Raw genomic sequence first — 72,089 nt, forward strand, 5'->3', positions numbered from 1 at the left:
GCTAGCTTGAATTGGGTTTCTGTCACTTTAAACTAAGAGAGTCCTGATTTAAACAGCTTTGTTAATTTGGGCTGAAAGAAAGAAGCTAGTGGAGGGAAAAGATTTAAATACAGATAAGTGTAAGATCATAATCCTGGGGAATGAACCTTAAACCTCAGGTAGGAAGAGGAGCTTCTCATCCTCTGAGCGAGAAGGGCCGTAAGAATGGGTGTGGACACGATGTATTTGTGGGAGAAGGATGAGAATTCAGGGCAAGTGGGCCTGTTAAGCGGGAATTAAGGCCATTTGCTGGGAGAGATGGCTAGGATCTTAAGTACAATTGAAGACTAAAATCAATATCATGAGGGGTGGAAAAAGAGCTGCACAAGGACAAGGGTTGCTAAGAAATATTGAGGGTCCCACTGAGACTGATTACCCTAAATTTGTTGCAGGGCCAATCTGTGGTATGATTGGTTATGTCCACTGACACTCAGCAGCCCACATATGGGGCACGTGATGGCGTGGTCAGGTCATTGGGGCATGTGAAGACAGTAGACTGGACTGTGAAGGGGGTAATAATGACAAGATGGTGGCTGCTATGTCTGCTGACAGGCTGGGGTTGGGCAGAAAAGACAGAAGCAGGAGAAAGGTTGGTAGGCTGGGAGTAAAGAGAGGAAGTAGAGGTTTGCATCGTGTCGGAGAGTCATAGGAGACAGGCCTGGAATGGTGCGAGAATGTGGAAGACAGGAGGAAGCTGTCAGGGAGTGGGGATTAGATTGGAAGATTTTAGAGGAGAATGGCAGTGTCCAGCGTGTGAGGGTGACTGTTACAGCATCTTTTAGAGAGTGAGTCCTCTTCCTCCCCTTTCTCAGGCAAAATCCCTCCTCAGTTGTTCTGCTCTGAATGTTCATTCTCATTTTATACAAGTAACAAGATGGCATAAAGTGGGGGAGGAATGGGGTATTATAGTTCTAGCTTTGATCCCTGTTTGACTTCGGAGATAGGCACATACCCACCCTGAGGAGGCTTTCCTTGGATAAACCTACCTTTGCTCTCTTACCTCTACCCCAATGTTAATGGAATTCTGCTGTGTCACCTCCTTTAATTTGTTTGACTGCCTGCTCTAACTGGACAGATCCTGTGCATCTTTTTTTTTTTTTTTTTTTTTAAATCACTGTATCCTCAGTGCCAGGGTCTGACACAATTAATTTGTTGAATGAGTGGAGAAAAACCCCAGATAAAGTAACCAGTGCTGAGAGGACCATAAACTTACCCCAGGAGTAGGAGTGGGTTGGAGCTGGAGGTGAGTGCTGAGAAGTTGGCTATTGATAGGAAAGGCCTACGGCCCTGGAGCAGTGGATTCAGGGGACTTAATTTTGGTTTTTGAGTGGGATGGGAGGGGGACTGAATCATCAGCATGGAAAATGAGGGTGGGGTTTAGTGGTGAGAGATTTTTGGAAGGAGAATGAGGGATGAGAAATTGAAACCAGTCTTCCTGTTATTTTTAGGCATTAAATAAATGAGCTCATCTAATGCTAACCACCACCCCAAATTAGGAAAAATCAAATCATTGTCCAAGGTCACACACTAGTAATGTCATAAAACAAAACTTTACCCACCCAGGGATAAGTCGTCTCCAGAATTCAGAATTCTTGTCTGAGAATATTATCTATTTCTCTGGTAAAATTTTCTTACAAGGTTTCCTTTTAACTTTTTTTTTCAATCTTCCTCACCCTGAATATCAATGGTTTGCAGTTAATAGCAGCCATTGTTAAACATAAAAACCCCACAGCACACCACAATGGATTCATTCATCCATTCACTCATTCTTTCAAAATATTCAATGTGCAGCTACTAAGTGCTGGGCACCATGCAAGGTGCTGGGGATTCAGTAATAAACTAGAAAAAGTAGCCTTTTATAAGTAGGCTGAGTATTTTTACTGTGTGTTATTGCTAATAACTCTGAAAATTTCAATCAAGCTTAAAACATTCTGTCTGAAAGTTTCTTTTTTTAAAATAAATTTTATTTTATTTTAAGATTTTAGTTATTTATTCGTGAGAGGCACAGAGAGAGAGAGAGGCAGAGACACAGGCAGAGGGAGAAGCAGGCTCCATGCAGGGAGCCCGACATGGGACTTGGACTCGATCCAGGGACTCCAGGATCACTCCCTGAGCCGAAGGCAGATGCTCAACTGCTGAGCCACCCAGCATCCCTGTCTGAAAGATTCTTATGAGAATTTTCTTTACCTAATTATTTATCCACGACCTACATTCCAGTTTCCTGCTAAGGAAGTTGATTCACATTTTACTGGATAAATACATATATTGTTTTAAATAAAAACAGTGGAAGGACATCTAAAGCTAAACGTCTCCTGAGGAGTCTCTGCTTTTAATTTCTGGTGTGCACATGGATCTCAGGAAGGGGAGATTAAAGGGTCTTCTAATAATTTAACACTGTTGGCTCAGGACAAGATTCTGAAAGTAAGTCTGGACCAATTTTCCCTAAGGACACTATAATCACTTGAGATCTGAAGTACAAGGATGGGGAAACCACTAGAATGCTAGCTGCATTCCCGTGTCACTGCTGGGATATACAAGTGAGGGGGGCAACTGGGAAAAATCTGCAGAGGAATGCACCTGCACTTCTCACCCCGAGATGCTCATGGGTGGACGAGCTGAGGCCAGGTTGATGGCTTGAATTAAAATTCAAGTAGTTCTTCTGGAGTCCTTGGCAATATCCCATGGGGACCACAGAGGCTTGCATGTGGAGAAGAGTCTAGTTTAGCTGCATGTCAATAGGAGCCACAGATGGAAGACTCTGGATGAGAGAAAAATAGGAGGCAGAAGGGAAATGGCACCAGGAATCATCAGGTTGGCTCCCAAAAGTAGAGGCCTGCCAGGCTTGAATTGGCTGGTGATAGGACAGGCCCTGTGGCAGTAGAGCAGTGGGACCAAGGAGGTTAATTTTGTTTTCATTGTGAGAGTGGGGACTGAGTCCTCAGAATAGGAGCTGAGCGTTATAGTTTTGGGGTGGTAGAGCCATGGAGGAATGAAACCAATCTAATCAGTTGTTAGGCATTTTCACAAATTAGCTCATTTAATCCCAACCACCACTTACTTACTTACTTACTTACTTACTTACTTACTTTATTTATTTATTTATTTATTTATTTATTTATTTATTTATTTATTTATTTTCTAACCACTACTTTATTTTTTAATATTTATTTTATTTTTAAAAGACTTTATCTCTCTCTCTCTCTCTCTCTCACACACTCACACACACACAAGAATGCACCCAAGCAGGCGGAGCAGCAGGCAGAGAGAGAGGGAGAAAAAGATATGCAGAGAGATATGAAGCTCAATCCCAGGACCCTGGGATCATGACCTGAACCAAAGGCAGAAGCTCAACCAATTGAGCTACCTAGGTGCCTGGTAACCACCACTTTAGATAAGGAAACCTAGGATCACATGCCTGGTGTGCAGCACAGTGGGGATTTGAACCTAGTTCTCCCTGACCTCAGTGGGTGTGCTCTTTCCAGCTCTAGTGTGAGAGCCAGGGCATTCCTACTTTCCCTTTTTATCTATCTCCTGCCTTACTCCATAGGCATTCTCTCATTTCCTCTGCCTATTATAATTCATGTTCCCGTCTTCTCCCTTTCTCCTTTTAGTAATCACAATTTATAACAACTATATTTATTAAACAAAATCAATTTTATTTTATTTTTTTAAAGATTTTATTTATGAGGGGGAGAGCGAGCGAGCGAGAGAGCGAGCCTGCACATGGGAAAGGGCAGACGGAGGAAGAGAGAATCTCAAGTTGACTCTGCAGTGAGCATGGAGCCAGATGCAGGGTTCAATCTCATGACCCTGGAATCATGATCTGAGCTGAAATCAAGAGTCAGACACTTAACCAACTGAGCCACCCAGGTGCCCCTAAACAAAATCAAGTTTTAAAGTAGGCTAGTTGAAAATATGTAGTCTTTTAAAACACAAGACTCCTACTCTTCTAAAATGAGGAAAAAGTTTTCTTGTACTAACTTATGCAAAGCCTATTACTCATTTTTCTCTCTCTTTATGGATCATTATATTCAGGGAAAACAGTAGGTCAATGGATATATGATCAAAATATTAGAGCTGACAGATGTAGAAATTGCAGCATCAGGAAGCTTAGTGACTTGTTTAGGATAAAATGTCTAGTTCCTGAATGATCCAAATAATCGAGGGCAAGAGTGAAAGTGGGAAATCCTGAGTTTACAAATAAATTGAGTTTCAAAAGTTTGTTTGTAAATCAGTTATTTGACTTTTGGTATATTTCCTCAATGAAAAGAAAATTTTAGGTAGGAATGCAACCCGATTATCTTACCAGAAAATAGCTGAAATCTATTATTATTATTTTTAAAGATTTTATTTATTTATTCATGAGAGACACAGAGAGACAGAGACAGAGAGGCAGAGAGACACAGGCAGAGGGAGAAGCAGGCTCCATGCAGGGATCCTGACATGGGACTTGATCCGGGTTCTCTAGGATCACTCCCTGGGCTGAAGGCAGTGCTAAACTGCTGGGCCACCGGGGCTGCCCTGAAATCTATTAATTGTTCCCAAGAATAGTAAAACAACCCCAAATTGTTATGCAATACTTAAATTTAACACAGTATTAAGAGAACACACTGAGTGAGAAGGATTTTAATTTTAAATGCATGAAAGAGAAGCTTAATTGAGAGAATGAATGAATTAACTGGAGGGTCTGGTGGAGATTCTGAGAATGACTTTTGGACTCTGATCAGAGACTTTTGGAAATGGATGATTGATACTGTTTTTAAGAGATAGTAAAGGAAATTTCCTTACTGGCCATTATTTATTATACCCAGGAGTTTAAAAACCATTCATTCAAAATCCATCAATTGAATATACTATTCAAAGCAGCATCTAAGTCACAGTTTCTCTCTACGCACTTTTCACTCTCTGCACAAAAAAGCACTTTCCTTCTGGTTTTGCTGTCCCTAACCAGAGATCATCCTTTTTTTTTTTTCTTCATTGAATGACAAAATATCCTCCCTAGAAGCCTAATTCAAATGTCATCTCAATTTTTAGAATCCCTTGACAAGACATTAGCGATCCCTCCTCTGAAACCGGTTGCATTTTGATTGCATTTCTTTTATGATGTAGTTTGTCTCCTGTTTTAGTTTTTGGGTGCCCAGTACATAGTTATCAAATGCAATTAAATTATAATAATTCCGTTTCTCCTCAAGAAATGCTTTAAAATCACCTTTGCCAAATGATATTCCTAGGTCACCTGGGTGGCTCAGCAGTTGAGCATCTGCCTTTGTCTAGAGTGTGATCCTGGAGTCCTGAGATGGAGTCCCTCATTGGACTTCCTGCATGGAACCTGCTTCTCCCTTTGCCTCTCTCTCTCTGTCTCTCATGAATAAATAAACAAAATCTTAAAAAAAATAATATTCCCCTCATCCCTAGTCCCTAACCCTACTTTATTTTCTTTATAGTAGCTATCATACTGGACATAATAGATATTTGTTTATTGCCTGTCTCCTCCATCAGAATGTATGACCTACTTTGTTTCATTTACTGCATTATCCTTTCCCCAGCACCTAGAATGGTGTCTGGTTCAGAGTAGGAGTTGAATAAATCAATGTAACTGGAAGCAAAAGAATACTAACTGGGGTATATAAGACACTGGATTTCATAATTCATTAGTTCTATCAGAGCTTAGCTGCAGGACACAGAGCAAGTCATTAACCCATGATGGGCCTTTCCCTATAGAATCAATAAGATTTTTAGGTCTCATGTAATTTCATTACTCTGAGAGTAGGAAATGAGAGACAATGAACAAATCGAGTTCAGGTAGATGTGTGTGTGGGGGGGGGGGGAAGAACGCTCTAGGCCAGTTACAGGAGCTACGTGGTGAAAGGCACAAAGAAAGCAAAAAGCATAAGTGAGGACAGAAAGATGCAGAGCAAGGGCTGCCTTCAGGCGCATGAGCCTGTCAAGAATGTCATGGGAGCTGTGAAGTGGAGAGCTGGGGGCCATACAGAGATGTTGGCCTGGTTGGGAAGAGGCTCCCAGAGAAGAGGAAAGGCAACTATTAAAAGGGGGCGGGGGTAACGTGTATGTTGCAAGCTCCACATACTTTTAAATTTTGCCTTCTTTTCCAGTAAACAACCACTCTGCTGCGACTTTGTCAGGCTCTGATTAAACATGTGGCTCACACGTGAAAGCAAATGAAATGTTCTATACAAAGAATCACATTTAAAAAAAAAAGAATCACATTAGTTCTCCATTTAATTTGACAAGACTTCTGGACTCCTCAAAGCAGGCTGGATTCTAATCTCTTATCCTGACATCTCCGCAGCACTGCTCTTCTCATCTGAGAGTATGTTATCTCTGTCTAGTGTCGCAAGCTTCTCCTATGGCCTGGTCGCCCCTGCCCTGGTGCCTCTCCTCCCCCACACCAGGGAGCCTAAGAAGGGCGCTATTTTTCTTTTCCTGTGCCAGCCTGGTACAGTATCCCGGAGTCAGTCTCTGTCTCTCACTCTCCTATACTTACGCATATTTCTTTTTTCTTTAATATTTTATTTACGAGAGAGAGAGAGAGAGAGAGAGAGAGAGAGAGAGAGAGAGAGAGGCAGAGACACAGGCAGAGGGGGAAGCAGGCCCCATGCAGGGAGCCCGATGCAGGACTCTTTCCCGGGTCTCCAGGATCACGCCCTGGGCAGAAGGTGGTGCTAAACCGCTGCGCCACCCGGGCTGGGCTGTCCACTTGTTCATACTTACTACAGACTATAGCTCAAAGTTAAGTTTCATTAAAGGTCTAGGCTTGGTTTGTAAAATAGGATCTGACCCAGGCAGGGGTTTTGAAATTTCCTACAGAGGCTGCCAAAGGGCTGCATGCATTACAGAGAGGGCCATGGAAGAAGTAACCACGGACCCTTTTTGTTTGCTTAGAAACACACTTGGGAAATGGTCCTCAAAGCTTCACCCGTTTTCTATACCAAGGTCATTGCCGCCCTGTCCTTGGGCGCAGGGACCGTCTCGCCTTGCAAGAAGTGAGCCGGCGCGGGCAGCGACGCAGCAGCTGAGGCCGCCGTTCCTGCGGCCACGGAGGGAGGAGGAGCCCCAGGGCCCCACGGCCCGGAGTCCCGCCCGCAGTCCCCACGCCCTCCCCGCGGCCCTTTGGCGGCAGCGCCCCCTCCGGCTTCCAGGCGGCGGCCGCACCCCGGCTGCGCGGCCCAGGACCCGCGGCGCCCCGCGCAGGCGCACTGAGGCCGGGGAGGGGGCGGGCCGGGCTCGCGGGGCCGGCCGCGGGGTGCGAGGGAGGGGCGCGGCGGGCGGGCGGCGTTTCCGCTGCTCCCAGGGCGCTCGCAGCCGCTGCCCGGAGCCTCTTCTGCTCGCGTCCCCGGCCCGGCTCCCTGCGAGGCTCGGCGCGCTTAGGTCCCGGTGCACCCTCGGGTGAGCGCTCGCCCAGCGGGGCTGGGGCTGGGGCTGGGGCTGCGGCTGCGGCTGCGTCGGGGAGGGGGCCGCGGGCAGGACCGGCCTGGGGCTCGCTAAACCCGCCGTGTCTGTCTGTCTGTCTTGCAGTTTGGCATCCCCCTGCCTGGACCCGAGCAGTCGCCATGGCACAGGTACGGCCGTGCGCCCCGGCGCGGCGCGCGCGTTCGCCCGCTTGTAGGCTGACTCCGGGGGCTATAGGGCTGGTCGGAGCCAGAAGAGTCGCGGCCCGCGGAGGGCGCCTCCGGGAATCGGCCCCCCGCCCCGCTGCTGCGCCCCCGGCTCCTCCCGCGTCGTGCCCGCCCGAACCTGCCCCCGAGCGGCCCGTGGGGCGCGGCCGCGGGTGACGTGGCGGGCTCTGGGCGCCCCCTCGCCGCGAGGGACTGTCGGGCGCCCGCGCTGGATCCCGAGATGCCGCGTAACCCGGCCGGGCAGGGAGCGCTCCTCGCGCTCGGGCGGCGGGAGCGGCTTTGTCCCACGTCTGGCTTTGGTTGCCTGCCTGCCTTCCCTCCCTTCCTCTCCTCTCCCCTCCTTTCCCTTCTCTCCCCTCCTTTCCCTCCTCTCCCCTCCTTTCCCTCCTCTCCCCTCCTTCCCCCTCCTTTCTCTCCTCTCCCCTCCTTTCCCTCCTCTCCCCTCCTTCCTCTCCTCTCCCCTCCTTCCTCTCCTCTCCCCTCCTTACCCCTCCCTCCCCTCCTTACCCCTCCCTCCCCTCCATTTCCTCCTCTCCCCTCCTTTCCCTCCTCTCCCCTCCTTTCTCTCCTCTCCCCTCCTTTCCCTCCTCTCCTCTCCCTCCCCTCCTTCCCCTCCCCTCCTCTCCCCTCCCCCCCTCCTTCCTCTCCTCTCCCCTCCTTCCCCTCCCCTCCATTTCCTCCTCTCCCCTCCTTTCCCTCCTCTCCCCTCCCCTCCTTTCCCTCCTCTCCCCTCCTTTCCCTCCTCTCCCCTCCTTTCCCTCCTCTCCCCTCCTTTCCCTCCTCTCCCCTCCTTCCTCTCCTCTCCCCTCCTTCCCCTCCTTTCCCTCCTCTCCCCTCCCCTCCTTTCTCTCCTCTCCCCTCCCCTCCTTTTCCTCCTCTCCCCTCCTTCCCCTCCTCTCCCCTCCTTTCCTACCGTTCCCTGTGTTATTTTAATACCAAGGGTGGGCAATGGCTTTTTCCAGTAGAGCTCTGGTGAGCTTTTTCCAGTTGCTCAACCCAGTTTTACAGAAGGGAACTGTTCCTTGTAGGCACTGCTTCGCCCCCCCCCGCCCCCAGCAAAGCAAAAGATTACACAGAAGAGCTGTTTTTCCTTAAGTAACCAACTCGTGGAACGAGTTCTAAATTGAATTTGCCTTGGGAATGTTTCAGAATTTGATTACCTAATATTGGCCTTCTTTGCTCTTCTTAATATTTATCGAAAATACGGGAAAGAAAAAAAATCATTCATACAGCAGTCTTTTATTTTTTTTTAAAGACTTTATTCACGAGAGAGACAGAAAGAGAGAGAGAGTGAGTGAGAGAGAGAGAGAGGCAGAGGGAGAAGCAGGCTCCATGCAGGGAGCCTGACGCCGGACTTGATCTGGGACTCCAGGATCACCACCTGGGTGGAAGGCAGAGCTAAACCGCTGAGCCACCCAGGCATCCACACAGAATTCTTTTTAAAAGTGACTGTGTTGGGGGGATCCCTGGGTGGCTCAGCGACTTGGCGCCTGCCTTTGGCCCAGGGTGTGACCCTGGAGTCCCGGGATCAAGTCCCTGCATGGAGCCTGCTTCTCCATCTGCCTGTGTCTCTGCCTTTCTCTCTCTCTCTCTATCATGAATAAATAAATAAAATCTTAAAAAAAAAAATGACTGTGTTGTACAGTCTTTTGTGAATAGAATATCAGTGCTAACAACTCCACTGCAAAACCAATTTTACAGATCTCAGCAATCAAACTGGCTTGTCCAGATAATTTTTCTAAAACCAGTATCTTAACTGTTCAGACAATGCTCTCTTTATACTCTGAATTTATTAAAACAACAACAAAAAAGATGCAAACAAAACTGACATCAAAATTGAGTAAGGCTTCAAGGTCCTTTCCAAGAGAAAATGGGAGGTTTATGGTGACTTGGTAACTTTATTAAATTTGTGCAGTGCTTTCATTGTTAGTTACTTCCTCATTTTCACTTAAGAAGCCAATTCTCATATTACTTCAAATGGAAACTTTGGTTTAGGTTCTTCTCATGTAAAGGATATTTTTAGGTGGAATTAACTTTCCTTCACTAAGGGTTGTTTTTCTTATCCTGATATATTGTTGTGGTGATGTACATGATGATTGAACAAATATCAAAGAATAATTCCCTTTATCCTTGCTCATTTGGCTGTTTCTTGAATCTCTTTTGTAAGTTGACCCAGTGATGTCTGAAGTTTCTCAATCAATTCCTTTTAATTATGTGGACTCCAGATAGCACAAACGAACAGGTTTTTCAAATTGTGAACTTAGTAATTTCAAATAATGAAAAGTTTAAAGGCTACTATATATAGAAAATCTGGGGGATCTCTGGGTGGCGCAGCGGTTTGGCGCCTGCCTTTGGCCCAGGGCGTGATCCTGGAGACCTGGGATCGAATCCCACGTCAGGCTCCCGGTGCATGGAGCCTGCTTCTCCCTCTGCCTCTCTCTCTCTCTCTCTCTCTCTCTCTGTGACTATCATAAATAAAAAAAAATTAAAAGAAAATCTGGGAGAATGGTGGTTTGCATTATAAAATTAGGTGTCTTTTCTCTATCACAGTATAATTCCAGGACTGTTTTCTACCAAAACCAGTTTTTAGTCATCATAAAAGCTGCAAATAATGTTAAGAAAGCTACAGTGTTGAATTTTGTAATAGCTTTGTTATTTGTTCTCCTTGGAAATCATGAAAGTAAAACATTTTGTTAAAATGTTTAATATTAAGATAGAGTTTTGTTGTTTTTATACTTATACATTTAATGGTATGCAGGATGCCCACATTAAAGACTTGCACTTCTGCTTGTCAAAAAATTCCCTTGGACCCCAGCGTAATTGTAGGAAAGCTGAAGTAGTTTCAGTGTTAGATTTCAAATGGTTTCTATGGTAGCACATTTTGTTGACCTGTGGTTATGGGAACCAGGGATGCCTGAGACTTAGAGGTGCACATTTCATCAGTTTAAAACATATCATTAAATATTATCTCTTATTTACTGAAGAATTAAAATGTAGACTCCCACAGCAGTAATTCTTCATGTTTATAAACTGTACCTTCCATACCAGTGTTTTGTCTTTTTACTTGACCTAGGGATCGCCCTGCCAATCTGCAGAGATCCAGGAATCAATTATATATGTAGCTCATGGCCATGACTGTCTTGTTAAGAATTTTATGAGAAAGCATTGACTGATTGATCTTTGATAGATAATTGAAGTTTCTGTTTTTATATAAAAAATATTAGGGATGCATTGTACTCTTGTGTATATTTATATTGATGTTTTTTGTTTATTATATAAGTTATAAATTTTTATCTTATAATTAATAAATTCATATCAATGCAAATTTTTAAAATTTTACCCTAATAATATCGGTATAGGGAGACAAAGCCATGACAGATATTGTGAACTGCATAAAAAAGTGCTTTATATTATCATATTGGGTAAATACTTTCAGAGCTGGAGGTATTTGTGAAATAACCACCACTTGGGCTCTGCCCTTCTCTTTCTGGTCCTAACCCTCATCCACTAGCATTGAAACATGGGGGTCTACCAGTTGACTATTACCATGGAGAGAAGTAGTCTAACACGAGGCTTCTCAGTCTTTCTCAAAGAGAACACACAGGTTAATTATATCTTCTCCATGACATACAAGAAAAATATGGATTACAAATGTACTTACATATAAATGATTCCTGGATAATATTTTTTTATAGCTTTAAAATCCTTCACTTGAATGGTTTTGTATTTATCTGATTTGGAACCTGTTATTTTAGAATAAATTTTGCTAAATGAATGATAAATTATTATATTATTGAATCACTGACATTTTCTACTGTGCTAAATATGAGTTCAAGCTAGTTCAAGATCTTTAATAAGGAATGGCCAAAGAGCCTTTAATTGCCTGAATTATCTATATATAGTAAAATTTTTTTAACCTTTATAAATTTAAATTCAGTTTGCCAACATATAGTATAACATCCAGTGCTCATCTCATGTGCCCTCCTTAATGCCCTTCACCCATTCCCCATCCCCCTACCCACCTCCCCTTCTGCAGCCCTTTGTTTCCCAGAGTTTGGAGTCTCTTATGGTTTGTCTTCCTCTCTAATTTTTCCCTGCTCAGTTTCCCCCTTCCCTATGGTCTCTTTCACTACTTCTTATATTCCATATATGAGAGAAACCATAAGATAATTGTCTTTCTCTGATTGACTTATTTCACTCAGCATGATACCCTCCAGTCCCATCCATGTCATTGTAAATGGTAGTATTCATCCTTTCTGATGGCTGAGTAAATTCCATTGTATACATATACCACATTTCTTTGTAGTAAAATATAGATTAGGATTACCTGTTTACCCGTGACCTGTGGGTCTTTGGGTTACTGTCTCTCAGTTCCTGATACCTCTGACTCTTGTTTATATTTTGGATGCTGAGAAAAATCTAGATCCCAAATTGCTTGGCTGCTTTACAAGTCACTGAGCAATTCATTGGCATTCAGTAAACCTTAATTGCCTTATCTAGATCTAGTCCCCCTGGACACAGGTGGCAAGCTAGTGAGTTGGGCAATCTGTGCTTTGTTTTGTTTTGTTTTAGTGACTTAGAAATGTAAAGTGATAGGAATATAATATTTTTACATCCTAGATCGATTTCTGAAATAAATTTTATTCATATAACTTGTATATTATCTAAAACTGTTGATCTTTACAAAAACTAGTATTCCTAAGATCTTTGCTTTAAGTGTTTTTTGGACCCACACAGCCTTTCAGTGGTTTGTGTAATTTTAGTAGTTTATATAGTATGTTTAGTAGTTTATATAATATGTAAACCTATATGCAATTGATTTACTAGAATGAATGTATATTCTAGTTGGTATCATTTCTTTGGACACTTGTTCCTAACTGTTCTCTTTGCTTCCCATTCATGCATGCATTCATGAATGTATGAAGTTTTTGAGTTCCCACTATGTACCAGGTATTGTTAGATGTGGGAAATAAAAAAGGAAATGGAACAAAAATTTATTTGTATAACAGATGCATTGCTAAGTCTGTTTATGCATTATTTAGTGCTCGTAATACAGTTTCGGAAGGAAGTATTACTATTTCAATTTCACAGAAGGGAAAATTGAGTTTACTTACCAGGCAGCAATAGGATGGGACAAGGAGGAAAGACATTTGTAGAGACAACACCCGCAAAGATGAATGCTCAGAAATATGAAGGAGTTTGGCTTGGCCAGGAGTATGGTATTGCTGGAGTGAAGCTGCCATCAGGTGGGTAGATGGAGCCCTGTCTTGGAAAGGGATGCTGGAAGGAGCTAGAGAATACGAACCATTTTGTAGGTAAGGAGAGCTATCAAGGAGTTGTGAGTTGTAAATACAATAGCTTTGTATTTAACAAAGATCACCCTGGTACCAGTGTGACGTTGCTTTTCTGAGGGCCGCAGAGACTGCATGGTGGTGCAGGGGGGTGGGAGGGAAAGAGAGAGAAGCTGGATATTGGAAGACTACTTAGGAATCTGCTGCTGTGATCACAGGGAAATCTTAAAGACAAGCTAAGCAGTGGTTGGAACTTTATTTTTTTTTAATAATAAATTTATTTTTTATTGGTGTTCAATTTGCCAACATACAGAATAACATCCAGTGCGCATCCCGTCGAGTGCCCCCCTCAGTGCCCGTCACCCATTCACTCCCACCCCCCGCCTTCCTCCCCTTCCACCACCCCTAGTTCGTTTCCCAGAGTTAGGAGTCTTCATGTTCTGTCTCCCTTTCAGATATTTCCTACCCATTTCTTCTCCCTTCCCTTCTGTTCCCTTTCACTATTATTTATATTCCCCAAATGAATGAGACCATATAATGTTTGTCCTTCTCCGATTGACTTACTTCACTCAGCATAATACCCTCCAGTTCCATCCACGTTGAAGCAAATGGTGGGTATTTGTCATTTCTAATGGCTGAGGAATATTCCATTGTATACATAGACCACATCTTCTTTATCCATTCATCTTTTGATGGACACCGAGGTTGGAACTTTAGATAGGAGGGGACTGAGAGAGTAGGCAATAGGATGCATGAGTGGGGTCGTAGTTGGTGGTGAAGGATCTGGTCAGAGTCAAGAAGAGTGGCTTGCTTAATTGCATGGTTCATTTGTGTTTTTACGAAAAGAATACAGGTTTGAGGTGGGGGACAAGACAGTAGATTTGTTAAATTTGAGTTCTTATAAAACATTTAGAAGGCGCTGTCTGTATGATATTTAAATCCTCTGTCACCTCTGTAGGTCATTTATTTATGTTTTATTTCTCTTCCTACAACTAAGATGATTTGAGGCTAACATTTCCTACCTTTGTGTAGGACCAGACATATTTATTAGATTTCTGCCCCTTGTTTAGATAGAAAAGGAGATAAAATTGTGAATCCATGTACTCTTCTCTAAAATGAGAAATCTGTAATCTTGTTTTCTGAAACATTGGTGAATGAATTGGTTAGTGATACAGCTTTTCAAGTACTGTACATAGAATGCTCAGTTGAACAATTAGGTAAAACAGCCCCCCCACCCTCGCCAAATGTGTACTCATTGGAGGCTAATGCATTTGCCTACTTTAATTCAAGGGATCACCATTATTCATGGACAGTGTAACTTTCTATTTGTTGGTATTCGCCAACGGAAGGCATTTTTATACTGGCAGGGAGTCATAGTCATGGGAGCATTAAAGAACAACAAAAACCTAAATCATATTGGTAAAATCTTTATTTCATTATCAAAACTTCTACCTCTGTGCATATAACTTAAATTATTTACAGTGTTGCTTTTTCCCCTTACGCTTGATTTTAAGAAAGGGATCAAAGGCAATGTTTCAAAGCCAATATGAATTTAAGACTTCGGACTTAATTTTCACTGTTTTTGATGGAATTGGAGCAAAGGTATGAATTAAGGGCTTGAGATCTTATTTCTCACCCCCTGGTGTTTTTGTTTGTATCCCTCAGTCTTCTTGGAGGTTCTAGTTTTTTTCTTTTTTTCTTTTTTTAAAAACTTTTAAAAGAAATATTTATTTGACAGAGAACAGAAGGGAGGAGCAGGAGAGGGAGAAGCAGGCTGAAGGCAGATGCTTAACTGAGCTACCCAAGCGCCCCTAGTTTTTGTTTTTGTTTTTTTTTCCCCTGTTATTTATTTTACCTTGCAACTTAGATAATAATCATGTCATGCTGATTTTCCCCTCTTTTCTTGCTCATTTTATTTTCCTTGTACAGTGATTTTTAATTTTTTTCTTTGCTCATCAGCAGGACCCATTATTATAGGAAATATTACTGGGCCTGTACTGTGTACATCAGATAGGACCTGAACTCCTGTGGCTGGGGAGTGAGAGCTCATTTGTCATTCCACTTCCCCACTTTTTTTGGTGTTCTCTCCAGAGGCTTTTTGTGACACCCGAACCTCAGAAGAACCATACTTAAAAATCACTGTGTGACTGCTTAGCAGTTGCTCAGCGGTACTGGTTTGCTTCATAGTTAGTATTATGTGGAATGTTGCATAGATGTTTGATTAAGTATTGGTTTCATTGGAGACAGATTTAAAGAGGGTTTAGTTGTCTTCTCTACCTTCAGGAAAGCTTCAGTTTAAAATGTTCCAGACAGGGGTGCCTGAGCGGCTCAGCAATTGAGCATCTGCCTTCAGCTCAGGGCGTGATCCTGGGGTCCTGGCATCGAGTCCTGAATTGGGCTCCCAGCAGGGAACTTGCTCCTAACTCTGCTTTTGTCTCTGTGTCTCTCATGAATAAATAAAATCTTAAAAAAATAAAATGTTCCAGACAAGTGAAAGTTTTCTCATCTTTAAATTTGAAGTTGTTGTTTCTGTATTTTTTTTCCTGTTTCTTTAAATTCTGTCTATGAAAGCAACCCTTCCCTTGTTTTTTGGTTTAATTTTATTCATTTTATTTTGGCATACCTAGTCTGAAGGGAAAGAACTTTCTCATTTAGAATAAACGGACAAAAAAAGCCAACAAAATTATAGAGCTAGCAGAGTGGATAATTTTGAAGGTGAGAGTTAAAAAAGCAAATTCTATGTTTTGGCCATGTATTGTCTGAGAATAATAGTTGTCTGAGATAATAATTCCCTTGATCAGGCCTTGGTGGCAGGGAATGAAGGTGATTAAGGATGGACCAGGATTGGGTGAAGGAACAGTATCTGCTTACGGTTGGAATTAACCCTGGTAAGGTATAAATGTTTAACTTGAGGCTAGTGGATACTATGGGACAACGGAAAAGCCCTCTTGTGTGAGTCATGGAAAGTCACATTGGCCTACTGCAGACAATTTTGTGTGGGCAGGAATGGGGTTTGGACAGGATGTCCAAACAAGGTTTCTGCCCATGTGACTCACATCTGTGATTCACATCTGGTCTCTTACTACCACTACGTGGCTTTGGCTCTCTTTGACAGTGACTCGGATCGTGTGGAATGTAGCATGTGCTTCCCAATTTCTAGAAAGCTCTCAACAATACAACCAGCAGTTATTTCCTCTTCATAGTTAGTAGCCGAGATTCTGAGGATACTCCTCTTCCTTCCCTCTTCCACCTCATTTCCTTCAATCTCAGTGGTCAGATGTCTTTTTAAGGCAAATCTCTCTTGTCTCCTCTGTTCTTAACCTCTCTACCTGCTAGCAACTCCATAGACTTATAAACTGGATAAAGTTAGAGTGAGTTTTTAAAAGCATTTTTTTTTTAACCCATCATTTGTAAAATCAGAGTTCATGGAGGTGCTCTGCCTGACAATTCACTTTTTGGTGTTCTCCAATCAGGCTTTTACCGCTATCATAGACCTTGTCCTTACCAGATCCGGCACACACTTTTCACTCTCACTTGCTGTTTGACTTCTCTGTGATATTGGACATTGCCTTTTCTTCCTTTCTTCCTGGAACATTTTTCTCCTTTGGGTTCTCCATGCCATCACCCTCTTTGGAGATTTTCTTTTTGTCTTTGGGAGGCTATGCAGCATCATGATTAATAGCCTGCAGTTCCCTGGCCTGTATTCAAGTACCAGCTCTGCTACTTTGCTTGAGGTTCCCTTGGATGATTTTCCAAACCTTTCTAAGTCAGTATGTTTCTTCATCTGTAAGATGAGATGATCCATGTGAAGCTCTGAACATCATGCTTGGCTCATTGCCACATGGAGCAAATATTACCTGCCCAGTGCAGGGGCTTGAACTCATGATCCTGAGAAGGGGACCTGAGCTGAGATCAAGAGTCAGATGCTTAACCGACTGAGCCACCCAGGCACCCCTTAGCTGCCATTCCGATTGGAGGTGACCTTCCCTTTTCTGCTGGCTCTCCTTGCCACCCCACTAGCATTGCCTTTTGCGATAGCCTCCTCACACAGCTCCAGTTACCACCTATGTGCTATGGTAACTGACACAGCCTGCTTCTCTTCCAGTATGCCTACTGGAGAGAAATGTAAAACCAGTCGTTCTATTCCCCATCCAAAAAAGGGATCATCCTAATTGGTTCCCTTCTGCTTTGGTTCCATTCCTGTCTTTTTTCTTTCCATTTTCACTGCTACTAGCTTTGATCAGGTCCTATCTTCGTCTGTGTTAGTTGTCTTTAAAACAGTCTAACTGTCTCCACTCTTGCACAGTCCATTCCATCATCTCCACTGCTGCCCTGGTAATACTACTGTGCAGAGCTGACACTGTTCTTCCCTACTGAAACATCTCTACTGACTTCCCCTTGTCTACAGGATAAAGTTGGCACTTCTTAGCATGGCTTTCCAGCTTCCCCTCACCTCCCACCATGACTTTTCCCTCATTTGTTTTTCTGTGCCTACTTACTACTTGTTTCATTCTGTTCAGACTCTTAACCCTTTGTCGAAAGCAAGATTTTTTCATCCTTTCATGTTTTTATGCATGCTGGGTTATACCTTCCTGTATTTCTCTATTTTCCTGAACTTGCCTTGGAAAATCACAGGCAACTTTCAAGAGATTTTTTGGGGAAGTTTTCCTGGTATCTTTTCTTTCCACTCTCCCCAGCTTAGTACCTCCTTTATGTGTTTATGTACCCTGATGAAGCCTGTGTGTGTATATACTCTACTGTACTAGATTATTTACATGCCTGTCATGTTCTGTTGACTTTAGAGAGCATCATTTTTTCCTAGTGATTAGTACAATACTTGGCATGTGGAAAGCAATCAAAAAATGGTTATTGAGTGAATGAACAGACAGGGGAACTAAGTTACCGGTCAATCCTAAATTCACACATTGAAAGCATATGTGGTATTTATTCATTTTTTATGATGATACATTGATGGTGTCTTCATAATCAATTTAAAGTGGCCCCACTAAGCGGAGGAAAACTACAGTGTGATCTGAGAGATATGACTTTCCTATTCCTTGCCAATTTTGGAATACTGTTTTCTCAAATCTTATCAATTTCTCTCTTAATCTAGATTCATAAATATGAATCAACTTATGTTGAACCATATGAAACTGCCAGAAATTTTTTCCTTGTAGGTGGTTGTGCTTCTATGCATTCATAATAAAGCACACATGATTATAAACCCAACAGGTATTCTCAACCTTCCCTCCCTTATAGCTGTTTTTTTTTAGCTTTATTTTTTTATTTTTATTTTTTAAAAGATTTATTTATTTTAGGGAGAGGGAGAGTGTGTGCACATGCATGAGAGCAACGGGAGGGGCAGACTGAGAGGGAGAGAGAGTCTCAAGCAGACTCCTCGCTGAGTGTGGAGCCAAGGTAGGGCTCCATCTCATGACCCCGAGATCACAATCTGACCCAAAACCAAGAGTTGGACACTCAACCAACTGAGTCACCGAGGTGCCCCTCTTCAGTATTACATAGAACCTTAACAGGAGTTTTGAAGGATTTTAAAAGTATTTATAAGTAAAAGTAAATGCTGAGATCCTCCTTTTATCATAAGATAAAAGTTTAGGACTCAGTATTGATAAAGCCTTCTAATTCTAAAGAACTAATGATATTACAGATTTTGAGGAGGAAACTTTAAAATATTTTGATGATTAAAAGCACTACACATATGATAAAATCAGTATAACAAGAAACCTTATGAAGAATGTCTTCCAATATACTTTCAATATAAAATTCTAAACTCAAAGATTTAGCATATGAATTATCAAATATCTTTTCAGGCTCTACCAGGTTATTTTAAAATTCCTAAGTAAATATAAAGAAACAGGAGTAAATGACAAGTTATGTAGTAAGAGTATTGCTTTGAGTTGAATGCCTAGGGTAGGAGTTTTAATGAAGTTTTAGTGAAGTTTTAATGAAGGTTCAGCATGTTCCTCGATCAAAGTGGCAAGAGACTTGAAGGAATCCTGTAAGGAAGTGCCTTTTGTGGATCAGGGGTGTCATTGGGGCTTAGACACTGGGGGTGATGCCCAAGAGAAGAGGGCCTTGGGAGCCAGACTTACCATTAATGGTATTAGAGGTGGGCCAGTTTGCTAATCCAAACTGTAAGTGGTCCTCTTCCCATTTTATTTTTTTTATTTTATTATTTTATTTTATTTTATTTTATTTTATTTTATTTTATTTTATTATTTTATTTTATTAAGATTTTATTTATTCATGAGAGACACACACACACACACACACAGAGACAGAGTGTAGGCAGAGGGAGAACCAGGCTCCATGCAGGGAGCCCAACGTGGGACCCGATCCCGGGACCCCAGGATCACGCCCAGGTCCAAAGGCAGGCGCTAAACTGCTGAGCCACCCAGGGATCCCCTCCTCTTCCCATTTTAAATGGGGTTATCAAATGGTAAATTTATTTAAAGACTGATATATATAGAGAGCAATGGGTTGCTTTGTTATTATTTGCTTTGTCGTATTAGTCATGCCATGAACTAATCACTGTGTTTCCTGTCTCAGGTTCTTAAAGGCACCGTGACTCCCTTCCCTGGATTTGATGAGCGGGCTGATGCAGAAGTTCTTCGGAAGGCCATGAAAGGCCTGGGTAAATTCAACCTTTCTTTTGTTCTTAAAAAAAAAGGGATCCCTGGGTGGCACAGCGGTTTGGCGCCTGCCTTTGGCCCAGGGCGCGATCCTGGAGTCCTGGGATCGAATCCCACATCGGGCTCCCGGTGCATGGAGCCTGCTTCTCCCTCTGCCTATGTCTCTGCCTCTCTCTCTCTCTCTCTGTGACTATCATAAATAAATAAAAAAAAAAAAAAAAAAAAAAAGCCGTTTTGTTTTTCCAAACAAAAAGTGACTAATTTACAGTAAGATCAATTTTAGAATATTTTTAGTTAAAATGTATAGAAAGAGAGAAGATACATGAAGGTCACAAAATAATATGACTCATCATCCCTAATATTCAGTCTCTGAACTGAATATGAGGTTAAATTTGGCCTCTTTGTTTTTTAGCTTTTCAGCTTTACTTGGAAGGTAGCTGACCAAGTGGATCAGCAGACATTCCTAAGAATGATCAGCTCTCTAGTTCTGCAGTCTCTTACATTCAAATATCTTCTCTTTCCCCAGTCTCCTGTCTAGCCATGTATAAACCTCTCATCTTGGGGATTTCTACACAGAACTGATCCTCTGTCCTCAGGCTCCTTCTACACTTGTGTCCATGTGTGGGGATCCACTTTCTTCAAATTTGGCTCTAACCCCATCAACTCTCCATTTGAACATCTTGTGAGATTTCCTGTTGTAGCAGGATTAGCATTAGCTTTCTGGCCATGCAAGGTCTTCATTAGTAACCCAGCCCACTTTGTTGGACTCAGCTCACATTGCTGCTCCTTGTGTTCTTTGACCCAGCCATTCTGGGTTATTTGCTATTCATGAAACCCTGTATTTTCCTACTGCTGAGCTTTTCCCTCATTTTTCTTTTTTTAAGGATTTTATTTATTTATTCATGAGAGACACAGAGAGATGGGGGGGCGGGGCAGAGACATAGGCAGAGGGAGAAGCAGGCCCCATGCAGGGAGCCCAATGTAGGACTCCATCTGGGACCCTGGGATCACACCCTAAGCCAAAGGCAGATGCTCTACTGCTGAGCCACTCAGGCGTCCCGCTTTTCCCTCATTTTAAAAGCCTGTCGTCTTTCTTTATATCATTGCCTGATAAAACCCTTCCATCCTTCATGACTCTTTTGGGTGTCACCTTCTCCATGAAGCTTTTCCCAAAACTCTTCCCACCTATCAGCAAGAGAACCTCTTTTGAAACCCAATTCAACACCTGGACCTCTCCTAAGGCACTTGTAACATTCTGCCTTAGCTCAAGGTTGTCTGTGTGTTTTTGCATTTTTTTACCCTAAATTGTAACTTGAAACCAGGGTCTATATCTTTCTCCTCTCTTAATCTCCTATAACACTTAATACATGCCCTGTGAATATCCATTGTTTAAGGAACTATTTGTTGCAAGAAAAACTAGGTGCACTAAGTTTCTAAAAAGTTAGGAGTATTTTTCTTCCTACTTCACAAAATACATCAGGAAGGGGGTGTATTTTATATTGAAAATATAACATGTTATGTATTGTACATTTTGTAGTTTAATAAATTATTTAATGAAATCTATTTTATGAAGTAAGGAATCAAAGTGACTAGCGAGCTGGTCCCAAAGGTTTTTGAGACAGTGGGCATGTGGGAGCCAAGATTTAATTCTTTGAACATAAATTGCAGGCACTGATGAGGAGAGCATCTTGACTCTGTTGACATCTCGCAGTAATGCTCAGCGCCAGGAAATCGCCGCGGCTTTTAAAACTCTATTTGGCAGGGTAAGACTGCACCTCATCTTGAGTTAGAATGTGAGAGCCCCTCTATGGCTTAAGACTAGTTTGAACTCTCTGAATATTCTTTTGTAAACATTATTCCATTATTCTGACTTTGCTATTCCTTTTCTCTTTGCAAGTTTCTTGATTATCAGCTGTTGGTTTACAGTGCTTACCCAACTTATCTCCATAATTATTTTTCCTTGCTTGATGCTACAGAAGTGCCAAAAGATCCCATGGTGATAGCTGCCTCTCTTCTTCCCTGCTTCCCACTAAGGATTGTTTGATTAGCAATTTTCTAAATGTGAATCTCTATGATAGTCTGTTTTGTTGTGACAGAGTCACAGTCTTGGTTCCTTGTGGATTGGTATTTTAATAAATGAGTTTTTAATTCATTGATTTAAATGCTCTTATTTGAGTAACAGCTCAAAGTGAAAACTAAATTTGTTACTTAAATGAATTATTGCATATATGAAAAGCTTAAACATAGTTTTGTTATCCTGAAATTTCTGTTCATCATTTAAATAAGGAACATATGCAAAGCAAACAAATAAAAAGAGTATTCTAAATATAATTTCTGGTTTCCTGTGCTGAAACTGAGATGAATAGGGAATACTACTTTTCTTTTCACAATTATATACACAATTTCTCCATAGTAGCAGCTGTTTCTCAGTAGTGAGGAGCATAATTATAAACATAATTCATTATATATTAGAATATTAATAGATATTAAGAGAAAAAATTCTCTTTAGGTATGATAGGCCAGATTTTATCATTTGTAAAAATGCATTTATGATCTATTTTGGGAAAATTGTTTTTAAAGGTACACATGTTTCTCAGAACAGTATTTATAAACTATCTTTAAGCTATTTTTATTCATTTTTTAACTGTTAAGTTCAGAAAAACATCTCTTAAAAACAAATACCTTGACACATAAGTGGCTTTCATTTGGCTTAAGCTTTAGGTCAGATGTCAAAAGTACATTATTCAAAACTGTGAGGTTTTGTTTAATTCACATGCCCTTTTTCTACTCAGAGATAGCAACATAAATAATTCATTAGAGCAAAGGGCTATGCTTTATATTTAAGAAGAATCTCTTTAAAATTTTTCCCTGGTTAACAAATTTGTATTTTCTGTGACTTAGGACCTTCTGGATGACCTGAAATCAGAACTGACTGGAAAATTTGAAAAATTAATTGTGGCTCTGATGAAACCCTCTAGGCTTTATGATGCCTATGAACTGAAGCATGCTCTTAAGGTAAAAGAATTAGTAAAAGGAACATACCTATCATGAATAATATTATAATATTATTTTGTGTTGGTAATTACACTTATAGTTAACTTATAGTTAACCCAATAACAGTGGCTATTTAAAATTTTAATATTTTTTGTAGCTTTCCATATTTTATTTTCATGTCTGTTTTCTAATTTTCAGCTGTGTTTAAAAAATGTTACAGGTAAAGGGGAAAGGAAAAAAAATAAGTGGGAAATATCAGAAAGGGAGACAGAACATGGAAGACTCCTAACTCTGGGAAACGAACTAGGGGTGGTAGAAGGGGAGGAGGGCGGGAGGTGGGGGTGACTGGGTGGCGGGCACTGAGGTGGGCACTTGACGGGATGAGCACTGGGTATTATTCTGTATGTTGGCAAATTGTACACCAATAAAAAATAAATTTATTATTAAAAAAAATGTTACAGGTTAAGTATTTTCTCTTTAAAAATAGAAAGTTGCCTGGGACGCCTGGGTGGCTCACTTGTTGAGCATCTGCCTTTGGCTCAGGTCGTGATCCTGGGTCCCAGGATCGAGTCCCACATAGGGTTCCCCACAGGGAGCCTGGTTCTCCCTCTGCCTGTGTCTCCGCCTCTTTCTCTCTGTCTCTCATGAAAAAATAAAATCTTAAAAATTAAGAAGTAAATAAAATAGCTGCCTGATTATGAAACAAGAATACTGTTAATCATTTTAGGTTAAAAAATGATACAGAAAGAATTTTCAGATAGGAGAGATTTTCTAATGCCTTTTCCTTTCCTTCTTTCCTATACTTCTAAATACTAAAATAATATATGTAATATTAAAATAGTAGCTGATAATCTTGTTATAATTTCATTGTAGCAAATAACTAAATGTATATTCCCTTTACTGATGTTTGGAATATTACATAAATATGACTACATTGAAACATTTGTTTAGACTTATGGGACAGGAAGTAGTACAATCAGTGGTAGATTTTGAATCAATGAAGTGAGATTTAACAACAAGGAGATAGTATAGCACAGGGATTGTTACTTATGGAGTGAAAGGAGAAGAGGGCTTCTCAAGTTAGGAGCCTTTCTGTGCTTACTCAGCATTTCTGGGCTTCATTTTCCTACAGTGCTTCTTTTGGAATAAACAAAATCTCAGGTTATTGGGAAATGGCCTTTTGGTGGAGTACTTCTCAAATGTCAGGAGTAATTGAAATTCTGCCAGAAGCAGAAACATAGGTTTTTCAATGCTTGATTTTTGTAAAAGATACAGAGATATAAAGAGAATAAGACTTAAATATACTTTAAAAATTAAGTTCAGCTCTAGTATTGCTTCTGTCTTCTAATTTAGTAGTGTAGATAGACTTTTATAATCAGAAAAAGGAAAACCAACTAAAATTACAGTTGACCTTTGAATGACACAGGCTTGAATTGAACATACATTGATTTTTTTACATTACAGTATAGTTACTGTATTTTCTCTTTCTTATGATTTTCTTAATAACATTTCTCTATTGTAAGAATATAGTATGTAATACATATGTACTTACATGTTAATTGACTATTATCAGTAAGGCTTCTGGTGAGCAGTAGACTCTTAGTAGTTCAGTTTTTGGAGAGTTAGAAGTTATCTACAAATTTTCAACTTGGGAGGCGGTCATTGCTCCTAACTCACACATTGTTCAAGGGTCATCTGCATTTTCCAAAAATTCAGAAAACATGTTTTGATTCCTTTGTATTGATCCAGTTCTTAATAATGAAGCAATGCTACATTTATTATTTTCTTTGGTACAGAATTGGAAATTCCATAGAGAACTTAATTTGAGGGCAATGGGTTTTAAGATACAGATTGTTTAAGTATCAGTGCTCCTCCATGTAAATTTATGTCAAACTTTCAGTTTCACTCTTTTAGCCTTTTAAATTTCATGTTTTATTAACATGTTTTACTTTTAAACTATTTAGAACAAAACTGATAAAATTACAAATTTACATAGTCTGTTATGTGTTATATATTACATACATGCAATAAGCATTGTTTTTCATTAGACAAAAAAGGATAACATTGTCTTTGGAAATAAATTTAATTGGAAATTTTTTATTTCTATAACTAATAACTTGCATACAATGAAGTGAATATTAAGTTGGATAATTTATATATTTATATAATTATGCAATTTGGGTAACACCTATTCTAGGAAAATAACTTTATTTAATTTTATTGACATCCATTCTCTATTAAAAATAAATTTCCAAACAGGGAGCTGGGACAAATGAAAAAGTGCTGACAGAAATTATTGCCTCAAGGACACCTGAAGAATTGAGAGCCATAAAACAAGTTTATGAAGAAGGTAAATGTTTTGAATTATATTATCCCTTCATCTCCACTGTCACTTTTTCATTTTTCTAAAGTGAGTGCAGCTCTTTGTAGTTACAGGAAGCAGGCTGTACATGATTGCTAAATGAACGAATGAGCAAATGAATAAGTACAATTCAAGCTAGTTTTCTTCTTCAATAAGGAAAATACTGCTTTTTTACTATACCTATCTCTATTTTGGTACTTAAGAGAAGCTTCTGATGAAGATGGGAGTTTACTTTTATGTAGAATTTGCAACTAGTGTAGAGATACAGAGGTTGTTTTCTTTTACATGAACTTCAAGATGTAGGTGACTTTTCTTCCTGAAAATAAAATCAATTTTATGTTAGTAGAAGTTAAGAGTTTTAGCTTAAAGTCCTTTTTGGAATTTAGGAAAAGAAACTGCCCAAACCAGAGTTGATAAAAATGTTTGAGTAAATGTGTGTCATTGTAGCTAATGGCAATGCTTGAATACTCTGCATTTTAATTTTTCCCTTTGGTGTGCCTTACTTTTTTTGTGAAAAGAAATCTGTATTTCTAAAAAATCTAAATCTAAATCTAAAGTATATTCTGTAGGTGGAACCAAGAAAATGAAATAAAAAGTAAAGGTAGAGTGTTCTTTTCTCATCAGATTTTCTGTATCAGACTCTTACCTGACTGAGGAGGAGCAGACTATCCAAGTTGTCAGCTCAATCAACAGACCAACAAGCTGAGTGCCTTTAGCTAGGAAAATGGGTCCCTATCTTGGCATTATTTTATTAATCTTAATTTTTAAAAAATTTTTATTTATTTATGATAGTCACACAGAGAGAGGGGCAGAGACACAGGCAGAGGGAGAAGCAGGCTCCATGCACTGGGAGCCCGATGTGGGATTCGATCCCGGGTCTCCAGGATCACGCCCTGGGCCAAAGGCAGGCACTAAACCGCTGCGCCACCCAGGGATCCCTATTTTATTAATCTTAGAAGTAAGATTGTAACTCAGCAAATCAGAACAGTATGAAATTTAAATAATTAACTTTCTGAAGTGCTGGATCTTTTTGTCCTGCTTCTCTTTGTATAGTTGGATAGGTCCCAACCATTAAAGCAGAGGAAATACATGTAACTTAACTACAGAACATCACCTGTGAGTTTTATTTGATACAATATTCAAAGATCTCCTTCTTTTTTTAAAGAGTTTATTTATTTATTTATGAGGCACACACACACACACACACACACACACAGAGAGAGAGAGAGAGAGGCAGAGACATAGCAGAGAGAGAAGTAGGCTTCCTGCAGGGAACCCAATGTGGGACTCAATCCCGGGACCCTGGGATCACACCCTGAGCTGAAGGCAGATGCTCAGCCACTAAGCCACCCACCCAGGCATTCCTCAAAGATTTCTTTATAGGGATGTTGACATTTGTGAGTGATCCTTTGTATGCTGGATGACAAGTGGGATACTGTAAGGATATAATAATGGTGTATGGTCACATACTATGTACTAGCTGTGTGTCTGGTGGTATCCTGGCTATCATGAATGACCTAAAAGATAAATATAACATAGCTCCTGTCCTCAAGGAATTTGCAATCTATTTAGGGGTGACATGACTTAGAAACTCTAGCAGTTGTTAAAGGATAGCAAAACACAAACTAAAGTCAAATATCAAAAATGTTTAAATGCAAGAATTCACTTAGAGCAGAGAGATCATCAAGGCTTTTGATGTTAGGAGAGGCTCTGTGGTGCAGTCAGACAAAGTTTCAAGATGAGATAGGTTTTGGGTAGGTGAAGAAAACATCTTTGGTGTGTTAGTCCCTGTCTGCAATGGCATGGTGACTGGAGTGAGAACAGTATACTGAAGGAGTGAAAAGAACCTGGCCGTCATGGAGGTATATCTGTGTCTCCTGTGGGAGGTCAACTGAGTAAATGCAGGCTGTGTTCTTGATTGTTTTACATGACTGGATGAGAAGTTTGCACTTGATTCAGAGGTAGTTTAAGTTCTTGAATGAGCAGTGGAGTATTGAAGGAACAATTGAAGGAGAAAGGAGATTTGAATCAAGAGGCTGATTAGGTAGCTGCACATGTGAGGAGGAAAGCTAGGCAGTTATGGTCCAACCTAGCTGGGCCATAGGTTGGTGGGAGGTAGGAAGGGGAGTAAATCACAGAGAGGAGAGCTATTTCAAAAGATTTGGTCATTAATTATATATAGGTTTTGTAGTAGACCAAGGGATAGAAGAAGATTCCTTCAATGTTTTGTATTTGGGTAACTGGTTAAAATATGCATGTAGCTTTTATGGACCTTTTAAAATAGAAGTGTTAGGCTTTTAAAGTTTGTCTGCTTTCAAATAATGATTAAATATTTAAACGTCTTAGAGCTGCCTTTAATAGCAGCTGTTTGAGAGTTGGTGAAAAGGGCATGTAGACTTTTGTAGATACCCATTCTCCTCTTTCCTATGGCATTATGTTGAATAACTGGAAATAGAGGTGGGAAGGGGCATATTTTAAAATATCACTGCTGTCTCTCAAAGTTAACTTTATTTGCTGCCGAGGAGAAAATACCGTATTAGGGGAAAGAATAGCCATGACTAAAGAAAGAAAACTCAGAATTTTAGAGGATAGAAGACCTTTGGAAACTAATCATGAAAAACATTTTTTTAAAAAAGCAATACAGAGTTTAAAATTACAATCAATTATATGTTAGAGGCTTTCCCATACGATCACATGTCTACAGAGTAACAGCTGCATTGGTTGAGAGCATTTCTAAATGGCTGAGTCATGGATTTAGGCTTGAATTGAGTGCTTTTCGGGGACTCTGTTTTCTACCTGCAACTCATTTAAGTATTTGCCTTTAGTCTTTATAGTACTCAGAGTTGGAGTAGAGAACATTTACACTAATAAAATATTTCTTCCTTTATGTCTGTTCCATTTGATTAATGGGGTAGGATATCTTTTTTTAGCTTAAAGAAGTTATAAGTAAGTATGAAATTATTCTGTTGCAGAATATGGCTCAAGCCTGGAAGATGATGTGGTGGGGGATACCTCAGGCTACTACCAGAGGATGTTGGTGGTTCTCCTTCAGGTACTGGGTGGAAACTATTTAAAGTTTGATTAAAAAATCTGAAGCTGGACTGATCTGAATCTAGATAAGTAAGGTCATTTAAAATTCTCTAATCATTTCTGGTACTTGCTTGATTGTGGCTGTATGTTGCCTGTGTGTGTTTGTGTTTCAGAATATCTGACCTTAACTCTTAATAGCGCCTAACTTATTTTTAATTTTTTAAAGATATCATTGTTTCATTCATAGGATTTAAAATAAAGAGGATCAAAAAAAAAATAAAGAGGATCAGATTGATTTGGACAGTGCTATGTGATGATGTGAAATATTGTAGAATTGGTATCTTAAAGTCATATTATTCCTAAGAGAAAAGCTTTATGTGCACAACCATCAAGTGGAACCAATTTTCCTTTTGAATAAAAATGCTCATGTAATTCAATAATGTGACATTATCTCTTAAAGGCTAATAGAGACCCTGATGCTGGAATTGATGAAGCACAAGTTGAACAAGATGCTCAGGTGAGATGTGATAACTGTGAAATCAATGCTGTGGAAACTCCTAATATATATTGTGATAGTATCTAAAAATAATCTTATTGATGAATGCCTTACAAATCATAAGATTCGTGTAAGTATATTTTTCTCATATTGATCTGACAACTATTTTGTCCTAAAAGTGAAATGAAATAAAATGAATTATATATAGTGAATTTTGCCTAGATTTTTTTGGGGGGAGCGATTATGGAAACTCACAAAATAGATCATTTTACTGAGAATCACAGGTATTATTAATTCCAGTGCCAGTGAGGCAGTAGGTGTCCTTGGCAGGAGAGGATAAAGAAAAAAGAATAAGGTATTTTAGTGATAGATGGTGTTTTAATATGTAGTAGATTACAAGTTAACTGTACTATTTAGGAATTCTTCTACCTTTCTTTTGATAGAATTCTTTTTTTTAAAAAAGATTTTATTTATTTATTTATTTATTTATTTAATTAATTAATTTATTTATTTATTTATTCGTTCATTCATTCATGAAAGACACAGAGAGAGAGAGGGGCAGAGACACAGGCAGAGGGAGAAGCAGGCTCCATGCACTGGGAGCCTGATATGGGACTCGATGCCGGGACTCCAGGATTACACCCTGGGCCAAAGGCAGGCACTAAACCACTGAGCCACCCAGGGATCCCCTTGATAGAATTCTAAATAGGATTGTTCTCTTGTCAGCGCTTTTTAATGATATCCAAATGAAATTCTGTACTTAAATGGCTTTCAAATGTAGTATAATCTCACTGTGGTTAATAAGTAATCCCATGTTAACTATGGAGAACAAACTGATGGTTACCAGAGGGAAGGTGGGTGGGGGAAATGGGTGGAATTGGTGATGGGGGTTAAAGAGTGCACTTATCATGATGAGCACTCAGTAGTGTATAGAATTGTTGAATCACATATCATACACCTGAAACTAATAAAACATACTGTGTGTTAAGTATACTGGGATTAAAATATGTTTTAAAATCTTAAAAACATAAGTAGTTAAATGTGGGAAATAAATGTTAGGAAATTTGAAACATGAGACTTGAAAAATGGAAATTGGTAATAAAGGATTATTTGCCATCATGGAATCACATACCATAATCCTGTCTCTCTGGCCACATATTTGAAGTAATATGCAATTCTGATTGTTAGTCAAACATCACTGAAAAAGGAAGAGCCATATTCACTCTTCCAGTTGACTGTACACTATGAAACAACCATTTCTCTCTACAGAGCACTCAGTGTATAGCAGTACTCGTCAGACTTTTTTTTTTTAAAGCTTTTATTTGTTTATTCATGAGAGACACAGAAGCCAGAGACATAGGCATAGGGAAAAGAAGACTCCTCACAGGGAGCCTGATGGGGGGCTTGATCCTGGAACTCCGGGATCATGCCCTGAGCTGAAGGCAGAAGCTCAACCACTGAACCACCCAGGCATCCCACTTCCCAGATTTTTAAATGCATGTGAATCACCTGGGGATCTCCTTAAAAGGAGAGAGGGAGAGAGAGCAGGAGCAGGGGGAGGGGCAGAGGGAGAAGCAGACTCCTCACTGATCAGGGAGCTTGATGTGGGGCTTGATCCCAGGACTCTGGGATCATGACCCGAGCTGAGGCAGACATTTAACCCACTGAGACACCCAGGCACCCTGGATTCTGTAGTTCTAATAAGCTCTCAGATCATGCCTCTGTGGTCCTGGGTACCAGGGCTATATAGGTGTCACTTCCTGATGTGCAGAGAATGTGACCATTCAGAACCATGAAGGGGAAACTTTATACATCTGAAAACTGTTTTATGAAGATATTCCTTGAATAGAATTCAAGCTTTCTTTACTCTTTCAGTGTTCAGAAACAACATAGAACATGGTACACTGACTATTAGTTTTTGATTCTTTAAAATGTATTATAGAGGCACCTGGCTAGCTCATTTGGTTGGGTGTCTAATGCTTGATTTCTGCTCAGGTCTTGACCTCAGAATCCTGAGATGGGCTGCCTCAGGGCCTCAGGCTCTGTGCTCAACAGGGAGTCTGCTTCTTTTTTTCTCCCTTTCCTTCTGCCCTTCCTCTTGCTCACATCCACATGTGAGCTGTCTCTCCAACCAATCAATAAATCAGTCTTTGAAACAAAAGTATTATTAATAAATTCAGCTTATTAAAAATAATTATCCTTTTGGTGTTATGTAAAAAGGAGAAATTGCTATTTCTTTCTTAGCAAGAGTAGCTGGACTGTTACCACTAATGGGAATTTAAGATTTCTTAATTGAGAGTAAGCCAAGACAACCAAAGGGCCCTTTTATAAGCTCTTAGAGTTTTTTCTCTACTGATACTTGGCACTAAGAGGATTCCTTTTATTTCAGGAATTTGATAAGCCACAGTAAATTGTTCACCTGGGAATTTAACATTTTATAGATAATCCACTTTACTTTCATTCATTCATTCATTCATTCATTTATTTTCTTACATTTTTAATATGTTAAACTGATTTTACCTCCTCCTCCTCCGAATCCTGGTTTCCTGATCTTGGAGAGAAACCTGAATTTTTAGGGGAAGGAGGGGGAAAAAAAGGGAAAGAGAAAGAAATCAATGTTTATTGAGTATCTACAATTGATTACATAACACTGATGGATTCATTATATAAGTTACATAATCTCCATTAATGACTCTGTAGAAATATTATTCCTACTCTATAGGTGAAGATACTGAGACTTAAGAGATTAAGTAACTCATCTAAGATCTCACAGATAAGGATGAGACCCAGATTTTTTTACTGCAAAAAATCTGTACTTTGCACTGAACCAGAGGTTATCAAACTATGCTAAACCATAAAGCCCTCTCTGAGGGAAGGGGGAAGGGTGAGCAGATGTGAAGGTCCCTCATGCAGAGCAGCTCCTTGGGTATTTGGAATCCTCATTTAGAAGAAAGCACTCTTACATTAAAGTGAAACCAAAAAAACTTGTAAATATTGTTCTGCATGAAGATTATCATTACTGCATATTATTTCCATAGTAGTTTAAAATAGATATTGATCTCAAACATGATTCTTTCAAGAAAATGAAGAAATTATAATTTTAAATAGCTAACTCACAAATTATAACAGGCTTAATTGCTGTATCTACTAAAGAGAACTTCTAGAAATATGGAATAGTTCTTAAGAAAGGAGTGCTTCAGCAATGGTTGCAGTATTTTAGAGGATGCACCTTCTCTTTTAGGTGTTAATGTGTATGTATGTATATCTTATCTATGTGTAGAAAACATACTAGAGGTAATAACCAATATCTTTAGGATATTGGCATTCATAGTAATTTTTTTCTTATTTATATTTTATCTCTTGTACAAAATTTCTCAGTGAACATGTGTTATTTTTGTTATTAGATTTAAAAAGTTATTTTAACACAGATCTATAATACCATGGTATAGTTCTAAAGTTGAAATATTTGCATGACTTTCATAGTAAATATTTTCAGTTTTGAAGAACATGCTCACATGACCAAGGTTGTTATTATTTATTTTTATCATTAAGATAAATTATTTTCAAAATTAAGTATAAAAATACAACACATTTTTCAAAATTCCCTGGAAATACAACAAAAAATATTTGTTTATATGAACCCTAAAAAGCATATATTTTCCATGTAAAACAGTAAAAATAGACACTCAAACTATTCAAGTATATGTTAATTTCCTGCTGTATGCCAGGCATTGTGCTATACCCACAACCTTTTAAAAATTCATTGTGATCTTTTAGAAGTGTGAAAACTCTTTGTAGCTAGTTTTGATTAAACTGCAGTTGAAAGAGGAAATATGGAGTTTATGTTTTATCATGTGTTGCTGAACAGCTGCCAAGTAAACAAAACAAAACCTAGACAATTTAGCTCCTTAGCTAAATTCTTTTCCAATCTGTAAGTGGATTTGTCAATGGTGAGGTAATCAGAAATTTCCACCAACCACACTGTTGTCCTTGAAAGCCTGGAAATGCAGTGGACATTTTGGGAACATTTAATCACCAGATTGATGTGATTTATTGCTTTGACTTATTAATCTCTGTGGTACAGTTCAGTGGCATGCTCCAAAGTAGCTCCAAATGCACCTCACTGAGTTTAGGAAACATTAGAATTGAAAAGTATATGATGATGAATCAGGCAAATTATTGTACAGGGAGTAAAACACAGGTGTCATTCAGAACCTGGAAAGGAGATGGAGGAACAGTTTACTAACTGAGGTTGAAATCTTCACAGGCTTTGTTTCAGGCTGGAGAACTGAAATGGGGGACGGATGAAGAAAAGTTTATCACCATCTTTGGAACACGAAGTGTGTCTCATTTGAGAAGGGGTAAGTGAAAAAAATGTGTCTGGTACAGGTACTTTGGTTAATTTTGAAAGCACAGGAGCCAATATGCTAAAATATGTGCTATATAACAGGTACTTCCTGAGTGAATCAGTTTTTGTATTTCTTCCTTTTGGTAACCTTGAAAAATCTCATAATCCTCTTAGCTGCTATTATAATTTTTACAAAACTAGAGATCCTTAGTCCCCCCTTTACTATCAGGGTGATGAGGCAACTAAGCCTCTAGACACTAATCACTGAGCTATGGCTCACTTCAAGTATTTCCTCCTAAATAGTGGTATTTATCAGTTCTTGTGGTATCAAGTGGGAATGAGGTCAAGTGATAGGAAGCCATACTAACTGGGGCTTTAAAAATTTTTTTTCTGTAGGTAAGCTTCCTTGGCTGATTTGGCAGGACCTGGGCTCTTTCTGTTTTTCTGTTCCACTGTCCTTGGTGTTTTGGGGTTTTCTTTCTCATGCTCTGTACCTCATTGTCATAGGGTGGCTTACTGTAGCTCCAAATTTATCAATATTAACAGCAAGAAGAAAGGAAAGGGGTAAATTAATCATATCTGCTTATCAGCTCTTAATAAGGAAAGATTTCTCAGAATCCTGTCCAGCAGATTTACCTTTGGTTCTCATTGGTTGTAACTAGTAAGTAGAGGCTAGAAATTGAGTGAACAAAGAACATTTATAATCCATTGTTTAGGGCTTGGTATATTGAAGCTCTGTGACAAAGTCAGTTTTGTCGGCAAGGAAAAAGGGGAAATTTGTGTTCAGTAGGACAATACTTGGTTAGAAAAAATATTTACTTTCTGTACAGAATGATCTTTACATGATTGAGAAATTATTTTCCTTTTTTATAGTGTTTGATAAATACATGACTATATCAGGATTTCAAATTGAGGAAACCATTGACCGGGAGACTTCTGGTAATTTGGAGCAACTACTCCTTGCTGTTGGTAGGTAGTTTTACAATGTATATAATATTTATGGTGTTAAGAGCCAAAGTATTTTATTCAATTGAAGTGGTATCTGAAAATAACCACTTCTTTCTTTATGAAAAGAAGGGCTTATTATGATATTTGAGTGAAGCAAACTCCCAAATTTCCAATTCAAAGTCTATTTTGATGTTGGAAATGCATGATTATATGGTTAGTTCATCTAATCCTGTAGAAATACTAAACCAACTGTTTAAAAATCATTTTGAAGCTGTATTAAAAATGCTATTTTATTATGAATCTGAAGTGTGGGCATTATCTCAGATGCTTGTAAATATTATTTCTGATACTTGGTGAAATTTTAGTATCCTTTTGAATACTGTCCTCACAGCTTTGAGGCAGAATTGGCATCTAAATTAGAAAAAAATGTCTTTTGTATGATGGAAGATATGATGATGGTTGTTTTCAGATTATTTTGGAAATTTATTTTAGCTAAATATTCAGAATGATATGGAAAAACTGGGGAACTGAGGTGTGCTGTTTACTGTAGGATAATATACTCTTTAAATCCAGGGAGAATCTAGTCTGAGTTCCCAGTGACCCTAGTTTTCATATGGGTTGGGAGTGAAGCGCTTTCTGCTCTTTGTTTTAAGTATTTGATATTGAGCTTGAGTTTTTGTGATGCCTTCTGGAGAATAAGTTAAAGATGTGTGTGAACTGGCACTAGTAGTAGCCTTTGATTTGATTTCCACGGCTAATTTTAGTTAGAAAGATTTCAGACAGACCCTTAATAATTAAATGCACTTAAAATAATGACATTTTTGGTTACTGTTTAAGTTTTGTTTAAACACTGGAAAAGAGGGAATAATTCCACCTCCCAGTCCATGGACTGTAATTTCTGTGTATATGTTAAAGAATTTTCATACTGATAGTTTCTGAAGCTGAGCTGAGGTCTGAGCAGCCTTGACACTGAGTAGATACGTACATGTTCAGGGAAGATGTATGTATCTGAGACACCCTCAGTTTATCTGGATGTCTCTACTGAATTGGGTAAGTCTCATGCTGCTCTGTGTGGATCACAGATAGTAAAGAATATGAAGAGAATATCTAGGTTAAGATTACAGAAATTTCAATAAGTCTGAGATTTGTCAAAGATTAGTTTGCGTTATTTGCTTGAATATATTGGATCAAAAACTTCCAGATGTTTGTATCACTTCCTGAGGGTGAGGAAGATTGTGGTGTAACAACAGCTCAGGCTGCCTAAACTGTGATAGCAGAGAGGAACTCAGAACAGAGGGGCATTGAAAAGCTTGCATGCCCTGTCCTACACGCCTTTCTCTGCAGAACTTGGAACTTTCAGGAAATTCCAACCCAGTTTCTGAGAAAATACTTGGTGAATAGGAGATCAAATCAGCTTGCAAATGAGCAGTTTTTAAGCCTATGTTGCTTTTATGCTTGTAAATAAGTAGAGCAATAAGCATGAAGTAACTTTTGATTTTTAATTATTAATTCTTTTCCTATCAGTATAGCATTTGACCATCATGTTGTTTATTTTCTTAGTGAAATCTATTCGAAGTATACCTGCCTACCTTGCAGAAACCCTCTACTATGCTATGAAGGTAAGTGCATACCTTGAGTATTTCATCTAATTAATTAATCTTTTTAGTTGTCTTTCTCTGTGTATTCTTATGATTTAAATAATAGACTTTGGGGTTTTTTTATTCTCCTTAAAATATGCAGTTCAATTCTACCAAATTGTTTTACTTTATTGATTCATCATAACTCAGGGGAGTTTGATACTGTATTTGACATTTTGAAACAATGTGCCTCTCTCTTTTTCTTTTCTTATAGGGAGCAGGGACAGATGATCATACCCTCATCAGAGTCGTGGTGTCCAGGAGTGAGATTGATTTGTTTAACATTAGGAAGGAGTTCAGGAAGAATTTTGCCACCTCTCTTTATTCCATGATTAAGGTAGTAGAACATTTCTTTAAATTATGTTCAGAAATCCAGAGCAGACCAATAGATAGCATGTAAGACATGGATGGGAGTACCCAACTATGTAAAGTTTAAAATTTTAGTGGTGTGATTAGAGCCATGACTTAAAAAGCCTGGCATATAATGTTTCCTAAAGTACAGATGATGGTTCCCACGTGGAAGATTGGCTCTTGGTGAAGGAGAGGCTCTTGGTGAGCTTAGAAGCATTGTTTAGTAGACAGATGACTCATCAAACCCAGCCCCTGCCCCTGATGATAATGTGTTGGTTCTTTCTCACTTTTATCAGTTCCAGCTGTCTTTATTAGTTCCTCCTACCTTCCACATCGATTTTTCTTTATTGTCTATTATCACCTTGTCTCTGGTATTAGTTCATAGTTCAGGAAAGGATCAACCATGTCATCAGAAATAAGTAAAAAGAGCTTGGGTATTACTATCATTTTTGTCCCTTTAAAAGCAAGGGAGACTGTGTCCTATATTTAAATTTGGTTTGAAGCCTCTTTTGACTTTCTTTTCTTCCTTTCTTTTTTGTTCTTTCTTTCTTTTCTTTCGTTTGATAAAAGGGAAAATGGGTCATACACAAAGCAGGATCTCAACAAAGCAAGCTTTGCATTTTGTGTGTGGTATGGCTGGATTGAAGGGCACTAGAGTTCTCAAATGCACTCTACTTGATACATTAATTTTTCATACATATCTGTGTATGAGATAAGCAGAGGTCAAGCATATGCTGAAGAGAAAACATAACAGCCACACAGTCCCAGAATTACCTCCCTTAGCCAGACACTTTGTATGTGAGAGTAACTTACAGGTTTAGCAAGCTTCCTTGTTCTCTCTGTTACTTGAGAGAAGAACATACTTTATTCTCTTAGAGCTGTGCCTTTAAGGGTAAATTAGAAAGTTAAACATATGTTAGTTACGTTGGTAGGAAACTCCTTGTAGTACATTCCTGATGTGAAAGTCACATACACAGAGATTATCCACTTGGGGGAAAGTCATATGGCTAAAACTTGTTGCCAGACATTTGGTTTTTCATTGTCTGCAGTTTCTGTGACTCATGGAGGTTAACAGAATACTTTTGGGTTTCAGGGTGATACATCTGGGGACTATAAGAAAGCCCTCTTGATGCTCTGTGGAGGAGAAGATGACTGAGGCATCAGCCAGAGAGAGATCTTATGCTGTGCCTGCCACCGCCACTTCGACCTTCCTTCACAGCTTGCTGCACTTTTTATATGCCAGTGCTTGACACATTGCCTTATTTACGTAGCGTGCTAATAACCAAAGCATACATGCTGCAGAATAAAAATAACGGTGCTTCTTTCTTAATGTTCAATTAAGGTCTTTCTCTTTGTCTGTTGTAGTACTAAAGTGTACTTACGTTATTAAAGTCTAAAGTCTGGGTCATTTAGATTTTCTTTTAAAAGATCAGACTGCTTTTAGCCTTTTTAAAAAAACTTCATTTATATTAAATTGAAAACTGTATTTCCTTAATCGGAATCTTAGCCTTAAAATTATGAAATCCTGGAAGTGTTATTAATCAAGTTTGCTACTAAATTAAACCTGAAAAATTATGGTGGTTGCATTCAAAAGATTAGTAAGAAATAAACATTTCCTTCCCCCTGAATTATGTGTGAGTGTGTGTTCAGAAAAAAATTTAAAACTTACTTGTATTTGTATTTGACTGCGGTTGATACAAGGTTCCTTTAGTTTCAGTTGTACAATATAGTGATTTAGTTTCTCTATGCTAAGCTCACCACAAGTGTAGCCACCATCTGTCACCATATAACACTGTTACAATATCATTTTCTATATTCCTTATGCTGTGCCTTTTATCCCTGTGACTCATTCATTCTATAACTGGAAGTCTGTATCTTCTGTTCCCTGTCACCCATTTTGCTCATTTCTTCCACCCCACTCTCCTCGGGTAACCATCAGTTTGTTTTCAGTATTTATAGATCTGATGCTGCTTATGTTTGTCTGTTCATTTGTTTTTAGATTGCGCATATGAGTGAAATCATATGGTATTTGTCTTTCTCTGCTGACTTATTTCACTGAGCATAATACTATGAACAATGATATCTTTTGATATCTTTTTTCAAGCTAGTCATTGCCAATGGTGTTAACTAACAACTGAATTTACAGTTGGCTTTTGGACCATAAGCTTGAAATGCAACTGCATTCCTCTGCATTGTGGAATGAGGGAGAGGCTAAAGGAGCCTCAGATTTATTTGAAGCATTTTTATTTGGGCATCAGGTAAGGCGATGCTTATGATGCTGGTTGCTTAATAGAAAAGCTATCTTAAAACAACCTAAAAAATAAAAATAAAAAAAAACCCTAAAAATTCAGAGTGCTATTTTTCTCTTTCCTGTTATTCACTCTTTTCTCCTATTTTCATCTGCTACTTTCTTTGAGATAAAAAAAGCAGGCAATATCTGTTAGAAGTAGTTTCTCTTAATTTGCCTTTTGGTTTTCTGCGTTCAAATGCTTTTTGAATTGGTGTCAATTTCTTTTTTGCACTGATACCTTTGGATATGCATTTTTTTAAAGACCATGTGATTACTATTAATAAGACATTTTTATAAATGGACTACTCTTCCTTAGAAAATTTTTAAATAGTAATATTGTTCATGTCACAATCTTGGCTACTAATCAGAATGGACCCTTAAAAGTTATATATGTGTGTACATATGACATTGTGATTTTTTTTTTGAAAGGCTCTATAGGTGATTCTGATACAGAGCCAAGTTAAGAATTAATTGTCTATATATTTTTTCAGTTTTATTAGGATATAATTGAAATATATCACTGTGTAAGTTTAAAGTATACAGCACAATGAATTGATATGTGTATTGCAAAATGATTATCATAATACATTTTATTAACACCCATCATCTCATATCAATTTAATTTTTTTTCAAGACTATTCATCTTTTTTTTAAGATTCATTTATTTATTTTATGATAGACATAGAGAGAGAGAGGCAGAGACACAGGAGGAGGGAGAAGCAGGCTCCATGCCGGGAGCCTGACGTGGGACTCGATCCCGGGACTCCAGGATCGTGCCCTGGGCCGAAGGCAGGCGCTAAACCGCTGAGCCACCCAGGGATCCCCCATCTCATACAATTTAAAAAATGTTTTTTTCCTTGATGAGAACTCTGTAACTGGATCTGTCTCTTAATTCTCAAATATACCGTAGAGCAGTGTCAACCACAGTCATCTTAAAACTGGAAGTTTATACCTTTTGACCAGTTTTATCCAATTACCTCATTCCTCATGCCCCACCTCTGGTAACCACAAATCTGATCTCTTTTTCTATAACTTTGGTTTGTTGTTGTCTTTTAGACACCACACGTGAGATCATAGAGTATCTTTTCTCTGAGTTATTCTACTTAGCATAATGTCCTCAAGTTTCTCCCTTGTCACAAATGACAAAATTTTCTTCCTTTCTATGGCTGAATTATCTATGTGTGTGTGTGTGTATATATATATATATATATACCCCACATTCTCTTTATCTATTCATCACCTGATGGACAATTAGGTTGCTTCCATGTCTTGGCTTATTTGTAAATAGTGCTGCAGTGAACATGGGGTTGTCTCTCAAGCCTTGTGATTATTCAAGCAGCTTATGTTATTCTTAGTGGCTCCCAGGAGTTGAAGGAACACCAAGACCTGTTAGTGTCCTAAAGTGGGAGATCTCAGTCATCACCTAGATTCAAGCTGATTGGAATCCAGACTCTCAGCAGCTTTTAAAGTATGCAAAAATACCTTTTTCTTTTCTTTTTTTTTTTTTTTAAGATTTTATTTATTTCAGAGAGAGATAGCACAAGCATGAACAGCGGGAGGTGTAAAGGGAGAAGCAGACTCCCTGCTGAGCAGGGAGCCTGAGGCAGGGCTCAACCCCAGGACCCCAGGATCATGATTTGAGCCAAAGGCAGATGCTTAACTGACTGAGTCACCTCAAAAATACCTTTTTTAGGGGAAGACAGGGATGCATGTTTCTGGTTGCTTTCTTTGCACTGAGTCCTAGGGTGATGGCCAGTTAAGAACTGTTTCTTACTTTGGTACTGTCCCATTGAACTGGTGAACAGTCTTTCTGGTTTATCCTCTGGCAGCCTCCACAAAAGCCGAGGTGCTAGATATGTACACAAACTCCCTTAGAAATTGGTGCGGCAATGTGGAGTGGGGCAGAGGAAGGCAATGAAGTAGGCACCTGCCAACCTGCTGGATATTTGATTGGAAGCTACCCCATGAGCCACAATATAAAGATAAGCTAACAGGCCTCTTTTACAGAAAGACTGGGCACGCGTTTCACTCTGCTAGTTCTGTGCTATTATGCCCTGGGGTAGGTAGCTGGTTAAAAACTATTTCTCCATTTATAAAAACCCTCAGGACCTGTGAGCACAAGCCATGCTGGCCAGCAGAGCCAGGTAATCAACACGTATCCCCTGGGTGGCAGCTGTAAAAATCAGCCGAGTGTATAAGTTCCCACCCAGGGGCACCAGTGAACCTGACCAAAGCAGAGAGAGGTGCAAAGAAGAGCACCCATTGGCCTCTGTCACCGGAGAGCAACTCCGTAGACCTAAGGTGTGCTAAACCAGAAGCCTGCCCCTTAGGCTGAAGCTTTAAGACAAGCAAGTAGGCCTCTTTAAAGGAAAGATTGAGGGTGTTTCAGTCTGTGTCTGTGCTTGGGTTTGGTAGCCAGCTATGCACCATTTCTTCCCTTGTTACAGACCCATCAGACTCACGGATGCAAGCCCTGCCGGCCACTTGGGCCAGATGATCAAAGGGTGTCTCCTGGGTGGCAGCCATAAAAATGGCACTAGACATGTGTACCAGAGATCTCGATCACTCAGAGTGAGAGTGAGAAGACAGTGCCAGTCCTCTGAGGTCTTTACAGAGGATTACAGTCAGCCCTTAGGATGTATGTTTAATTACAAGCCTGCCCCTCAGGCTGAAGCTATGAGGATTAGCTAATAGGCCTCTTTCACAGACTAGGCTCCCCAGTCTATTGCCTCTCAGCTATACCCTGGGCATGGTACCCAGTTAAGAACTCCTTCTCTATTGGTTACAGTCCTTTGGGACCTACAAGCATAAGCCCTGCTAGCCACCAGAGCCAGATAATGAGGAGGAGTATCCCCTGGGTGGCAGATGCAAAATTCAGGACTTCACATGACTGTGTGTAAGTGCCTTTCTGGGAGTTACTGGTGACCTGGAGTGAGGCAGAGGGAGAGCATTGAAGTGGTGCCTGCAAGCTCCCATTTTTGGAGATGATTTCCTTATGTGTGTTACATTAGATGCCAGCCCCTCCAGGTTGATGCTTTAATAAGCAAATGGGCCTGTTTCACAGAAAGCCTGGGTGCTTTTTGTTTGGTTGCTTCTGTTCTGAGTCCCAGAATGGGCGAATCCACATGAACCCTTTTAAGTACTGCTCCTCGGTTCGCTATATAGTCTTGTGGGTCTTGTGATTGGGAGCCCTCTTGGCCTTCGAAGCTAGATGTTTTGGGGGCTCAATTCTCAAGGGGCTGGTTTTAAAAGTTGAAGTGCCAAATGTGGGGTTCAGACCCTTTGCTTCCAAGGGAGAAGTTCAGGGTTGTGAGTTCCCTTCCAGCTGTGGGTTATAGCACCAGGGGTGTGGTTTATGGTGAGATTGTTCCAGCCTCTCCTACCCATTCCCAAGTGGGTTTTTTTCTTGTTTGCCCAATGTGTAGCAGTCACTCAGCTAGTTTGTTTTGTTTTCGTTTTAGAGAAGGGACAGCATGAGTGGGAGGAGGGACAGAGGGAGAGGGAGAAAGAGAGAATCTCAAGCAGACTCCATGCTGAGCTCAGAGCCTGACTTGGGGCTTCATCTCATGATCCTGAGATCATGACATGAACTGAAGTCAAGAGTCAGATGCCCAACTGACTTAGCCACCCAGGCATCCCATTGGTTCTTTCTTTCTTTCTTTCTTTTTTTTTTTAGAGGAAATTATTCCATATATAGTTATAGATTTTTTTTTTTAAATTTTTTTTTTTTTATTTATTTATGATAGTCACAGAGAGAGAGAGAGAGAGAGGCGCAGAGACACAGGCAGAGGGAGAAGCAGGCTCCATGCACCGGGAGCCCGACGTGGGATTCGATCCCGGGTCTCCAGGATCGCGCCCTGGGCCAAAGGCAGGCGCCAAACCGCTGCGCCACCCAGGGATCCCTATAGTTATAGATTTGATGTGTCTGTGGAAGGAGGTGAGTTTTCTTTTTTTGTATCAATTAGGTGAATTATAGTAATTGATTTTCCACTATGAAGCAATCTTACATTTTCAGGATAAATTCCACTTTGCTATATTATTATTTTAAAATATTGCTGTATTTGTTTTATTTCTGTATTTTTGAGAATTCTTTTCTGTGTTGATGGAGCATACTTACCTGTAGTTTTCTTTTCTTGAAATATTTTTGTCTAGTTTTAGTATCAGAGTGTTGCTAGTCTTCTAAAATAAGTTGGGAGTGTTTCTTCCTGTTCTGTCTTGTGTGAAAATTTGTGTAGAATTGGCATGAAAATTTTTCTTGTATGTTTGGTAGATTTTCCAGTGAAGTCATTTAGGCCTGGAATTTTTTTGGGAAGGTTTTAAACAGAAAAATCAACTACATATAATTTTTAATATATAGACATCAAATATATATTTATATTTTAAAAAATATATAAAGATTTTTAAAAATATATTTATTTATTCATGAGAGACAGAGAGGCAGAGACATAGGCAAAGGGAAAAGCAGGCTCCCCACAGAAAGCCGGATGTGGGACTCAATCCCAGGACCCCAGGATCATGACCTGAGCCAAAGGCAGTTGTGCAACCACCAAACCACACACATGGCCCTATAGATCACAAATTTAGTGGCTTAAAATAACCCAAATTATCACATAATTCTAGAGGTCAGAAATCTAAAATAAGTCTCATCGGTTTAAAATAAAGGTGTTGGCAAGACTGTGTTCCCTTTTGGAAGCTCTAGGGGAAAATCCCATTTTCTTGTCTATTTCAGTTTCTGGAAGACACCTGTATTCCTTGGCTCCATCTTCAAAGCCAGCAATCAATTCATTTTACTTTCTGTTTTCTGTCCTCACATCTCTTACTCTGACTCTTTCCCTTTTAAAGGACCCTTGTCAATTACATTGGGCTCACCTGGATAATCCAGGATGCTCTCCCCATCTCAGGATCACATCTGCAAATTCCCTTTTGTCATATGAGGTCGCAGATTCTGAGGATGAAGACAGGGACGCATATATTTTTTGGGTGGGGGCCATTTTACAGATAGTTTCAGGAAATGATTGTGGAGTATATACACAGCATGGTCTCTGCTCAGGTAGTAGAGCTGCTCCACATTCTAGGTATAAACACAACTGCCATATAGTATACCCTCGGTAATTCCGCTGGTGTAAAGGAGGGAAAGCATTTCTTTACTTGATTTTTTTTTTTACTTGTACTTAATTTATTTTTTTAATTAATTTTTTAAATTAATTTTTAGGGTTTCTTTAAAAAATTTTTTTTTTACTGGAGTTCAATTTGCCAACATATAGCATAACACCCAGTGCTCATCTGCCAAGTGCCCCCCTCAGTGCCCATCACCCAGTCACCCCCACCCCCCACCCTCCTCCGCTTCCACTACCCCTAGTTCGTTTCCCAGAGTACTTAATTTAAATAATCGAAACCCTCCGGGGTCAAGTTTTTCCTTCCTCATTCACCTCTGTGTGTGTATGAGTGTGAGTACTTGAGAGCAGCACACCCCAAAGAATCTCCTGCCAAGCCTGCAGCGGTCTGCCTTATGGTCACTGGGTGGTGCTGTTGGCATAAAGTTTCACCACATTCAACCCACTTCTGTTTAATAGCAGCAAACTTAGTTATCAGCGTCAGAGGGCATTCCTCTAATCCTCTGCTGTAACACACAGACAAAAAGTCAATTTAAATTTTAATCCCCTATTTGATTACTTGTCACTTGGTTTAGAATTATCCTGTCTTCCTGGGCTTAGGGTATTCTTTTTCTTTTCCCCCCTCGTAAAGCACTGTTTTGTCCTTTGCCTCAAGATATTTTGAAGTCCAATTCCTACCATTTCCCGACCCATATTCCTTATTTGGATGTAATTTTATTTTTTTAAACAAGTTTTTAGATTTTTGTTTATTTATTTGTGAGAGAGAGAGAGAGTGAGAGCATGAGCATGAGCTGGGGGGAGGGGTAAAGGGAGACATAGTCTCCTCACTGAGCAGGGAGTCTTTTTTTTTCTTTTTTTTTTTTTTTTTTATACATTTTTTTTTTTATTGGTGTTCAATTTACTAACATACAGAATAACACCCAGTGCCCGTCACCCATTCACTCCCACCCCCCGCCCTCCTCCCCTTCTACCACCCCTAGTTCGTTTCCCAGAGTTAGCAGTCTTTACGTTCTGTCTCCCTTTCTGATATTTCCCACACATTTCTTCTCCCTTCCCTTCTATTCCCTTTCACTATTATTTATATTCCCCAAATGAATGAGAACATATAATGTTTGTCCTTCTCCGACTGACTTACTTCACTCAGCATAATACCCTCCAGTTCCATCCACGTTGAAGCAAATGGTGGGTATTTGTTATTTCTAATAGCTGAGTAATATTCCATTGTATACATAAACCACATCTTCTTTATCCATTCATCTTTCGTTGGACACCGAGGCTCCTTCCACAGTTTGGCTATAGTGGCCATTGCTGCTAGAAACATCGGGGTGCAGGTGTCCCGGCGTTTCATTGCATTTGTATCTTTGGGGTAAATCTCCAACAGTGCAATTGCTGGGTCGTAGGGCAGGTATATTTTTAACTGTTTGAGGAACCTCCACACAGTTTTCCAGAGTGGCTGCACCAGTTCACATTCCCACCAACAGTGTAAGAGGGTTCCCTTTTCTCCGCATCCTCTCCAACATTTGTTGTTTCCTGCCTTGTTAATTTTCCCCATTCTCACTGGTGTGAGGTGGTATCTCATTGTAGTTTTGATTTGTATTTCCCTGATGGCAAGTGATGCAGAGCATTTTCTCATATGCATGTTGGCCATGTCTATGTCTTCCTCTGTGAGATTTCTGTTCATGTCTTTTGCCCATTTCATGATTGGATTGTTTGTTTCTTTGGTGTTGAGTTTAATAAGTTCTTTATAGATCTTGGAAACTAGCCCTTTATCTGATATGTCATTTGCAAATATCTTCTCCCATTCTGTAGGTTGTCTTTGAGTTTTGTTGACTGTATCCTTTGCTGTGCAAAAGCTTCTTATCTTGATGAAGTCCCAATAGTTCATTTTTGCTTTTGTTTCTTTTGCCTTCGTGGATGTATCTTGCAAGAAGTTACTATGGCCGAGTTCAAAAAGGGTGTTGCCTGTGTTCTTCTCTAGGATTTTGATGGAATCTTGTCTCACATTTAGATCTTTCATCCATTTTGAGTTTATCTTTGTGTATGGTGAAAGAGAGTGGTCTAGTTTCATTCTTCTGCATGTGGATGTCCAATTTTCCCAGCACCATTTATTGAAGAGACTGTCTTTCTTCCAATGGATAGTCTTTCCTCCTTTATCGAATATTAGTTGCCCATAAAGTTCAGGGTCCACTTCTGGATTCTCTATTCTGTTCCACTGATCTATGTGTCTGTTTTTGTGCCAGTACCACACTGTCTTGATGACCACAGCTCTGTAGTACAACCTGAAATCTGGCATTGTGATGCCCCCATATATGGTTTTCTTTTTTAAAATTCCCCTGGCTATTCGGGGTCTTTTCTGATTCCACACAAATCTTAAAATAATTTGTTCTAACTCTCTGAAGAAAGTCCATGGTATTTTGATAGGGATTGCATTAAACGTGTATATTGCCCTGGGTAACATTGACATTTTCACAATATTAATTCTGCCAATCCATGAGCATGGAATATTTTTCCATCTCTTTGTGTCTTCCTCAATTTCTTTCAGAAGTGTTCTATAGTTTTGAGGGTATAGATCCTTTACATCTTTGGTGAGGTTTATTCCTAGGTATCTTATGCTTTTGGGTGCAATTGTAAATGGGATTGACTCCTTAATTTCTCTTTCTTCAGTCTCATTGTTAGTGTATAGAAATGCCACTGACTTCTGGGCATTGATTTTGTATCCTGCCACGCTACCGAATTGCTGTATGAGTTCTAGTAATCTTGGGGTGGAGACTTTTGGGTTTTCTATGTAGAGTATCATGTCATCGGCGAAGAGAGAGAGTTTGACTTCTTCTTTGCCAATTTGAATGCCTTTAATGTCTTTTTGTTGTCTGATTGCTGAGGCTAGGACTTCCAGTACTATGTTGAATAGCAGTGGTGAGAGTGGACATCCCTGTCTTGTTCCTGATCTTAGGGGAAAGGCTCCCAGTGCTTCCCCATTGAGAATGATATTTGCTGTGGGCTTTTCATAGATGGCTTTTAAGATGTCGAGGAATGTTCCCTCTATCCCTACACTCTGAAGAGTTTTAATCAGGAATGGATGCTGTATTTTGTCAAATGCTTTCTCTGCATCCAATGAGAGGATCATATGGTTCTTGGTTTTTCTCTTGCTGATATGATGAATCACATTGATTGTTTTACGGGTGTTGAACCAGCCTTGTGTCCCAGGGATAAATCCTACTTGGTCATGGTGAATAATTTTCTTAATGTACTGTTGGATCCTATTGGCCAGTATCTTGTTGAGAATTTTTGCATCCATGTTCATCAGGGATATTGGTCTGTAATTCTCCTTTTTGGCGGGGTCTTTGTCTGGCTTTGGAATTAAGGTGATGCTGGCTTCATAGAATGAATTTGGAAGTACTCCATCTCTTTCTATCTTTCCAAACAGCTTTAGGAGAATAGGTATGATTTCTTCTTTAAACGTTTGATAAAATTCTCCTGGGAAGCCATCTGGCCCTGGACTCTTGTGTCTTGGGAGGTTTTTGATGACTGCTTCAATTTCCTCCCTGGTTATTGGCCTGTTCAGGTTTTCTATTTCTTCCTGTTCCAGTTTTGGTAGTTTGTGGCTTTCCAGGAATGCGTCCATTTCTTCTAGATTGCCTAATTTATTGGCGTATAGCTGTTCATAATATGTTTTTAAAATCGTTTGTATTTCCTTGGTGTTGGTAGTGATCTCTCCTTTCTCATTCATGATTTTATTAATTTGAGTCTTCTCTCTCTTCTTTTTAATAAGGCTGGCTAATGGTTTATCTATCTTATTAATTCTTTCAAAGAACCAACTCCTGGTTCTGTTGATCTGTTCCACAGTTCTTCTGGTCTCGATTTCGTTGAGTTCTGCTCGAATCTTTATTAACTCCCTTCTTCTCTTGGGTGTAGGATCTATTTGCTGTTTTTTCTCTAGCTCCTTTATGTGTAAGGTTAGCTTTTGTATTTGAGTTCTTTCCAGTTTTTGAATGGATGCTTGTATTGCGATGTATTCCCCCCTCAGGACTGCTTTTGCTGCATCCCAAAGATTTTGAACGGTTGTATCTTCATTCTCATTAGTTTCCATGAATCTTTTTAATTCTTCCTTAATTTCCTGGTTGACCCTTTTATCTTTTAGCAGGATGGTCCTTAACCTCCATGTGTTTGAGGTCCTTCCAAACTTCTTGTTGTGATTTAGTTCTAATTTCAAGGCATTATGGTCCGAGAATATGCAGGGGACAATCCCAATCTTTTGGTATCGGTTCAGACCCGATTTGTGACCCAATATGTGGTCTATTCTGGAGAAAGTTCCATGTGCGCTTGAGAAGAATGTGTATTCAGTTGAGTTTGGATGTAAAGTTCTGTAGATATCTGTGAAATCCATCTGGTCCAGTGTATCATTTAAAGCTCTCGTTTCTTTGGAGATGTTTTGCTTAGAAGACCTATCGAGTATAGAAAGAGCTAGACTGAAGTCACCAAGTATAAGTGTATTATTATCTAAGTATTTCTTCACTTTGGTTAATAATTGATTTATATATTTGGCAGCTCCCACATTCGGAGCATATATATTGAGGATTGTTAAGTCCTCTTGTTGAATAGATCCTTTAAGTATGATATAGTGTCCCTCTTCATCTCTCACTACAGTCTTTGGGGTAAATTTTAGTTTATCTGATATAAGGATGGCTACCCCTGCTTTCTTTTGAGGACCATTCGAATGGTAAATGGTTCTCCAACCTTTTATTTTCAGGCTGTAGGTGTCCTTCTGTCTAAAATGAGTCTCTTGTAGACAGCAAATAGATGGGTCCTGCTTTTTTATCCAGTCTGAAACCCTGCGCCTTTTGATGGGGTCATTAAGCCCGTTCACATTCAGAGTTACTATTGAGAGATATGAGTTTAGTGTCATCATGATATCTATTCAGTCTTTGTTTTTGTGGACTGTTCCACTGAACTTCTTCTTAAAGGGGAATTTTAAGAGGCCCCCTTAAAATTTCTTGCAGAGCTGGTTTGGAGGTCACATATTCTTTTAGTTGCTGCCTGTCTTGGAAGCTCTTTATCTCTCCTTCCATTTTGAATGAGAGCCTTGCTGGATAAAGTATTCTTGGTTGCATGTTCTTCTCATTTAGGACCCTGAATATATCCTGCCAGCCCTTTCTGGCCTGCCAGGTCTCTGTGGAGAGGTCTGCTGTTACCCTAATACTCCTCCCCATAAAAGTCAGGGATTTCTTGTCTCTTGCTGCTTTAAGGATCTTCTCCTTATCTTTGGAATTTGCAAGCTTCACAATTAAATGTCGAGGTGTTGAACGGTTTTTATTGATTTTAGGGGGGGATCTCTCTATTTCCTGGATCTGAATGCCTGTTTCCCTTCCCAGATTAGGAAAGTTTTCAGCTAGAATTTGTTCAAATACATATTCTGGCCCTCTGTCCCTTTCGGCGCCCTCGGGAACCCCAATTAAACGTAGGTTTTTCTTCCTCAGGCTGTCGTTTATTTCCCTTAATCTATCTTCATGGTCTTTTAATTGTTTGTCTCTTTTTTCCTCAGTTTCCCTCTTTGCTATCAACTTGTCTTCTAGGTCACTCACTCGTTCTTCCACCTCGTTAACCCTCGTCGTTAGGACTTCTAGTTTGGATTGCATCTCATTCAATTGATTTTTAATTTCTGCCTGATTAGCTCTAAATTCTGCAGTCATGAAGTCTCTTGAGTCCTTTATACTTTTTTCTAGAGCCACCAGTAGCTGTATAATAGTGCTTCTGAATTGGCTTTCTGACATTGAATTGTAATCCAGATTTTGTAACTCTGTGGGAGAGAGGACTGTTTCTGATTCTTTCTTTTGAGGTGAGGTTTTCCTTCTAGTCATTTTGCTCAGTGCAGAGTGGCCAAAAGCAAGTTGTATTGGGAAAAAGAGAAAAAGAGAGGAGAGAAAGAAGGAAAGAAAAGAGAAAGAGAAAAAAAAAGGGAAGAAAAAGAAAAAAAAAAAACGAAAAAAAAAAAAAGAAGAAGAAAAAGAAAGAAAAAGAAAGGAGAAAAAAAAGGGGGTGGGGGAAGGAAACAAATCAAAAAGCAAAACAAATCAAAAACAAAAACAAAAACAAAAACAAACAAACAAAAAAAGAACCACCGGGGAGTATCTTCTGATTCTGTGTACTTTAAGTCCCTTGGCTTCTCCTGGAAGTTGTCAGTCTAGCTGGTGTTCTGGGGGAGGGGCCTGTTGTGCTGATTTTCAGGTGTTAGCAGTTGGGGGAGCTGCTGTGCCCCTGCCTGGCGCAGGGCTCAGTGGGGGTTGTTTACCCCCTGAGGCCGCAGGAGGAACAGCCCCAGTGGCGGGGCAGCTCTGGAAACCTGGATTCAGCTCCGGCAGGAACTCCGTCTGCAGGGCCTGGAGGCTCCGGGGCGGGGCCGCTGATCTGCTCAGCTCGGGGCAGGAGCGTCCTCGCTGTCCTGGGCCCTCCCGGCCTCTGCCTGTCCCGGGGGGGCCGGATCCTGGGCTGTGTCCCGGCGCCCTGTGCTCCGGGGCCTGCGCTGGTGGATTCGCGCTCCCGGGCCGCGCAACCCCCTCCGCGGAGCTGCCGCCCGAGCCCCTTCGAGCTGCTCCTGGAACCGCGCAGTCCCCTCCGCACGGAGCCTCTTCTTCTGCCCGAGCCCCTCCGAGCTGCTCCCGGGGCCGCGCAGCCCCCTCCGCGGAGCCGCCGCCCGAGCCCCTTCAGCTGCTCCGGGTCCCGCCGGGTCCCGCCGTGCGCGCTGCAGCCCTTAGGGAGCTCGGCGCACTCTCCCGGGCGCGCAGTTGCTGTTACTGTCCCCGGGAGCCCGAGGGCATCCCCGCCCTCCTGGGTTGAGCAGGGAGTCTTGATGCAGGCTCCATCCCAGGGCCTTGGGATCCTGAGCTGAGCTGAAGACAGACGCCACCCAGGCACCCCCGCCACCCATATAAAAACTATTTCCTTCTTCAAGTTTTTCAATTGGTTTCCTAATATAATAAATGACTATTTAAGGTCATTAAATAGTCACCTTTCATCTTCTCTTCTACAGCCTCTCAACATCCTTAAGTTACTCTTTTTGGTGCCTTTCATATTTATCTATGTAATGTAAAGCAATATGTTTACATTTTTAGTTCTTTTTCCAACAATTATTATAGCAAGAATCTCTAGACCCCTCATTTTGAAAGGCTAAGGTACCAGAGACTCTCTACCTTCCTTCTCTCCTCTCCGCTTTCCATCTCCCAACTCTGGTCAACTGTAATTTTGCTTTTCAGATTGTCAGCATTGATTCTGTTTACATTCTCCACCATAACCCCAATGAAGTCATTATATTTGTCAGTATATTGATTCTACAACTTGGAAATAGAGATGTTCAGATTATCAACTCATAGCTAACCCACCTGTATGTCATTCTTACCTTCATGACACTTGACATCTGTGTCACAACTTTCCTGGGGTGCCACAGAGAAGACTGTCTTTTTGCAGCCTCTCTTCTGTGTATTTTCAGTTAGGACCTCATCACTTTCTGTCACTTTTCCTTCAGCTTTCCATTTCCCAGAAATCTGATGACATTTCTCTTACACTCACAGCTTCCCTGTTGTTCTCTTTATTGTAAGATTTTTAATGCCTTGACTCTTATTTAATAGTGTCCAGGGCCCATAATTTCTCAGACTGCTATCTTAAACCGATGTTCTAGAATGACTTCTCAAGTGCCCATGCTGTTCATAGTGCCTTCTACAGGTCCTGCCTGATTCCCCATGCCCTTGTCGTCGTGTTCTTGTCTCCCTTTGTGCGACTGCTGTGCCCTCTTCCCAAAAGCCCCAGTCCTTCCTATTTCCAGGCCAAGGAGGCTGACAAAAAGAAGGTATAATTGACTCTTGAACAACATGGGTGTGAACTGCATGGATCCACTTTTTTAGAAAAGATTTTATTTATTTATTCATGAGAGACAGAGAGAGAGAGAGAGAGAGAGAGAGAGAGATGCAGAGACACAGGCAGGGGGAGAAGCAGGTCCCATGCCGGGAGCCCAACATGGAACTCGATCCCGGGTCTCCAGGATCACACCCTGGGCCAAAGCTGGCACTAAACCGCTGAGCCACTGGGGCTGCCCAGATCCACTTAAAAAAAAATTTTTTTTAATCTATTTATTCATGAAATGGTCCACTTATATGTAGTATTTTTTTCTATGAATCAGTACAGTATTGTTTGTGTATTTTCTCTTGCTTGTGATTTTCTTTTTCTTTCTTTCTTTTTTTTTTTTAAAGATTTTATTTATTCATGAGAGACACAGATAGAGAGAGAGGCAGAGACACAGGCAGAGGGAGAAGCAGGCTCCATGCGGGAGCCCGACATGGGACTTGATCCTGGGTCTTCAGGATCACGCCCTGGGCCAAAGGCAGGCGCTCAACCGCTGAGCCACCCAGGGATCCCTTGTGATTTTCTTAATAAGAAAATTTCTTAACATTTTCTTTTATTTAGCTTACTTTATTATAAGAATATAACTCATAAAACATACAAAATATGTGTTAACCAACTGTTATGAGTGAGTCTTCTGGTCAACAGTAGGCTATCAGTGGTTATGTTTTTGGGGAGTCAAAAGTCTGTACAGATTTTTGACTATACAGGAGTCAGCACAGTTAACCCCCACATTTTTCAAGCATCAACCATAGTATTTAAACCACCTCAGTACCTCCCTGGCTGAAGATGATCATAGTTGCCCTGTGCGGCTGTAGACAGGAGTCCTTGTTCTGATCTCTGGGTCCCAGATTTGTCCTGATGACATGACTTTTCCTGCCCTTTATGCCCCAGACTCCTGGGACTTTACTTGTGCTTTCTTTCTGTTTCTAGCAATTTTGGCCTGTGTTGGTCTCCTCTCTTTGTCCATTGGTAGTCTTGTGAGCCAGCCAGACCATAGCACACCTCCCAGATAATCATGGCTAGCATGCCCTGACCACCATCTCAGATTCCCTGTTACTGTGTACCACCTGTGTCACTGGGCCCTCACTATCTTCTCATGGAAATCTAGCTGCAAGCTGCTATCTGCATGTCCCTGATGTGGCCACCTCTTTTAACATGTCCTTGTCCTCCTGGTCGCCCTTCCTGTTGTTCATTCAGTCTGCCTACTCCGCTTTTTTGACCTCACCTATTTTCTTTCATTAGGTGCCATCTTCCCCACTTCTTGCTTGCTTGAGCTGCTACAAGGAAAGCAGAGATACTTTGTACTTTCATCTGTTCACATATCACCCTCCGATTCTCCACATCCTACAATCTATATATCCTCAATGAGGGCAATATCATCCCTAAGAGGGTAGACATTGGTTTTGGGAGCTGAAAAAAATTTACTCCTTTTGCATATAAAGCACAGATATATGCATATTGTACATGAACAGATAAACAGCATATATTTGCCGTATTAAACAGTTAATAATGAAGATCATCTCTCTTTGTGGAGAGCAATTATCTCTGTTTAAGAAGAACTTATAGTGTAATGGGAGAGTCTCCACTGATGGGCATGACCTTAAGACCCTATCCAATTCCATCTCAATGCTGGGCTGGGTTGAACTGAATTGCTCATATGAAGACTAGACTTGTGTAAGGGTACCAGAGTGAGAGAGAGAGAGAGCGAGAAAGACAGACATAGGAAGAAAAGAAATAGAAAAGGAAAAAGAAAGGAGAAGAGATATTGATTGATTTCAATAAACTTTTGTAGAAGTTTTATATCTAAAATTTTTGGACAGAATTATTTTCTTATAGCATAGTTAAGTTTTATATCATTAAAAAAACATAAAATTGTGTTTTTTTCAATACATATTGGGTGGGGATACTCATCAAAACATGCTTAGGATGTTAGAGATTTTTCTCTTCCCTGGAGAAAGTAAAGATCAGGGCTCTTATTTTGGAGGATCCTGGAGGATGGGATACACCTCAGGTAGATGGGCCTTCAAGGAAGGGTTGCTGGCAAGGAAAATCCCAGGGGGCAGCAGTGGCTATGTGAATGAGGGTTCTGACAGTCATCTGCTAATATGAATGCTGTGTGTAAGGAGACACATGATCTATCTCATTAGGGTAATGATTAAGAGCATGGCTCCTGAGCTAGACTGCCTGAGTTAGAATCCCTTCTCCTCTGTTGACTAGCTGTCTGACTCTGAGTAGGTCACTTGATTTCTGTGACACAATTTCCTTATTTGTAAAATGAGGATGATAGGTGTGTACTTTATTGAGAATTAAATGCGTTAATACTTATAAAGATACACTTAGGCAGAGTAAGTTCTCAAGCATAAAGGTTTTTAATATTTCCTGCCTCTAGTGCCATGGATGGCATGTAGAAATCATGATAAATATTTGCTGAATAATAAATGTGGCACTACCTATGAGAGGAATGAACTAGATCTTTTGTGAGTCTTTGGAGAATGACAATGCAAAGATCCTGATCTCAATAGCTCTTTATTAAAAGATAATCTTAAAGTAAAATGACTAGTTTTAATCTATTAAAGTCTATTGCTAAGTTCTATTTTATGTATCTGTGCCAAGGAGAATGATTAGTTGTTTCTTGTTTTTCCTTGGTTATGGTGTTGGTGCTGAACACTCACTAGGAAAGAACAAATGTTTGATTTCTTCCTCCCAACCTAGAAAGGGAAGGTTGGCATTTGTGATCCTCCAGGTTTGAATTGTGAGGAGTGTTTTCAGCATGAAGGAGGCAGGGATGCAAGTGGGATGGGCAGATTATGTAGGATCAATCCTGAATGGGAAGGCAGCCTTCCAGTGGAGGTAGGTGAGAGGGGGCCATATGGAGGGTGAGGACAGGAGGAACCTTCTTGAGGGGTTGGATTTGTACTCCCCTCCTGCGTCCTAGGATGTGCCCTGGAACGTGGCAAGGCCTTTGATGGGACAGCTGATGGAGGGCAGTAGAGGATGAAGATTGGGTATGTTCTGGAGTTTCTCCTTCAAATGAACCACCTAAATAAAGAGCATCTTTCAGGAAAATTAGAATGAAGTGATCACCACAGAAGTCCTTAAAAACTTTTTATTTTTATTTTTATTTTTTTTTTGGAATTGTGTAAGCCTCACCAGTTTCTTGTGTGATATCAAGGGGAGGGGGTGGTTTACAAAACATGATTTGAAATTCTTATCAATATGAAAGATGGAGAATTTAAGTTTGTATTTAATTTGACTAGGAAAAAGAGAATAGCATGAAATTTCTGCTTCTTAGCATTGTGGGCCACATATAGAGCATCCTCAGTATTCAGTTTAGCTGATGATTCACTGAAGCTGGACATAAATTGAAGATTTTATTTTATTTTATTTTATTTTATTTTTTTAAATTGAAGATTTTAAAACTATTTTTGATAATAGGCATTGCTTTGTAAATTTGCAGTTTTAAGGTGTATATTCACAGATTATTTTCTCCTTAGAAAGAAGGTTGCTGTTTGTGTAAGTTATTATTAAGGCAGACAGATACTTTGGAACATGCCATAGTGATTTAACAGAGTGCTGTAGTGCTTGCTAGGTGGTTGATTCGAAGGGGCATCTCTAGAACATTCCCTATCCCCTATTGCCCTCCATCAACTGCTATCTCAAAGGCCTTGCCACATTCCAGCCTACCTCATGGAAACTGTAACTGAGATACAGGCTCAAAGCTGTCAAGAAGGGTTCTCTCTCTCCCTGCCCTTCTATGTCCTCACCTCATCTTCCTCTCCTCAAGGTATTAAAATATGTAGCACTCATATTTAAAATATAAAAAATACAATTTAACATCAAATTAGCTGAATATAAAAAAGAAAAATTTTTGATTTATATATTATTTTTCTTTTTTATTATTTTGTTTTGTTTTGTTTTAAAATTTATTTATTTATTTATTTATTTTGATTTCTATATTTATAAAAGAGATATAATCTAGAAAAGATGTAACATGACTCAATGATGTATGTGCCAGATACAGAGCCTGCTCTGTAGCAGGAACCTGATGACTGCCTGCTAAATTAATGAACCATAATACCTATGTATCTTGTATAATCTCTATATAGAAACTTATAGGAGACAGCATGAGAAAATGCCATGAGCATGGGCTGTGTTGTCAGAGGAACTGAGATTTAAATTCTGACTCTTCTTGGACTAATTACTTATCTTTAAGATTCTTTTTTTTTTTAATTTTTATTTATTTATGATAGTCACACACACACAGAGAGAGAGAGAGAGGCAGAGACACAGGCAGAAGGAGAAGCAGGCTCCATGCACCGGGAGCCCGATGTGGGACTCCATCCCGGGTTTCCAGGATCGCGCCCTGGGCCAAAGGCAGGCGCTAAACCGCTGAGCCACTCAGGGATCACTATCTTTAAGATTCTATTAATAAGATCTACTGTATAGAACTACAGTATGGATTAAATAAGAAAACATAAGTAACTAATTTAACAAAGTGACTAGAATGCAGTTATTACCCAATAAATATTTTGTGATGTTTAGGGCAAACCATCCTAGCTGCTGTAGCATACAAACCCACTATTCTCAGATACTTAACTTCATAAAATCAATTCTTTCCTCATTTCCATATGAGTATTTCTGGGTGGGTGGTATTCAATGTGATTATTTTGGAACTAAGGCTTCTTCCATTTGGAGACTCTATGTCCTTGGAGTCATCTCATTCAGCCAATGGATGGGGAAGGAGGAAGCAAGATGAAGTGTGGGAGGCTCTAGTGACATACATCACTGCCCCACATTCCAGTGGCTAAAAGTCTGTTATGGATTCAGGTATAAGGAAGACTAGTTAATGTAATCTTGTGTGGTCGATAGAGGAAATGTGTTTGGTGAACATCTTGTCAGTCTCTGCTACAATTTTATTCCCCTTTCCTCTTTTATTTTTCTCTCCTCTTAAAATACAGTGCTATTTTAATTTTTATTTATTATTAATTACTACTAGGTCTAATGCTGTTTCCTTTTGAATGTCTAATCCATTTAGTCATTTCTTGTACATGACGAGCCTTTTTTGTACTTGATTAGGCTCTAGTGCAAAGTTTGCATCAAAACCCTTGAAGAAGATTAAAAGGAGGTAGGAGGAGAGGGAGTGAGGGATGGAGAGAAGGAGAGGGAGAGAGAGAGAGAACAAGTGAGAGCACAAGCATGCATGAGAGCATGAGCATATATTTAATGCTGGTGAGGAAGAGGTGAAACAGGCACTCTCATTCATTCCTGATTAATACCACCCTTTGGAAAGAACTTCAACTTTGAAATATTTATACTATTTGATACAGTATTTCTATTTTGGGGAAATGACCTAAGAAAATGCTTTGAAATACAGATAAAAATTCTTATGTGTAAAATGTTAACCATAACATTACTTATAGTAACAAATAATTGGAAACAATCTAAATGAGAACCCTAGAGGGATGGTTAAGTACATTATAGTACATACATATAATGAAATGTGGTACAGCAATTAGATATAATCATTCTAAATAACTTCTAGTAACAAGAGAAAATACGCTACAATGTTAAAAGATGAAAGTAGAATATACAAGTCTAGTGGTAGTATAATTCCACCAAAGAGAGAAAATATTCAAGAAATATACTGGATATAACCAATATGTCTATCTAGAGTAGAATGGATAAATTAAATTTTTATATATCATGCAGTGGATTATTATATAGCATTGAAAATAAATGAACTCCAGCTACATCCAATAATGTGTATTAATCTGCCATACATATTATTGAGTGAAAAAATCAGGATATAAAATACATAAAATATGATTTAGTCTATATAAAGTTTAAAAACAGACAAAATTGAAATGAAATTTTTAGTGATATATCCTTAGGTGATAAAATTTTAGTGAAAAGCAACAGAAATAAGTATCACAAAAGTTAATTTGGTCATTACTTATGGGGGAGGAAGAAGGTGGTAACTGGGGAAAAATGTTTGGAAGCTACAGAAGTGATGGTAATTTTCCATTTCTTGGCCTGGTTAATGGTTACTAGAAGTTTGTTTTGTAAGTATTTCTCAAACTCTATACTTACATTATGTGTACTTAGATACAGGTGTTGTATTTCACAATAAAAATATTGGATATACTAGAAAGAAATTAAGCTACTCATAAAAGTATTGTTTCTTAATGGTAAAATTAGAGTTATTTTTTGTCTTTGTATTTTACTCTATTTTCCAAATTCCTACAATGTACACACCTTCCTTTTGTAATCAGAGACCCAGTTAGCTAAGGCCAATGAGAAAATCATTGCTGAAATCACCTCCTTGCTGGTGAAAATAACTAGCAAAATTTTTGAAAATAAGTGAGAATTCCAGTGGGATTTTAGAAAACACTTAAGGAAGGAAATGCCAGGAAAAATGGGCTTAATATGGATCCTGGGGGAAAACAGGTTACTTATCTTTTCTCTGAATTTGTATGCTGAGATTACCATTTAAACCAGGATCTGCTGGTGGCTATCATTACCACTGAATGGAGAAAAGCCTGCTGGGAATGAAGCCAACACAAAAAAGAGCAGAGCAAAGAGATGGAGAAGATAAAGTCATGATGAAGTGCTCTAAGCAATTTGATCCATCTCTACCTAAAGCTACATGAACTCTGCTTAAGCTAGTTTCTTTCATAGTAACCATGAGTGCTGATGATCATCATACATCTTCTCTTTTATTCTGTGTTAATGCAAACAAAAATGGAGAAAGTATGTAGTGGGTGTGATGCCAGCCATATGCCTGAAAGTCCCAATAAGAAAGCAGTTTGTTTTCCCTATTGCTAGCTCTATTAAGGGAATAGCATCATAGAATATTTAGCTAATCAAATGTAACCGAGAGAGAGAGAGAAATATTGGGAAGAAGGGCTTTGGGTGATTCCACATAACATTACCTTGAAGACTTCTTTACCTATAATAGGAAGGGGTGGGGAGATCCATTCCCTTGTGCTCTCAGAGCCTGAGCACCCCACCACAATGAATCTGATTCTAATGTCAATAACATGTATTTTTCATAAAAAATGGTTCCTCATGAAGTAATAGCAATTTGTTCCAAAGCTCAGAAAAATTACCTGCTTGAAAGAGAGAACTTTATTAAACCTTGATATCAAGTGCTCTAATAAATGCTAAGCTGAATAAACAAGTGTTGGATAAGATGCTAGCGAGGACTTTTGGTTGAAAAATTGAATCACAAAGATGAATCAATTGATAACAATACATATCTACAAAGGTTTCTTGCTTTCGGATCTCTTGCTTAAGGAGGTAAGCAGGAATTCAAAGCCAACTAAGGTTTAAAATCTGTTTTAAAATCTGCTTCAACCTCAAAATATATAGCACTTTAATATTTTTTAAAATATATTTATTTATTTGAGAGAGAGAACACACATGCATGCATGCACGGGAGAAGCAGGGAGGGGTATAAGGAGAGGGAGTGAGAGAATCTCAAGCAGACTCTTTGCTGAGCATGGGGTGCAGTGTGGGGCTTGATCTCACAACCCTGAGATCATGACCTGAGCCAAAATCAAGAGTCAGATACTTAACCGACTGAGCACCCAGGCACCCTGCATAACACTTTATAATTTAGTTATCCATCTAAGCACATATATCCTATTCCTTATGCAATTATGATTTAAGGAGTATTCAATGTTATTCCTGTGATTTTTGCCGTTTACTGAAGATGAGCTATAGTTCCTTTCTGACTTTAAAGACATCAGGAACTTTTTTGGAGCATAACATTTTCATTTAGTTATTATGAAAATAATATTTTATAATTATAAAATAATAGAGTCATATTTTTGAAGGTTAAGAATATAAAGAAAGAAAAAGATACCACTCTAACAATTAATGTATACCGTTTTCAAAATAATCCTTCCTTCTCCTTGTTGGGGTCTCCCAGGGGATTCCAATGTACAGAAACCCACTTCTCTACTTGGTCTAGATCAGGTCAGTAAGTTACAACAAAAAATAAGGCAGAAGAGGTTCAGAAGTTACTTGTATTGATGGAATAGGGAATAGGGACTCTAGGTTGATCACATGGATTTGCTAATATTGAACCCCAGAATTAGGCAGATAAACCAGCAGTACTGGATAGAGGAGGCCACTCCAGGAACGAGCAGGACCCTTGATACATCAGAGGAATATCACTACTCTGAAGCCAGGACAGTACCGATGGTGGTCTAAGTGAAGCACACTCACTTATTCTTCCTAAACCTAGCAATCAGTTAACTCCCTCTTCCTCTCGAGGACCAGTATGAGTAAAGGGAAAAGGAAAGTTTATCAAGGGAACATAGAGAAAAATCCTCCTTTTGGAAAATGGGAGTAGAAAGGGTGTTTTCTTATTACAAGTAAAAACAACAACAGAAAATCCTACAACCAACAAAAGAACCCCAGAGGAGTATAGTATTTCAAAACTCAAAAAGAACAATTCAATGGTTGTGATGGAGCCATGGTTATTGTTTTGTCAAGAAATATGCACAGAAAGCAATTAACATAGCAGCACTGAGACTACTGTCCTTAGAAAGGCCTGCTTTAGGGATGCCTGGTTGGCTCAGTGGTTGAGCATCTGCCTTTGGCTCAGGGTGTAATCGCGGGGTCCTGGGATCGAGTCCTGCATCAGGCTCCCCGTGAGGAGACTGCTTCTCCCTCTGCCTATGTCTCTGTCTCTCTCTCTCTCTCTGTGTCTCTATGAATAAATAAATAAAACCTTAAAAAAAAAAAAGGCCTGCTTGCAAGATTGTCCTCTGGTTACTTTGAGAGGGTTCCCATCATGCCTACAACTGATTAGAATTTTTTATTGTGCCTAAACTATACAAACAATGTGGTCTATGTTGAACTTTGTGCCTGTTTTTCTCCACATGTCTTCCCATACTTTTCCTTTGCTGATTTTGTTTTGTGTCCTTTCACTGTAATCCATCTTAGCTATGAATATGATTATATGCTGAGACTTTTGAATCCTCCTGGAGAATCATTGAAGCTGGCAGTGCTCCTATGGGCCCCTGAAATAACATGGCTAGTGGTTTCAATTGTTCCTTTGATTATCAGCCATTACTCCATGAAATAAGAATTATAGGAGTTGCCCAAAAATGGACTGTGAGACTTAAGAGACTCAGAAGGAAGGTAAAATGGAGGTCATTTGTCTATGGACGATGGTAGATTGTATTAGGTTAACTTAGCTAACCTGAAACTATATTTTCTAGAGTTCCTTTTCCTATATGGTTTGGGGTTTTCATGAGTCAGGAGAGATATTTTGTATAAGGCTTGGAAGTCAGAAGTGGGACAACAGTTATCTTGCTTTTTGTGCTCTTAAGTTTGAATGAGGTGCTGTCATAGATCATGCATGTTGTCACTTGTCCACTGGTTCATCTGATCGGCACAGGTCAGCATCTGGGCTTGCATCAGCTACAGCTCCTGCCTCAGCCTCCCCAACTCCTGGGCCAAATGCATGGTTAGCTTTATGATGAAAGGTACCAGCGTCTCCTATGGAACACATTCATCATAAAAGGTGAAGACTTGGGGGCAAGGCAGGTTCCAGTTCATCTAAAGGAGTTCCAGCTTAGCCTCAAAAATATTGGAAGAAGAAATCCCTCACAATCTCTAAGTGTCCCTTGATGTTCTTGCTGGGTATGCTGATAATACAAGCTCCTCCTACCTGTGCAGTTCTCAGGGTTGTGTTTATTCCCATCATGGTTGGCTGGTTGGCTCAGTGGTTGAACATCTGCCTTCGGCTTAGGGAGTAATCGTGGGGTCCTGGGATCCCCCTCTAGGTTACTGTGAGTAACCTTGAGGATTAGATAATATTTTACTCTGGGATAAAGAACAGACTTGCTTACTAAACAGTAAACTACACGTGTTTACTTTGGTGAATTCTCTAAACTCAGTGTTTCTCACCTATGATGCAAATTCCAGTATCCATTAGGTGCAGTATCCATCTGAGAAGCTCTGTGTTGCACCCTAGGACTTGAGGGTGAGAAGAACTGAGACAAACATGATGTTTTGCTGCTTGCTGTACTGTGAGTAACAAGTATTTCCTCTCTGACCCTGGAATATAGTGTCTTCTACCAGAACCCATGGAACAGTAAAAGGCTAATTTATTAGCTTGAAAGTAGATTAAAATCTTAGACTCTAACAGCAGGTTCTAGTTTATCCTCACTTCCTCCACTTCATGCTCATCTTCCCTTCCCAGCTGCCTGCCCTGTGAACTTCAGGCACCAGACATGGAGACAACAGACTCACATAGATTGACTTTTGCCCACTCCTTAACCCTCTTTTACTCTTGTAACCACCAATCTAATCTGTTCTCTGCATCTATGAGGGCTTTTTAAAAAATATTGTTTTGTTTGTAGATGATTCATATAAGAGAAATTTTATGGTATTTGTCTTTGTCTGACTTCTTTCACTTAGTGTTATACCCTTTAGGTCCATCCATGTTGGTGCAAATGGCTAGATTTCATTCTTCTTTATGGCTGAGAACTATTCTATGATGTGTGTGTGTGTGTGTGTGTGTGTGTGCATGTGTGTGTAGAAATAATCCTCTTTATCCATCTCTCCATGAGTGGACACTTATATTGTTTCCATGTATTGGCTATTGTAAATAATGCTATGAACATGGGGGTGTGGATATCTCTTACCATAGTGTTTTCATTTCCTTTGGATATATTGCCAAAGTGAAATTGGTGAATCATAGTTTTATTTTTAATTTTTTGAGGAATCCCCATACTATTTTCCATAGTGATTGTACCAATTTATAATCCCACCAACAGTGAACAAGAGTTCCCTTTTCTTTACATTCTCATCAGCATTTGTTATCTCTTGTCTTTTTATTTTATTTTTTTATTATTTAAATTTTTTTTATCGGAGTTCAATTTGCCAACATATAGCATAACACCCAGTGCTCATTCCACCAAGTGCCCCCCTCAGTGCCCATCACCCAATCACCACAAGCCCCCGCCCACCTCCCCTTCCACTACCCCTTGTTCATTTCCCAGAGGTGTCTCTCATGTTTTGTCACCCTCACTGATATTTTCACTCATTTTCTCTCCTTTCCTTTTATTCTCTTTCACTAATTTCTATATTCCCCAAATGAATGAGACCATATACTGTTTGTCCTTTTCCGATTGACTTATTTCACTCTGGGACCCTTCAGGTCCCTCCATGTCGAAGCAAATGGTGGGTATTTGTCGTTTCTAAAGGCTGAGGAATATTCCATTGTATACATAAACCACATCTTCTTTATCCATTCATCTTTCAATGGGCACCGAGGCTCCTTCCACAGTTTGGCTATTGTGGACATTGCAGTGTGGTACTGACACAAAAACAGACACATAAATCAATGGAACAGCATAGAGAATCCAGAAGTGGATCCTTAACTTTATGGTCAACTAATATTTGACGAAGCAGGAAAGACTATCCACTGGAAAAAAGACAGTCTCTTCAATAAATGGTGCTGGGAAAATTGGAATCCACACAAAGAATGAAACTAGACCACCCTCTTGCACCATACACAAAGATAAACTCAAAATGGATGCCTTTTTATTTTAAAGATTTTATTTATTTATTAGAGAGAGATAGCGAGAGAGAGTATGAGTGGGGTGGAGGGGAGGTTAGAGGGAGAAGCAAGCTCTCCACTGAGCAGGGGGCCTGACATGGAGCTCAATCCTAGGACCCCGGGATCATGACCTGAGCTGAAGGCAGATGCTTAACTGACTGAGCCACCCAGGTGTCCCTCTCTTGTCTTTTTAATGAGAACAAGTCTGACAGGCATGAAGTGATAGTTCCTTGTGGTTTGATTTGCAGTTCCCTAATGATTAACGGTGTTGAATACCTTCTCCTGTACCTGTTGGTCATTTGCATAACTTGTTTAGAAAAATGTCTATTCATTTCCTTTGCCTGTGTTTTAGTCAGATTTTTTTTTTTTTTTTTTTGCTATCAAGTTGTATGAGTTCATATATCTTGGATTATACAACTTATCAGATATATGGTTTGTAAATATCTTTCCAATTTTGTATGTTGTCTTTTTATTTTGTTCATTTCTTTTGCTATGAAGATGATTTGTAGTTTGATGTAGTCCCACATGTTAATTTTTTATTTTGTTGTTTGTGCTTTAGATGCTACATCCAAAATATTGCCAATACAAAAAGCTTTTTATTCTGTTGTGTTTTTGTCTAGGAGTTTTACGGTTTTCAGTCTTAAGTCTTTTTGAGTTAATCCATTTTGAATTAATCTTTGTGAGGGTGTAAGGTAGGGAGATTGTATCATATTAGGGGAGAACTGTGTATCTCAGCAGGGGTATGCAAGCTATGGATATGGAATCTAGAAATAGGTGGTTATGAAAAGTCAAGGAAGATGCACGGCAGATATGACACTTCTGTTAACAGTGGCACTGTCCTAGTATGGTAGTATGGTACTAATGGTAGTAGCCAGGCAGACCACCTGTCTTAGATTAGGTCACCAGACATAATAAGATAAGGGATAGTGACCAATGACTCAAACTGAGGCTAAAAGGACTGGTGTGGTGGCAAGATTGGCTTGATACTGAATGCCAAATTTCAGCTTGCCCCAGAGTGCCAAGGTCTGGATTGTACATAGAGATGGAAAGGGGAGAGCCTGCAAGTAGGTCAGGTTGTTCTGGCTATCAAGAAAGGAAGTCTGCGGGTTAGATGCAGGGACCTCAGTCTGAAAGTGCGATGCACCTGGCACTAGTCATGCTAATGTGGATAACGTTGTGCTGTTATTACAGCTTTATTCTGTAAAGTGGATTGTACATCAGAGACCTGGCTGGCTTGCTTCCTTCCTTGCTTCCTTCCTTCCCTCCCCTTCCTTCCTTCCTCCCTTTCCTTCCCTCCTTCCTTCCCTCCCTCCCCTTCCTTCCCTCTCCTTCCTTCCTTCCTTCCTTCCTTCCTTCCTTCCTTCCTTCCTTCCTTCCTTCCTTCCTTCCTTCCTTCCCTCCTTGTCCTTCCTTCCCTCCCTCCCCTTCCTTCCTTCCTCCCTTTCCTTCCCTCCTTCCTTCCCTCCCTCCCCTTCCTTCCCTCCTTCCCCTTCCTTCCCTCTCCTTCCTTCCTTCCTTCCTTCCTTCCTTCCTTCCTTCCTTCCTTCCTTCCTTCCTTCCCTGTCCTTCCTTCCCTCCCTCCCCTTCCTTCCTTCCTCCCTTTCCTTCCTTCCTTTCCTTCCTTCCCTTTACTTTTCTCCCCTTCCATCTTCTTTTTTCTGTTTTTTGGTTTGACTATATGTAGAAACCTGATACCCAATTAGAATAAGAGAAGTAGAACTGTGTAGTATCTCTAATTCATGTTTCTGGTGATAAGAAAGACCTTGGGCCTTCTACCCACCTAGTCTATCTCAGGTGGTTTCATTACATTAACTATTCCACAGATGTAGGTTATATTTCTAATCTGATTTTTCCTGTGAAGTTGGAGCAGACCCATCTCCCTACTTGTCATTCCCAATACCTCTTCCCTTGAAACCTGCCCCTTTCTCAGTGTTTTCCAACTCAGTACAAGCCATTCATCCTGGTCTGTAATCATTCTCCACAGAACAGTCAAAGTGGTTTTTTAAAACACAATTACATCATGCCATTTTTCCATTTTAAAACCTTCCAGTAGCTTCTCCTACAATTAGAATAAAACAATGCTGCTATAATGCCTGTTCTGAAAAAGTGATAGACATATTTGGGCACAGTGAATTTCACGTTTGCTAATGTTTGATAAACAACAGACACAGGCAGAAACTGTACCCAGTGAATGCAGCACACATGCACACACCTCAAGCCCCTACCAGCTGCCAGCCACCAGGTCACTGTGGCTTATGGACCACACCTGTCCACATCACGTGTTACCACTTTCTGCCGGCTTTCAGATAACTCTCCTTCCGCCCCCCAAAACTCAGAGCTGCAGCCCTTCTGATGCCTGCTTCCATGAGCAAGTTTCAGGTATATAGTTATTGTAATATTTATGTTGTTAATCATTAAAAATGTGCTGTTTTATTAGGTTTTAATCAGTTTTTAAAGTATCACAAAAATTTTAAGTATTTTACCTTTAGTCGTGTATTTTTCCAGTAAAACTTGTGGTTTCTATTATATGATTTGGCATAGCAGAGTGGTTTTTAGAAATGCATATGTCTTGGGGCACATGGTTGGCTGCCTTCAGCTCAGATCATGATCTCAGGGTCCTGGGATTGAGCCCCAGGTCTGGCTCTATGCTCATTGGGGAGTCTACTTCTCCTTCTGCCCCTCCCTGCCTGTCTCATTCTCTTTCAAATACATAAATAAAATCTTTTAGAAAAATGCATATGCTTTATTATAGCAGAACTAACTACACAAATTTCTTACTTCTAAGGAACTACATGTTGGCCTCCTCTTGTCACTCTAACCTCTTCTCATACCTCCCTTTTGTGTCACAGTGCTTCAAGAACCCAGGCATACACAACCCAGGGTCTCTGAGAGACTTGTTTTTTCTGCCTGGGGACTTCATCTTTGAGTTCCTGTCATGACGGTTCCACTGCTTCTGTCACATTTTAACCTCAGTTTTACATTTTCAGGTTGGCCTTTGCCATCCACTCTGACATGCCTCCCCCTCAATCTCCCTTTGATAGTTCTAATAAGTCATCTTGTGTATTCCTTTTGGTAAATGTATCATAATATAAAATTACCTGAAGTATTTTATTATTTTTCTTCTTACTAAAATGCGAGATCATTGAGGATACTTCTTTATATCCATCAACTTTAATGAGGCCTGGTACATAGTGGGCACTCAACAAATATTTTTTGAATGAAAGAAAATGAACATTTTTGTCATCTTTTTGCTCTACCAAAATGCTTTTACCAAAACCCCACATATTTCTGATCTGTAAAATCATGTCAGAAAAATTTTCAGAATATGAATCTTCCTCCAAGCTCTCTCCAAAGGGTACTGTAGCATTTTATTAGAGTGAATGAACACTAGGAAAAAGGAAATACCAAACTTTTAAGAGATTGTTACACACTGGCTCTGAATTGATGCTAAATCTAAGGGAACCAAAATGCCTCTGTGGTCAAAGTAGGGCTCATGGTGGTCAAGTGATATATCTCTATCATTCTGGCCTAAATTTGAATTACTGTCTGCTCAATAGATCTGCAGAATCTTATGGTTCTTTCCTAAGTTACTGAATGTATAACTTGAATGGACACATTTATCAACTGGAAGAATCATTACAAAGGTTCTCTGGCTTGTAAAGTAAAGACATTAGGAAGAATCAGATGGATGCCCCTAGAATTTCCCCTCCCTGCCAGGATGGTAAACAAAAGCAATACCACATCTCTTTAGAAATTGCAGGGATTATTGTCACTAGCAAAGACTCTGAAGATGTAGGTATGATGATACCAATCAGATCTCTAGAAGACATAGACATGGCCAACAAGCAAATGAGAAAATGCTCTGCATCACTTGTCATCAGGGAAATACAAATCAAAACCACAATGAGATACCATCTCACACCAGTGGGAATGGTGAAAATTAACACGACAGGAAACAACAAATGTTGGAGAAGATGTGGAGAAAGGGGAACCCTCTTGCACTGTTGGTGGGAATGTGAACTGGTACAGCCACTCTGGAAAACTGTGTGGAGGTTCCTCAAAGAGTTAAAAATAGAACTGCCCTATGACCCAGCAATTGCACTGTTGGGGATTTACCCCAAAGATACAGATGCAGTGAAACAGCAGGACCTCTGCACCCCAATGTTTATAGCAGCAATGTCCACAATAGCCAAATTGTGGAAGGAGCCTTGGTGCTCATCGAAAGATGAATGGATAAAGAAGATGTGGTTTATGTATACAATGGAATATTCCTCAGCCATTAGAAATGACAAATACCCACCATTTGCTTCGACGTGGGTGGAACTGGAGGGTATTATGCTGAGTGAAGTAAGTCAATCGGAGAAGGACAAGGATTATATGGTCTCATTCATTTGGGGAATATAAAAAATAGTAAAAGGGAATAAAGGGGAAAGGAGAGAAAATGAGTGAAAATATCAGTGAGGGTGACAAAACATGAGAGACAACTAACTCTGGGAAATGAACAAGGGGTGGTGGAAGGGGAGGTGGGTGGGGGGTTGGGGTGACTGGGTGATGGGCACTGAGGGGGGCACTTGGCGGGATGAGCACTGGGTGTTATGCTATATGTTGGCAAATTGAACTCCAATTAAAAAAAAAACAAACAAAAAACCAAATCAGATCTCTAATTTGCTTGTTTGAACTCTATAGAAATGGGGTGGATCTTGAAGAATGACTATGGAATATCAAGCATTTAATCAGTTGTCGAATTCAATTGTAGCTGTTGCTTGAGATGTGATGCCTTTAACTGAAGCAAATTAACATTGGTGTGCAGCTATTGACCTGGAAAAATGCTTTTTTCCTTCTGTACTGATTTGCAAGAACCACAAAAAAAAGTAGCTTACTTTTGAGTGGTAGGACCAACAATATACTTTTCTACCTCAGGGCTATACTAATTTTCTTGCTTTCTGTTATAGTATCTTCCATAGCAACTTTCTTGACATTTCAAAAACCTCACATTTCTCCACTACATTGGTGAGATTATGATCATTGTCTCTCATTAGCAGGAAATAACAAGTTTTTTAGATGCATTAGTAAGACATCCGAGGAACAAAAAGTGGGTCATAAATCCCATGAAAATTCAGAGGCCTACTAGCTCAATGAGATTTCTGAGACACCATCTCAAGGGTAAAAGACAAGTTCCCTGCACCTTGTACCACCAACCAACAGAAAGAGGCACAATACTGGATAGACTTTTTTGGATTTTGGAGGCAGCATATACTTGACTATTTATGATACCTCCTACTGAATAAGCTGTAGGTCTTTGGTTTTGAATGCAGACTGCGGAAGAAAGCACTGCTGCGAGTCCAAGCTGCAATGAAAACTTGCTTGGTTTCTTTCTTATTTTCTTTCTTTCTGTGTCTCTTATTTATATATAAATACATTTATATATATTATTTGACTATATATTTGTTTTCGAGGGATTCCAGCTTTTTAAAATTTTTCCCAGTTTACACAAAACAAAGTAGAAGAATACAAGATTAAAACTGCAAAAGTAGTTAATTGGTAGAACATATATACACAAAAAAAATCCAGATAGCAAGACAGGCTTATCTATAATAAGGAAACACATATAAAAATGAAGGTAGCTTGAAGTTTTCATATTAAACAGTAAAAAAAAAAATATGCCACAATGAGTGCCATTGTTTACAGTAATATTGAAGGGGGAAACAACATTACTTAGGGACAGGTATACCACAAGGTCCAGCATCCATGCAATAAATTCACAAAACTATATTACAGTTAGTTAATCAGAGTTTAAGAACTATTCCCAAATGTTATAAATATATACATATATTTATAACATTTATATATATAAATAAATAAATATTTATTTATTTATTTAGGAGACAGAAAGAGTGTTTGAATGTGAACAAGCAGTGGGAGGGAAGAGGAGGGGGAAAGGATTTCAAGCAGACTCCATGCTGAGTGTGTAGCCTATCATGGGGCTCAGTCTCACAACCCTGAGATCATGACCTGAGCCAAAACCCAGAGTTGGATACTTAACTGACTAAGCCACCCAGGTGCTCCTGCATGCTTTCTCTTTTGGATAACTATTCTTTAGAGGAATTGCTCTAGGTTTGCTATCAGGCCTCAATGTCTAATCATTGGACATCAAGTGACTAGGTGACCTAAGATTCCCATCATTAACTGGATATTCTCTGAGCTAACAAGCTATAAAGTTAGGCATGAGAAACAGAAATCAGTTATTAAATGGAAATGGTAAATAAGAAATTGAGCTTGAGCCTGTGCCAAAAGGCACAGGAAGTTGTGTGAGAGGTTACCTCAGACTCCTTCAACACTAACTGATGTTGTATTGTCTTTTTCTTTCTTCCATATCTATGACTTCATGGAGAATTTCTTGTGAATTTATGACTGAGGAGGAACAAAACTTGGGCCTGGTTTACAGATGGTTTGGTGGTCTTGATTCCCAAGGGGGACCCAACAATGGTTCTACTGAACTAAAAGTTGAGACTGCCACTTTACTGTTTGGATCTTCATGTCATTGAATTAACAGGTCCTGAATGAAGTTATTCTGTTTGGGGGCATTGATCCTGATTTCCAATAGGAAATTGAGTTCCTGCTGCACAAAGGCACAATGAGTATGTTTGTGTTGTTATAACAAAATACCATATACTGGGGTGCTTATAAATAACATAAATTTATTTCTCACAGTTCTGGAAGTCTGGGATCAGGATGTCCACATGGTCAGGTGTGAGCTCTTTTTAGCATTGCATACTTCTTGTTGTGTCCTCAAATGGTGGAAAAACAAAAGATCTCTCTTTAAAGACACTAATCCCATTTGTGAGGGTTCTGCCTTTATTATGTAATCACACCTCAAAGGCTTCACCTCCTAACACCATTGCCTTGGGTATTAGATTTTCAATATGTGAATTTTGTAGGGGGAAACTAAAATTCTGACTATGGCAGAGGAATATGGAGCCAAGGAAATTCTTTGGAGTTTCTTGGTACTTCTCTAAGAGTAAAAAGTTAATAGAAAACGACAGAGATTTTAACTAGAAATTTTAACTAACTAGAGATTTAGTATCTTCAGAAATGAAGGTTTCGAAAAAAAAGAAAAAAGAAAAGAAATGAAGGTTTCGTTCACTATGTAGAGAATCCTGACTAGCCGAGGTCTTGATATGGACAAAGGAAACACGAATGAGATGTAGAAGAAAGGGTTTATAAATATCAACTACCATGACCATTACAGAAATGAAGACTGCAGTGGCTATACATATTGTCTTGTGTGTGTGTACATATACACTTTCATTTCTTTTCCTTTTCTTTACAATTGTATGGAAGTTTTGTTGGAACTAAACTTTGCAACTAAGTCTTTAGAACGTTTACATGTGGCTGTGACTGAATTTGAAGTATAATTAATATAGCTCAGAGAGCAATACAATGACTGATGGATATTTTGAGGAGAGGATGAGAGTGCCTTAATTTGTCTAAGAGATAGTTCCATCATGTTAGGCGCAAATAGTTTCTTTTGTTGCTATATGAAGGTTCAAATATATGTAGAAAGAAAAAAAAGACAAATATATGTAGAAAGAGTGTGAATGGATGCTGAGTAGCCAAAGGAGTAGATTGCACTGATTATTCAGCCATTATGTCTCAGGTCCAAATTCACACTGAATTTCTGCTTTGTGATATCAGGACTGGATTCCACTCAGAATTTCTTTGCCCGTTGGCTCTCAGACTCTGACAATAGGGGGCACTAGAGAGAACTGCAAATCTGGAGGAGAAAGAAGAAAAAGGTCCTTATTCACTGTCAAATTGGGATCTTGATAATATCACAACAATCTCATTGCTTCAATCATCTCTGACACTTTATTTTTATAGAAACAATTGAATCCAGTTTGCAGATTTTCTAACCTTCGAGGAACTAGGTCTCAAAATGCCCCATAGGGACACCAAAGCTGCGATTAAGCGTCCCCTCTGAGAGGTCTGACTCTATGCCCTGTGGGGTTCCTCCTTCAAATTCAGAGACCTCTGTTTCAGTTAAGGAATATTCCCTTTTCTAAGTATTTGCTGTATGAGGCTACTTGTCCAAAGTTCTACTTTTAATAGTTTCAACCTCTTCTCTGTATTTTCCTAACTTCTGTGGTTGCTATTTCATGACATCTTATTCTTCTTTAATTTTTATGTTTTCAGTTCCCCAGTTAAAAAAAATCTATTATCGGGCAGCCCGGGTGGCTCAGGGGTTTAGCACCACCTTCAGCTCAGGGCCTGATCCTGGAGACCTGGGATCGAGTCCCACGTGGGGCTCTCTGCATGGAGCCTGCTTCTCCCTCTGCCTGTGTCTCTCCCTCTCTCTCTCTCTCTCCTCTCCCTCTGTAGCTCATGAATAAATAAATAAAATCTTAAGAAAAATAAATATAAAAAAGTATTATCTAATTTTATTCTTTATATTGTTTTTTTCTGCTAAAATAACATATGTAATATTTTTTGTCTCCTAACAAAGATCAGAATATAAAAACAATAGAGGCATACTTTATTGTCCTTTGCTTTTTTGTGTTTGCAGACATTTTTTTTAATACGGATTGAAGGTGGGTGGCAATTCTATACGAGCAAGTTTATCAGTGTCATTTAAAAAAAAGATTTATTTAGAGAGAGAGAGTTTTAGAGAGAGAGAGAGAGAGAGAGAGAGAGAGAGAGAGAGCGCCTGTGGGGGGATGGGCAAGGGAGAGAATCTTCAAGCAGGCTCCCTGCTGAGTAGAGTCCCATGTGGGGCTGGACCTCATGAGAACATTACCTGAGCTGAAACCAAGAGTCTGCTGCTTAACCAACTAAGCTACCCAGATGCCTCATCAGTGCCATTTTCCCAACAGTATTTGTTCCACTTTGTATCACATTTTGGTAATTCTCATAATATTTCCAACTTTTAAATTATTTTGTTATGGCAATCTGTGATAAGTGATCTTTGATGTTACTACTGTAATAAAATTAGACCAGTTAATAATCCTACAGTGACCTATAAATGTTCAAATAAAAGGTAGAGTCACATGTCTCTTGCTTTAAATCAAAAGCCAGAAATGACTAAGCTTAGTGAAGAAGGCATGTCAGAAGCCAATTCAGGCTGGAAACTAGGCCTCTTGCACCAGTTAGCAGAGGTGTAAATGCAAAGGAAAAGTTCTTGAAGGAAATTGAAAGTACTACTCCAGTGAATACATGAACACATGAACAATAAGAAAGTGAAACAGTCTTATTGCTAATATGGAAAAAGTTTTAGTGGTCTGTATAGAAGATCAAACCATTTCATGATTGGATTTTTTGTTTCTTGGGGGTTGAGTTTAATAAGTTCTTTATAGATCTTGGATACTAGCCTTTTATCTGATTTATCATTTGCAAATATCTTCTCCCATTCTGTAGGTTGTCTTTTAGTTTTGTTG

At 39.6% G+C, this 72,089-nt stretch overlaps 1 protein-coding gene across 1 annotated transcript; it reads left to right on the forward strand.

The window, feature by feature from the left end:
- Positions 1–7,583: 7,583 nt before the first annotated feature.
- On the forward strand, positions 7,584–36,961 carry ANXA5 (annexin A5). The gene is made up of 12 exons (NM_001314118.1): positions 7,584–7,619; positions 19,535–19,619; positions 21,286–21,380; positions 22,519–22,632; positions 24,871–24,961; positions 27,946–28,025; positions 28,464–28,520; positions 32,767–32,860; positions 33,721–33,816; positions 35,356–35,414; positions 35,647–35,769; positions 36,877–36,961. The coding sequence occupies exons 1-12, from the start codon at positions 7,611–7,613 to the stop codon at positions 36,937–36,939; spliced, it is 966 nt and encodes a 321-aa protein (NP_001301047.1). The 5' UTR covers positions 7,584–7,610; the 3' UTR covers positions 36,940–36,961.
- Positions 36,962–72,089: the final 35,128 nt, after the last annotated feature.

The sequence above is a fragment of the Canis lupus genome, chromosome 19 (genome assembly GCF_011100685.1).
Source record: "Canis lupus familiaris isolate Mischka breed German Shepherd chromosome 19, alternate assembly UU_Cfam_GSD_1.0, whole genome shotgun sequence".
NCBI lineage: Eukaryota > Metazoa > Chordata > Mammalia > Carnivora > Canidae > Canis > Canis lupus.

What these genes read in the sequence shown, in the direction of transcription:
- ANXA5 (NM_001314118.1), top strand. An exon ending in AAGTTGAACAAGATGCTCAG is followed by an intron (nt 28,521 to 32,766) that starts GTGAGATGTGAT and finishes AAATCTTCACAG; the next exon opens with GCTTTGTTTCAGGCTGGAGA. An exon ending in GCAACTACTCCTTGCTGTTG is followed by an intron (nt 33,817 to 35,355) that starts GTAGGTAGTTTT and finishes TTATTTTCTTAG; the next exon opens with TGAAATCTATTCGAAGTATA.